At 39.0% G+C, this 60,086-nt stretch overlaps 3 protein-coding genes and 1 long non-coding RNA gene across 4 annotated transcripts; 1 reads left to right on the top strand and 3 right to left on the bottom strand.

Annotated features, from left to right (window-relative positions):
• Positions 1 to 10,677: 10,677 nt before the first annotated feature.
• LOC112201932 lies at positions 10,678 to 12,092 on the bottom strand. The gene is made up of 2 exons (XM_040519368.1): positions 11,925 to 12,092; positions 10,678 to 11,709 (listed from the first exon to the last, which is right to left on the bottom strand). Exons 1-2 carry the CDS (start codon positions 12,090 to 12,092, stop codon positions 10,678 to 10,680), a joined length of 1,200 nt encoding a protein of 399 aa, XP_040375302.1.
• A 12,627-nt stretch (positions 12,093 to 24,719) lies between these two features.
• On the bottom strand, positions 24,720 to 34,947 carry LOC121053047. Its single transcript, XM_040519367.1, has 6 exons — positions 34,251 to 34,947; positions 33,911 to 34,055; positions 33,676 to 33,693; positions 25,101 to 25,373; positions 24,858 to 25,011; positions 24,720 to 24,775 (listed from the first exon to the last, which is right to left on the bottom strand). Exons 2-6 carry the CDS (start codon positions 33,986 to 33,988, stop codon positions 24,720 to 24,722), a joined length of 579 nt encoding a protein of 192 aa, XP_040375301.1. The 5' UTR covers positions 33,989 to 34,055; positions 34,251 to 34,947.
• Positions 30,282 to 31,095, bottom strand: LOC121051009. The gene is made up of 2 exons (XR_005804772.1): positions 30,698 to 31,095; positions 30,282 to 30,594 (listed from the first exon to the last, which is right to left on the bottom strand). It is a non-coding gene; the product is annotated as an uncharacterized LOC121051009 (long non-coding RNA).
• An 8,464-nt stretch (positions 34,948 to 43,411) lies between the features above and the next one.
• Positions 43,412 to 49,061, top strand: LOC112201923. Its single transcript, XM_024342845.2, has 7 exons — positions 43,412 to 44,424; positions 44,493 to 44,856; positions 46,519 to 46,760; positions 46,971 to 47,150; positions 47,289 to 47,573; positions 47,666 to 48,365; positions 48,942 to 49,061. The coding sequence occupies exons 1-7, from the start codon at positions 43,412 to 43,414 to the stop codon at positions 49,059 to 49,061; spliced, it is 2,904 nt and encodes a 967-aa protein (XP_024198613.2).
• Positions 49,062 to 60,086: the final 11,025 nt, after the last annotated feature.

Genomic DNA, 60,086 nt, shown 5'->3' with positions numbered 1-60,086 from the left:
ATAAGAGCTAAAGTCATTTTTCCACCATTAACTTTATACCTAAAATCATTTGTGTCCCTAAACTTCTAATATGAACTCTTGTGCCCTTGTACTTCTCCAATGTGATTGATTATAGCCAATCCTTAACTAATCAATCAATTTCTTCATATAGTGTTGCCCACTCAAACTAGATTTTGGCCTTCAATCATGCAAGAAACACACCACTTACATGTCCAAAGCTAAAACTGATCCTAAGTGGACTCTCATCATCATCAATTTATAAAGAAATTGATGAATTAGTTTACTAATGGCTTTGATTAATTATATTGGAGAGTATAAGGGCATATGTGATTAAATTAGAAGTTTGGGAACATAAATGATTTTAGATGTAAAGTTCATGGTGGTAAAATGACTTTAGCTCTAAATATAATTATAAAAAAAAAATAAATACCATAAATATGATTATCATAAATTTTGTTTACGTAAATACCCCTTATAAATATACTATATGAACCACATTTATTTAGAAGGGTAAATAAGTAAAATTAGAGATTAGAGATAATAAGAAATTAAAATAATTTTTTTTAAAATATGATCTTCTATTCCTCTCGTAGGGTTTTTTCCTCTTCTTTTGGATTCTAAAGCCGAGAGCTTCTTCTTGGTCAATAATATCATAGATTTTTTTATATGTAAATATAATAAGCTGACGTTCATATCACTAATGATTGAAGAACTTGATCACTCTTGTTAAGGTCAGACAATCTAGAAATTCAAATCTTCATTGCGCGCACATTGGCTGAATTAAATGTCTGAGTAAATTTTAATTAAAGATAAATCATATATGATAAATATAATTATGAAAGAATAAAGTGTAGGGTGAAAACATGATATAGTGTACGATGAAAACATCACACGGCTCTCAAGGAATGTAAACAAAGACATAACATAAATTTTTTATTCAAACTACATCAACTTAAACAAACTAAAGACTTATGCTTTATTAAGTCTACAACTAAAATTTTTTTATGAAAACCTCCATAAAGCATCCATGTGTTGAAATAAGATAAACAACATCCTAACAAATAGTAACTTATGAAAATCTAATACACTTAACGCATATAGCCATGATCCTCCTCATCTTCCTCATCTTCGGCATCCATTTCTTGGTCATTCTCACCAGTACCATCATCACAAGGGGGACACATATTTGCTTTTGCGTAAGCCGCAAACTTGGCTTCCAATTCTTCTATCTTCAATGCCATCTTCCCCATTGTGCTCAACAACTCTTCTGTCGTGTACTCACTTGTGCTTGAAGAATTGGTACTCGTACAAATAGTCTCCCTTTGAAGACCATATCCTAAGCCCCGAATTGTCTTGCCCTTCATAACTCCAACCCCCTTTGCCAAAATCTCCAATTGTGTTGGGAGAGGAACTGAAATTTCATCAGTTGAGATACTTTGAATTTCAGCCAATTTTTGTTTTTCCTTTTCCAATTCATCCAACATTTTCTTCTGAAAAAATGAGAAAGAAGAACTTTACTAGACATTAAAAGATTGTTTTTTTTTCATGGTGAATGTAGTCAACTAAATAGTACTAACCCCTATATTTTCTGCTTCATCGTTGACCCATGTACCCAAGCCACCTTGATATTGATGCATGATACCCCAATTCTCAACAATTGTCATGTCCTTACCCTTCTGCGTTTGCTCACAAAATAAATTACATAATCAGGAAACAATTACAAACAAATATATGTTCAAATGTTTTCACTCAGAGAAATAAGATCACTAATTAATTTACCTCTAATGCAGCTTCCATATGTTTTTGGAATGGCCTTGAACCCCTACAGTGATTGTATTTTAAGTTACTTCAGTTCTCAACATTGGTTTTGCAACATTTCTACATTAAAATATATATATATATATATATATATATATATCAAATATATGAGAAGCTTTGAAAGAATGAACCACATCTTTAAAGACGTGGTACCAAAAAACTTAAACTTCCTAGACATAGCCTAATCATTAAGTTTGGTGTCATAAAACAAAACATTGTAATCAACTAATATACCTGATAATCCTCCTTAGCAAACAATTGATCACATAAATACTACCACTCTGCCATTTGTCTTTTCCCCCACAGTTTCTCTAGAAGAGGGTCTGCTCGTGCATACTCAAGGTTATCGGCATGGATCTTAAAATGTTTGTGAAGCTTGCATTTCCATTGTCTATACGACTTCGCCATATGATCCTCAATGTGCTTCATTATATCAAGGTCCGTATTGTCAAACTCAAACTTTGTCTGATATGAAAACCAAAAACAAGTGAGTCTCTAACAAATTGATTTACAAATTGGGAATATAAAAAGTCACTTACTGTCAAAGCTGTTATGATAGTAGTCTTATCATTTTTAGAGACTTTTTTCCAAGTCTTAATAATAAGTGGAGCATGTTTGCGAGTTAGTGATCCAATCTCAGAACTAAACATAGCATTAGCTTGGATGGTGTTTCTGGTGGCTTTCTCCGGGTACGTCACACAGAATGCTATACCGTCTGGGGTACCGATCCAACTCCTAAATCTTGTATCAAGAACACAACGTTAGAGGGGTAAACCGTACCGGACGGTTTACGCCTCTCCGATGCCTGAGTGAGAAACTAATAGATGTGTATCAAGTAAATAGTGGACAAAGGAGTTATTACCCGTAAAAGGTGGTTGTGCTAATGTCTTTATACTCAAGCATGGGAAAGGAGTTTCCCCTATCCTCGATGTGGGACACAGGTTGTTCTTCTGATGCCATGTCAGCCCTCTTGTTGTGTAAATAGATAGGCTATGCTGGCCTTGCCCCGGGCCCTGAGTGCCCGGGGTGGCATCCCATGTGAAGCCCGCCATGGTGGGTCGTGAACCCGGCCCATGGCATAGTACCTAGGAGTACCGATGGGGCCCAGCCGATAGTGCCAAACTTAGTTGAGACTCCCCAGTATGTACAAGTCCCCCAAGTTCCCGTTCAAGATGTTTCTTGGGTGGGGACTTATTATTATTTTGTCTCAAGGTTTGGCACTAGTATGCCTATAGGTAGTCCCCCAAGTTCCCGCATAAGAGAAATCTTGAGCGGGCGACGCTGTAGGTAGGTCATCTACGCCCTGGGACAGGATGATTGTTGAGTCTCCGGTACTAGATGGGGTGGGGAGAGGACTTGGCTCTGATACCCGATGGGGTATAACTTGAGCCTCCGGTACCCAATCGGGTAGGGATAGAACTTGGGTCTGATACACGATAGGGTAAAGAATTTGAGCCTCCGGTACCCAATGGGGTGGAGAGAGGACTTGGCTCTGATACCCGATGGGGTAGAGAATTTGAGCCTCCGGTACCCAATGGGGTGGAGAGAGGACTGGGCTCTGATACCCGATGGGGTAGAGAATTTGGGCCTCCGGTACCCAATGGGGTGGAGAGAGGACTTGGCTCTAATACCCGATGGGGTAGAAAGTTTGAGCCTCCGGTACCCAATGGGGTAGAGAGAGAACTGGGCTCTGATACCCGATGGGGTAGAGAATTTGGGCCTCCAGTACCCAATGGGGTGGAGAGAGGACTTGGCTCTGATACCCGATGGGGTAGAAAGTTTGAGCCGTCGGTACCTAATGGGGTTGAGAGAGAACTTGGCTCTGATACCCAATGGGGTAGAGAATTTGGGCCTCCGGTACCCAATGGGGTGGAGAGAGGACTTGGCTCTGATACCCGATGGGGTAGAGAATTTGGGCCTCCGGTACCCAATGGGGTGGAGAGAGGACTTGGCTCTGATACCCGATGGGGTAGGCGGTGCATGTCGGCCACATGGGGCAGGCTGGGTTGTGCAATAAATGCCCGTCCTCTCATCTGCCAATCTCGAGAAATGAGGAGAGGCGTGGGACACGTGTAGCGATCCTATGGTTGAGGGCTTTTCGGTTTCGACGGCCCTGATGCTTTGGAGATTGAATTTAAGAGGGAAACTGATTGTTTTCCCCCACTTTCGCGAAAAAAACTCAGAAAACTTTGAAGATTTGCAGCGGGGAAAAGGGAGAGCCAAGGGAGAAGTGTGCATGCTTGCGGAGTGATCGATCGATCGTCTGCTGAAGAAGAGGTTAGATCTCTCGCTTTGTTTGTATGATTTTGCTAGGTCTCTTGTTTCTGCTTCTGCCATGGATGTTTTCTGTTGTGGGTTTGCCCCTCTGTGTTGTTTGCGTAAAGAAAGAACACCAACAATACTAGTGTGGGTTAACTTCTTGCTTTAGATTTTTTGGGTTTGTTCCATTCTCTGGGTTTTGCTTTGAATTTCTGGGAATTTCTGGGTTTTGCTTGAAGTGGGGAGTAATCAGCGCTTCAAAATGGTCTGGGTTTTGTTTTGAATTTCTGGGAATTTCTGGGTTTTGGTTAGGTTAACCCTTGTGCTTCTGATTCCAGATATAGCGAGATTTGAGGTCCCCAGTACCGTAGTTAGGATGGAATCAGAAGCCAGGGGTGGGGATACGGGATCGTCGTACCAGTCTTCTGCCAGGCAAGCTGAAGTGGATATCGATCGGTACTTAGGTCGAGTAGATCAATTAGCAGAGAACATGGGATCCTCGACTGGGGCGTTTTCGGAGAGCAGTGAGGAGTCCGACGAGGGTGAGAGCGAGGGTGGATCTACGGAGGCCCCGACAGTCACGGTGGCAATTCCCGAGGGCATACCGAAGCCTAGGTATACACTTGCGGACGGGACCATATGCGACGAACCCGGGAGAAGTATGACAATGAAGGAGATCATCGCCATGTGACTGAAATGGGGAATACCGGACGCGGTGGAGCTTAGGCCTCTCAGGGATGGAGAGATGGCCGCGAATCCTGCCCCGGGGTGGGTGGCGCTGCACGAGAATCAGTTCCACCAAGGGTTATTGCTACCGCTGCCCTGGTGCCTGCAGTATCTGTTGCGGATGCTGAACCTGTCACCGGGGCAGTTGACCCCGAATGCTATTCGTCAAATATACAGTATGATGGCCATGTGGGACTTGTGCCAACAAGGGTGGCCTTCCATAAATGAATTCCGCGCGGTACACAGGGTCTTGTACTCAAGGAAGCTGTCCTGTGCGGGTACGGTTACATTTGCCGCTAGGGATTACGAACCACTAGTTACCGAAATGCCTTCCTCGATGAGCAAAAGGTGGAGGAACAAAGTATTCCTAGCTGGGGGGCAGTGGCAAATTAAAAATAAGAAGTGGCAGCTGACCGGTACCTTCCAAGCTATCGGGGACCAGACCTATACTTTATCTGAGCTAGAAAGGAAGAGGATAGCCCGGGTATACGCCGTTTGGACAGAGAAAGAGAGGAGCTCTTATAGATTCATCCGGCATTCTATACTTTATAGGGTAGGGCTAGGATGGCTCCCCGGTAAGGCTTTAAAATATTCCCTTTTTTTTTTTTTTGCACGTCACTCGTCCTTTTTACCCTTGACTAACCTTGGAACTGATTACAGTGAAAGCGCCGAAGAGGAAACCCCAGAAAGGCAAAGAGGAGGACAGAATGGATGATGCTCAGTTGATGGATATGCTGATGGGCCAGGGAGAAGACGCTCTTCACATCGATGTCGACCTAGGGTCGAAAGGTATGGGTCGGTCCGTTGAAGAGACCCTACTGGAGATCACCGATGAGGGATATGGGGAACCAAATCCTAACACTCCTGTGACCCAAGTCGTGCAGCCCTCTGTTGCCGACATCATCACGATAGATGATACCGAGACGGGAAAGGTACCGGCCCCTGTGTCTATTTCCTCTCGTTCCACTGGGAGCGATGAGGCATTGCTTCCCGGTGAGAAGAAAAGATCCCATAGGCACCGGCACCGAAGTGATAAGCAGGAGGTGACATATACCGGCGGGGATGTTCAGGGATTCGGTGGGAAGAGGCAGAAGAAAGATCACCCGGGACCAGAGTCATCGCCTTCACTTGGCTTGTTGTCTCCTGCCATTCCGGTAATCCCCAAGAAGCCTATCAAGCAGCTGTTGAGTGAGTACGAGGTTGTCGATGAAAAGTTCGTGCGGTCCATGCTTAGTGACCTAAAGGACATTGACCTCGACCGGGTGCGGGCCAAGGACAATACGCCCAAAGAGAATCGCCGTCTTGCCCGGGAATCCATGATGCGGATATGGTTTTGCTTCACCCTTGCAACCGATTATTATTGTATATATATTTTAATCGGTGTGTTTGCAGGCACTCTTCAATGTGTACGCAATTGACGCCAGCGAGGAAGATACTCATCTGAAGGAGGAGGTTAGCAATCTCTCCGGGCAGGTGAAGTATCTGCATGGCGAGAAGGCCAAGCTGGAGAAGGAGCGGGACTCATTGAAGGCTGAGATGGCCGCGGCTAAGCAGCGAATCGTGGAGCTTGAGGGTGAAGTCTCTGAGGCGCGGGAAGAGGTGAAAAGCGCTCGGGACTCTGAGAAAAAAGCTGCAGAGTCTGCCGTGTCATGGAAGGAGAAGGTAGACTACCTGGAGGATCGCCTTCCCGTGGAGAAGCACGAGGCCGTGGAGGAGTACAATTCCTCCCAAGAGCTCATTGCTATGCTAACAGCTGCTCAAGATAAGGCTGTCATCATGAAGTTCAAGGAGTGGGTGGCGGCCGGGTACCTGGATGAAGCTAAAATCAGGTGGGGTCTTCTGGAGAAAAAAAAGAAAGATCGGGAGGCGGCGGTCAAGTCTGGTGCCGGTGGGTCCCAGAGTACCGGTGGCGAGCAGTAGTAAATAAAATTCTTTTTTTTTTGTTGGAAATTATCCGTTTGAACAATTGTCTAATTCCTGTGTCTGGTAGTCCAGGCTTTTTGTGAATGGAAACTTCTTGAATTTGAATGGGAATTGGAAAGGAATTAAAATTTCTAGGATTTCGTACCTTGAGCATTTATTTGCATCACTTATTACCGGAATAGAGTAACTGACAATAGCTATGTCCGGGAATGTCCGGGGTAGGTAAAAAAAAAAATGCTAGAAATGGTCTGAATAATTCATTTTTCCATTCAAATACCACATGGTGGTAAAATACAAAATGAGTACCCAATGGGTAGCTTGCCATAGCTGTATGGTCAAAAGGCAAAAGCTAGGACAAGATGCTCCCGGAGCTACTTGTAATAGTACCGCAGGCGCTGGGTATTCCATGGATGCCTGGAAAAGACCCCGTTCATGTCCCGGATGAAAAAGGTTACGGGGCCTACCTCTTCAATGATCTCGTAAGGGCCTGTCCAGGATGGATCCAGTCCCCGGGTTCTGGGTAGACTTGCTTCATGACCCAGTCCCCCAACTTCAGTGTCTGGGATTGTACCTTGGCATCGTAATAACGAGCTATCCTTCGCTTGTTTGCCAAGTTATGCATGTGTGCCACATCCCTTCGTTCCTCGAGTAAATCAGCATCGCGGTGTAGGCCCTCTGAGTTGGTACCCGCATCGAAGTATTCGATCCGGGGACTCTGGATTTGTGTTTCAATAGGGAGTACTGCTTCTGATCCAAAAGCCATGCAGAAAGGGGTCTCTCCGGTGGCCTCCGTTGCTGTGGTCCTGATAGCCCACAACACCTCCGGTAGTTTAGCAGCCCAAAGGCCCTTGGTTTCGTCAAGCTTCTTTTTCAGTATTTTCTTGATTATCTTGTTGACAGCTTCGACCTGACCGTTGGTCTGGGGGTGAGCCGGGGAAGCATAGAGGATCTTAGTGCCCAGGTTCTCTGTGTAAGCCCTCAACTCATCATTGTCAAACTGGGTACCGTTGTCCCTGACTATGGTGTCCGGGACTCCAAACCTGCAGTAGATCTTCTTCCATAGGAAGCTTTTGACCTTTTCCGTGGTGATGGCGACGAGAGGTTCTGCCTCCACCCACTTTGTTTGGTAGTCCACAGCGACAATGGCGTATTTGAACTGTCCCACTGCTGTGGGAAGTTTACCAATCAAGTCCAAACCCCACTGATAGAACGGCCATGGTGCAAGGAGGATGGAGAGGGCAATGGGCGGTGCCCTTGGGATATTTGCATACATTTGGCATTTGTGGCAAGAACTGGATATTGTTTGGGCCAGGGCCGACATGGTTGGCCAGAAATATCCTGCCCTTAGGGTCTTGTGTGCAAGAGATCGGGCTCCGGCATGGTTACCGCATACACCGACGTGAATGTCCTTCATTATTTTGTGACCTTCCTCCGGTGTTACACACTTCAGGTTGGGAAAGCAGTGACCTCTTCTGTACAATTTGCCATTCATGATCATGTATCGAGCTGACCTTAATTGTAGTCTTCTGGCCTCGATCTTATCGTCCGGTGCTAGGCCGTCGACCATGTATTTCAAAATTGGGTCCATCCATGAAGCTGTGTGATCCACCGTAAATATTTCTGACACCGCTTTAGAAGTGCTAGGTCTCTCGAGTATTTTGACCTTAGCGGCCCCATAGGCAGGACTTGGAGAAGTTGATGCAAGTTTAGCAAGGGCGTCTGCCTTGTCGTTTTCTGCCCTCGGTATTTGGGTAAAAATGTAGGAGGTAAATCTCTGAACTAATGCCCGGGCTAAGGCCTGGTAAGACGACATGTGGGGCTCCTTTGCCTCGAAGTTACCGCTGACCTGGTTTACGACTAACTGAGAATCACTGAAGATACTAAGGTGTTGCACCCCTAGTTCCCGGGCGATCTGCAAACCTGCTATGAGTTCCTAGTACTCTGCGGCATTGTTGGATGCTTTAAAGGCAAATTTGAGGGCGTACTCGTAGTCTTGATCGTCCGGGCTAATTAGCAGGATACCAGCTCCACTAGTTTTCTTGTTAGACGCACCATCAACGTATAATCGCCAAGTGCTTGGCGGAGGTGGATCTGGGGCTAGTGGTTCAGGTGATTCCTGGGGTGGGTTATGGGAGGGAATTGATTCGGAAATAAAATCTGCCGCTGCTTTGCCCTTGATGGCTGTCCGGGGCTGCTACTTGATATCGAACTCCCCCAGCTCGATGGCCCATTTAATTAACCTGCCCGATGTCTCTGGTTTCTGCAAAACCTGCCTCAATGGGTGATTAGTGAAAACGGTGATTGAGTGTTCTTGGAAGTAATGTCTAAGCTTCCGGGCTGATACCAGGAGGGCCAGTGCCACTTTTTCAATGTCCGGGTACCTGGATTCTGCACCAGTGTAACCTTTTCCAGCGTAGTACACTGGGTACTCGTAATCGGAGTCCTTCCTAATCAGAACTGAGCTCACAGCTGTTGACGATGCCGCCAGATATATGTAGAGCATCTCTCCTGGAACAGGTTTGTAGAGTAGAGGTACCTCTGACAAGTATGCCTCCAAGCCAAGAAAAGCAGCCTCGTGCTCCGCTGTCCAGGCTATTACCTCGACGTGTTAGGTTTTTAGCAATTTGAAGAAAGGCGTACATTTGTCCGTCAGCCTGGAGATGAATCTTGACAGGGCGGCCACCTTGCCTGTAAGAGATTGGACCTCGTTTCGGTAGGTTGGGGACACCATGTCTAATATAGCCTGTACCTTCTCCGGATTGGCCTCAATTCCCCTGTGGCTAATGATGTACCCGAGAAACTTTCCTACCTCGACCCGAAGATGCACTTCTGTGGGTTAAGCCGCATACCATTGCGCAATATGATGGTGAAGACGATTGATAAGTTGGTTACGTGATCCTCCAGAGTTAAACTTTTTACCAGCATGTCGTCCACGTATACCTTCATGATAGTACCGATAACTTCCTCAAACATGGAGTTGACAAGTCACTGATAAGTGGCACCTGCATTCTTTAACCCAAAAGGCATGACCTGGTAGCAATAGAGACCTTTGTCTGTGGTAAAGGCAGTGTGCTCCTCGTCTGCCGGGTTCATTCGAATTTGGTTGTACCCACTGAACGCATCCATGAAGCTGAGTAACCGGTACCCAACAGTGGAGTTGATTAATTGGTCAATTTGCGGGAGCGGGAAGCTATCCTTAGGGCATGCTCGGTTGAGGTTCGTGTAGTCCACACACATGCGCCATGATCCCGGAGATTTCTTTGGTACCATGACCATGTTGGCTAACCACCGGGGGTATGTTACTTCCCTGACAAAGTTGATGGCCATCAACTTCTTTACTTCAACCTGGATAGCCTGGTACTTATCGTGTGTGAAGGCCATTCGCTTTTGTCTTACCGGTGTCGAGTAAGGAACAATACTAAGATTGTGCGTGGCTATCTCCGTTGGTATACCTGGCATGTCCTCATATGACCAGGCGAATGCAGATGTGTTACAGCGGAGAAACGAGATCAACCCTTCCCTGACAACCGGAGATAGCCTTGTACCAATCTTAACAGTCCTGTCCGGGAACTGCTCTTATAGCACCACCTCTTCAATGTCTTCCACGGCACCGGGCCGTTCTTCGTCGAAATCGGTATCGTCTCTGGGATCCTAGTACCTGTCCATCAGAGGGTTAGTAGCTACGTGCAACATTTCAGACTTTCCCCTACCGCGAGATACAGTCAAAGAATAGCATTTCCTCACAGAGGCTTGATCACCCCGGATCGTAGCAGTGCCTGCCGGGGTTGGCACTTTCATCATCAGCATGTGACCTGCAATGAAGGTTTTCAGACGCCAGAGTGCCGGCCGGCCTAGGATAGCATTATAAGACGAGACACAGTCCACTACGATGAACTCTGTTTTGATGGTTGAACAATTCGGACTTTCGTCTACCGTGATCGATAGGTAATCTTATCCGAGTGGTTGGACGATATCTCCTGAAAAACTAATGAGGGGCTCATTATCTTGTGACAGCTTGGCTCTTCCTCTGTTCAAAGCTTTGTATGAATCGCGAAATAATACACTAACTGAGGCCCCGGTGTCCACGAGCACCCGGGACATTATATAATGGTCCATTTGGAGCGTGATTAGGAAGGGATCATCATGGGGCATCTTCAGATCGGCTTCCTCCTCCTGCAGGAATGTCACCGATGTCCATCCGGTGCCACCGTCTTGCTGCGGGGCCTTGTGGAAGTTGAAAACTTCCGGACCGCCGAAACTAGAATTTCGTTTCTTCCTCTGGGGAGGCAACTCTTTCGGGCCCCCACCGTGGAACGTGAAGATCTGGCCGTACACGTCTACAGCTTCTATCTCCTTAGCAGGTAGGTATCGTTGAAGCTTGCCCCTCTGGATGAGGGACTCGATTGTATTTTTTAAAGCAACGCAGAGATTGGTATTGTGTCCGGCATCCTCATGATAAGTGCAGAATTTTCCGATATCCTGCTGGGTAAGTTTACTCTTCGGGAACTTCCTTGGGGGTGGTCCCGGTATCTCATCCTTGTTTTCGTTCCAAATAGTCTCGTATGAAGCATTGAGGATTGTGAACACCTCATACCGGGGTGGTGGTGGTGTCCGCGGGGCCTGTTGTACCCTCGACTCCCGGTGAGGGTGAGTGGTCCCGTAACTGTTAGACCTGGACGAGGACTCTTTGCTTCTTTTGTTTGAGGTATGGGGTGACCTGTCATGACTATGGACCCACTCCCTCTTTCGTTGCTCATCCCTGACCGTCGAGGCCGGTGTGGAAAATCTTAGCTCTGGTCTGGGGGTGTCCCCGTACGTTTCGAATTCGTCATAGGCGTGTCTGATGGCAGTGGCCATCAGCTCGTCGTAGTTAGCTGGAGGATTATGGTTGATCCAGTACAGAAATTCTCCGCGTCTTAAACCCCTCCTGAAAGCCAGCTCATCCAGTTCCTTATTAAGGTCCCGGCATTTAGCGGTAGCCGCCTGCCATAGATTTACAAAAGACTTCAAAGTTTCATCTTCTCCCTGCTGGACCTTTAACAGGCCCTTTGGTGTGTGTATCCCATCAGTGCGTAAGATGAATCAGCTACAAACTTGTCAGCTAACTCCTTAAAATTCCCTACAGAACCGACCGGCAGTTCGTAGAACCAACTCAAAGCCTACCCTAACAAGGTCTCTTGGAACATATTACAACACACTTCGTCCGTATATCCCTTGGCACTTGTTTGCGATCGGAAAGCCTGTAGATGCTGGTAGGGGTCTCCAACTCCCGTATAGTCAATCTTCAGTGGTTTCAATGTATTCGCTCGAATGGCTCCTCTAACCTGTTGGGTGAAAGGGCCCGGGCGGTCCTCGTAAGTGGTCATAGCTCTCCAGGTGTCTCTATTTTCTGTGGCCTGTACCCTTGCCTGCAGGGCATGCAAAGAGTTGCTCATTTGCACGAGTAATGCAGTGTTTGCATCGGTTACCGGTGGGATATTGTGAACTGGCTGTGGTAACGGTGGTGGTGGGAAATGCCTCAAGTTTTCTGGGAATAAGTCTACCGGTATCTAGATTATCTATTGACCGCCCTCCGTAGAAGGTGCTGGGGCGGTGCTGGGGTCTCCTGTTATCAGGGCAGCGTTCACGCCTGCTTCTAGCTGGGATGCTCTAGCCAGGGCCTGGGTGAGTGCCTCGTTGTGCTGGTGCCTCCGGTCCAGTGCTCGGGCCAGTGCAGTGTTTTCATCTTCCAAATCCTGCATTCTCTGTTGCGTAAGGTGGTTTGTTTCCCTATCGGTACTCTATTGTTCCCGATCGATCCTGGATTGTTCCCTGAAGGCTGCGATCTCAGCTCGCATAGACTCCAACTCCGATACCGGAGTCACTTGATCCGGGACCGTCGGGTCCAAGGATCAGAGACCATGCATTTCTTCTTAAACACTTGGCGCTTCTGCTGACGAAGTTCCTGGAGAGAATATTAGTGCCCGGGCGACACTTCTACCCTCTCCTGCCACCACTGGCTCACTCATGATTCTACCCCTATCTGGCGCGCCAATGTTTCTGGTGGCTTTCTCCGGGTACCTCACACAGAATGCTATACCGTCTGGGGTACCGATCCAACTCCTAAATCCTGTATCAAGAACACAACGTTAGAGGGGTAAACCGTACCGGATGGTTTACGCCTCTCCGATGCCTGAGTGAGAAACTAATAGATGTGTATCAAGTAAATAGTGGACAAATGAGTTATTACCCGTAAAAGGTGGTTGTGCTAATGTCTTTATACTCAAGCATGGGAAAGGAGTTTCCCCTATCCTCGATGTGGGACATAGGTTGTTCTTCTGATGCCATGTCAGCCCTCTTATTGTGTAAATAGATGGGCTGTGCTGGCCTTGCCCCGGGCCCTGGGTGCCCGGGGTGGCATCCCATGTGAAGCCCGCCATGGTGGGTCGTGAACCCAGCCCATGGCATAGTACCTAGGAGTACCGATGGGGCCCAGCCGATCGTGCCAAACTTAGTTGAGACTCCCCAGTATGTACAGATGGTCTTAGGGAGCTTTTGTTCATGATCCGGTCTTAGGGAGCTTTTGTTCAGGATCCATCTGAATTGGAATTCTCTTTTTTGCTGCATTGACAACATCATGAGTTACTACACCCCTTGTAATACCACGAGTTTTCTTGACCTGTAAGAAGCCACATCTTGACCCACTTTGCCTATGAGAAACAAGTACAATCAATCCATTTTAAGCATGCTTATATAAAAAAATAGTGCATCTATAGAATTTTAAGTAAACCTTATATGACTTACACATTGGGTTTTCTGCTCTAGTTGCATGATCTGGTTGTAGAGGAGGCTGTTGGTATGGCAGTGGCTGAATGCGTCGCTGTGTCATATTGCATGGCTGAGACTGAGTGAATTGTTGTGGCTGACTTGCCATTGATAACCTCCTCTTCTTGTCAATGGTCGATGCCTTGGTCAGTTTCAACATCCTAGTAGACAACATTAAAAAAAAAAAATGCATCAACTATCAATATTATAATGAGATACACATGCTCCAGAACGTCAATATAAGTCTCCATCGATCATTATAAAGACTCAATAGACCCTATAAACAAAACTCTACCTTTCCATTACGATCACCAATTTGTTACCTGCAATGAAATAACACACATTAATTCACCAATTGTTCATGCTCGACACATACCTATTCTGAATTTCATATATATATATTTTATGAGAAGAAGGAAACCTAAAGCCAAAAGTAAGAAGATTACAGAAAACTTCAAATCTACAAATATTTTAGAATCTTTAAGAGAAAGGGGCAACTGAACAAGTTTTTGAAGCACCGGATGAAGTTGAAGACAATCTAAAAAAGATGAAGAGGACTAAGGGCAGTTTGATCAAGGCCTTACTGCTATCAGTAAGTTCAGAATAGTGATATTATTGATTTTATCTTTATTCTGTGGAGTTCATGCAGTGTCCGATCTAAAACGATATGTATTGCTATCATATTTTCAATGCAAGTGTCTTCAACTCTAGTTAGTGTTATTCGAGCACTTGTATAGTTTTGTGAGTCTTCTAATTCCAACAAAAATAAGTACTACATTTGCATTTTTGACAACAATGGATGGATGAAATGATTATACTGTTATCTGGTGTGCTATGAGCTACTATTTCGGTCAGTTGCATGAACAATCGGTTACGATTCTGTTACTAAATCGATTGGTGATGAGTAAAGGACCAAGACATCATAGCTTGTAAGAGAAGGTAAAAATTTCGCAAATTGAAATACTGAGAATAATACACGCCACACAAACATCAAGCCATCCATAGAATACAAAAATAGCATAGCTATCATGTAGCAACTTAAAGCCCTCAAATACCAATTGATCAAGCAAATGAATATGGTGTATTACCAGATATATCTGACCGAATCCAGTAAAACTATCTGCAATACTGTAAGGAAAAAAAAATCAGCAATGTCAAAACTTAAAAAAATATTGATCGATATATCACCGCAAACATGAAAAATTATAGTTCAATATGACTTGTAACTTTGCAGTTTGTTAAAAAAAAAAAAAAACTTTTTTTTTTGCACGACAAATCTAATTGAAGAGATCTTAGGCCTTTGAATTTTGGAGTAAAAATTCTGAAAATTCGTAGTATGGTTTCTCCAACTATAATGATTATGAGACGGACAGAAGAGAAGAAACAAAAGATAACTAGAGGCTAAGCGAAAGCAAAATAAGAGAAGAGAGATTCCTTGACGGAGACCTTATTGCTCGGAGGTATTGGTGTTTGGAGGCTTGTATGAATAAGACTCAAAGTGGTATTATGCCCTGATCAATATTACAGAATAAAAGGTCTCCTACTTATAGAGACCTAAATCATAATCATCACTAAAGATTCCCGCTAAAGCCTTAAAAGATTTCCTATATTAACTCTCTCCTAAATCCCGCCAGAAGGTCTCCTACTTATAACCTCTCTGCTCAATCCCGCCAAAGGTCTCCTACCTTAAAAAGTCTCCTACTTATTAACAATGCTAAATCCCGCCAAAGTTCTCCTACCTTAAAAGGTCTCCTACTTATTAACTCTATGCTAAATCCCGCCAAAGGTCTCCTACTTATTGATTCTTTGCTAAATCCCGCCAAAAGAAAACGTAAGTAAGACAAAAATTCATTTATTAACTATTGCTAAACCAGCCAAAAAAAACTTCAATAAAAGAAAAATATTGCCAATAGAATTGGGGGCAAAAAATTTCGCCCCTATTTCTTTTCGTCTAAATTTTAAAAGTCATCATAATTCTCCGCATAAATTTTCACCAATTATTTACAAAATAAAAAAAATATAGGAGACCAAATTAAATCTCATCCCCAATTAAATTTTGGGACAAATATTTTTCGTCCCCTATATTTATTTGTCTCTAACAGTGTTGAATGAACAATTCGGAAGACCAAAACTTTTAGTGACAACATTAAAAAATTTGTCCCTAATTATGTGTTTGGGGGACAAAAAATTGGTCCGTCCCAAAAGATTTTGTCTCTAAATGGGTTTTCTCTAGTAGTACATCCACCAGTATCCTCCATACTTCAAATTCTAGATTCTTCACGTATCAAGTGCATAGCCTCCTCAGCCATCAATTTCAATTTTAGTGAAGGACTGTCTATTATTCAGAGCTCCGAAAACAATGGTGAATCGTGTTTCCCACAAAGACAGCAAGCCTTTTTAACCACTGCCTTTCTCAATCTGTTCCTCTTTTTTCTTCTCCCTTTAATTCGTTCATGTTCTTATCTGGGGTTCGGCTGGTTGAGAGTTTTTGTTTCTTCCTTGCTCATGGAATTTGTGTTATGATGATACATCATATCTTTGGATAGGATCTCCCTGGTTGTTCATGTGATAGGGTGATTTGGATACCTTCCAGGCTCTTGTTGGAAAGTATGGTGACGTCTCTATGTCACCAAGAGACCGACTGCTTTTGGCGGTGAGGCAGACGCTCCTACCTTTTAGTCTCTTCCATGATTTTGTCCTGACTTTTCCTCTCTAGCTTGGATTGCCTTGGAGGGTTTCCTCTTCTTATTGGACTCCAGATGAACTTTTACGGTTGTTATGTTTGAAATTTACTTTCTCCTTTTTTGTAATCTTGACACAAAAGTTGGGTCTTTGTTTGTAAACTTTTATGGTTGAATAAAAAATAACTTTTTCATTTGCCAAAAGAAAAATAAGAGAATGCTGAAGGAAGTCGACATCATGTGTGCCTCTTCAAACTAGGGTTTAGTTCTAAAGTTATAATAGGAGAAGGTTCTAGATTTCCTAATTGTATTCTGATTCTATTACCTTGTATGTACTCTGTAAATTCATATATAAAGGGCTCCTATTATCAATAATAGAACACACGATTCTCTCATCAATCTCTCTGCCATCTCAATTTACTTAAACACGTTATCAGCATGAGCCCTAACCCTAGCCCTAAAAACCAAAAACCAAAACCCTAAAACAAAACACCCGAAATTTCTCTCACCAAAAGCTGCCGTAAGCTCCTAGCCCTTGCTAGCCATACCGTGTACTTCTCCTGCAGCCCTTGCTCACCCGCGTGCAGCCTACTACCCCTGCAACATCGACGCACGCCTACTGCCCCTGCAGCATAACAGCAGGCTCGTTCCTGTGCAGATCAGCCTGTTTGCACGCCCCGAAATTTCTTGATCGGGACCTCAGATCAAAATCCTTCCTTCATCAAAGTTGTTCATCTCTGTCTCTTCTATCTGATCTCCAAATTTCAGCCCCATTGGAATTGTTTTTAGACCTGTACACAATTCAAAGTGGGAGCTGTTCAGAAGCGAATCTGCTCTGAATTTCAACAAGTAAGTTTTAAAGATTAAAGTTCCTGCTTTCTTGTCTTTTAAATTTCTTTATTTGCTGCAGGATTTGCTATATACGAACATGGGTTCGATTATTTAATAAGCGGAATTGTGGGGATTCAGGCTAAACGAACTAAGAGCGTTAGTAATCAATGAACTAAGAGTGTTCATAATCTTCAGACTAAAAGCGTCCGCAAGCATCTATTTTTGACCATATTAAACATCATTGTTTCGGTCTAATCCAAATTTATTGGAAATAGATTTCTTGGTAGCATTAAGACTCGGAAATCTTAATATTAGTTTTCGTGGAAGCATTGACTCCGAAACTAATCCGTTCTTGTTTCTCCTTTTTTGGATATCAAACTTGAACGAGCTCGATTTTACTCCATTGGATTCTATGGGCATGGGATATTTATTGCCTACAATCCAAGAGCCCTGTTCTAAAGGAACCGCTCAAGACTCATAAACTGAGAAAGATAATTCCAGGGCACTTACCCTGATGAAGCGCCACATGGAGATGCCACTCTAGTTTGAGTACATGAATGAGGATAGCGCTAGAAACCTTTGGGTAGAGCTTCGTGAATGTTTTAACAAACATTCACAATTTTCCGAACTTAGAAGCATGATGGAATTATCTCTGCTTCTCTAACTTTGACAAAGTTATGGAATATTGTTCAGAAGCTCTCCGCATCAGATATTGATGCATACCTGTGAAAAACTATCACAGAAGAACAATTGATTAGAAAACCCTCAATATCTTCCCTGTCTATGCTATGAGGTCCTCTGATTTATTCCGAACTCATGTAAACGCAAGACGGATCACAAATTTTCGTTAGTTAATTGGAGCTATGGCATGTGTTGAAAGGCACAGTCACGAACTTTGTGAATGGAAAATATGGTAGGCCTCAAGATGGCTACCATAAGCACCATTCAATGGCTAGAAGAAGTCGCCATGGATGATATGATCAACATGCTCATGAAGGTCATCGCCAAAGTTGGCAAATACATGACCAAAGGAGTCATGACGGAGGGTTGGGGGTTGAACACCATGGCGCCACTTTTGGCCATGGTAACACTATTCCAACGCCAATGGTCCTAGGGACCATTTATATTGCATCAATATGCCTCAATCAAGAGAGCATCCTCTACATTATGTTTTATGGAGTACCTGATCAATGGTGATCAAGATATCGAGTTATGGAAGACTTTAAATCTGGCGATGAAGATAAAATGCCACAGATTTTTATTAGTGTAGTCTTTATTTTCCAAGAATTATGTCATGGCAATTATGCCTCAAATCAATAAATGACAATTGTCTTAGCTCTTTCTCACTAGACTCACACAATTAAGTATGATTTCTAGGAAACTAGTTGAGATTAGTGGTACTTAAGCGAGGTTTTCTCCACTGACATCTCTTCTTACTTTCCTGGTCATATTTGATTGGAGTTACCAAATGGATTGAGTGACTACAATTTGTCTAAGTTTGATTTTTATTTTAGATTAGACTTTGGTTAAGAAACTTTGATGTAATCATTGGCTATTAATAAAGTGTCGATTCTGTAATGTCTTGGACATACCTTAATTCGAACTTTATTATTTCAAAGATATAAGAGCCAATGGTTTTCATGTGGAAACATATTGTAAGAATGGACAAGAGTTCCTTTGCATCACCTCTAATGACTACGTACGTATGCGAGTCTTAGAGAAATTTATGTGTTGTTCTAGTGGGTTGGATGCAACCACTATTCAAATCATTGAATCAAACCATGTCATGAGAGATGATGATTTATGGGATTCTGACACATATAGGCTTTGGCATGACCGTTTGGGACACCCAGGTCGTGACATGATGATCCGTGCATTAAAAACTTCACACAGACATCCATTTTTCAGAACGAAAAGAAGAACCAAAAATTGGTTCAAGGAGCTGCACATGCGCCTCATGGCGCCATGATTGTGCAAGACTAGCCACACATGGCTGACGCTGCCTACCCCCTATGGCCAATACATGGCATTGACCCCATACACCCTAATTCAACTTCTTTTGTTACTTCTAAAGTCAATTGTGACTTCATGGCTCAACTGAAATCATTAGTGGTTGCTTCTAAAGCCCAACCTTCGTTCTGCAAAGTCTGCTCTTTAGCAAAATTAGGATCGAGACCATCCTATGCAAAGGACACAAAAAGAAACCATACCATTCTTACGAAGATTCTAAGGGAATTCTGGATTAATTTAACCAACTAGTTGACCGTATAGACATGTTATGGTGTTGGTTGATATGCAAACACGCTGGTCACGTATTGTGCCATTGTCCACTCATAATGTTGCTTATACTATACTCCTAGCACATATCATATGGCTACGGGCTTACTACCCAAATCATCCCATTCAATCAATTCGACTTGATAATGCTGGAGAGTTTACATCGAAAACTTTCGATGACTATTGCATATCATTGGGTATTGATATTAAGTATAATATTCCCATGTACACACACAATTGGTCTCGCGGAAAAGCCACCATTAAAAGACTACGATGGTAGCCCGGACTTTGGTAATGCGCACCAATATTTCTGCTTGGGTTATGCAATATCACATGCAGCTATGCTAATTCGTCTACGACTCATAGCAGCCACTCAACTTTTATTTGCGTTACAGCTATTGACTGGGTTCGAGTCTCATATCTCATATTTATGCATATTTGAGTGTGCGGTTCATGTGCCAATTACGCCGCCACAGCGCATCAACATGAGTCATTGCAACGAATGCAGATATATATTGGACATGAGTCTCCAACTATAAGTTCGCTATGTAGAACCCTTGACAGGCGATCTTTATTTCTCTAGATTTGCGAATTGTCACTTTGATGAGACAGTCTTCCCGTCATTAGGGGGAGATTAGAACGTCAATGTTCAGTAGGAACGACAGGAATTATCGTGGTCTGTCCCCACTATGTCTCATCTTGATCCCCTAAAAGTGACGAGATCACATATACCTGCTGCAAACATGCCTGAAAGGATAGATGTCCACTCAAGAGGACATGGGGCCACCCAGAAGAGATGGGCACGGCACCACCACCATGGATGGTGGTTTAGTGACGCCACAATGTGGCATAATGGCGTCATAGGCCATGGGTTCCACTAAAGAGTGTAGGAGACCCATAGGTTCGATGGATTCTCTCCTTCGGAAGAAAGCGAGTTTGGCACAACTTGATCCATTGATCAATGATTCTCAAAATTTGTCTCAAGACAATATTCTGGATTGTGGTTCTATCCAAGAGACATCGTTGAGGGATGCCTCAACGTTAAAACAAACTCCTGAGAATATAGAGATCTCTACAAATTACACTAGCGTACATGAGGACGTGGGATTATTGAGACCAATGACATCGAACCTTGCTCCGTTGTAGAATGCCAATGTAGAGAAAATTGGCCTAAATGGAAAGATGCGATCGAGGTTGAATTGGATTCACTAACGAAGAGGAAGGATTTCGGGCCTGAGATGCCAACACCTCCTAACATAAAATCTGTTGACAATAATAGGTCTTCGTTAGATAGCGTGATGAGAAAAAGAGATGATAATCTCGCCTTATGGCGCAAGGCTTCTCACAAAACGCCCTGGAATCGACCACGAGAAGATATATTCTCTTGTAATGGATGTCATTGCACTCCACTACCTTGTCAGTTTGGTAGTTTCCAAATAAATGAACATGCAGCTTACGAATGTGGTCACTACGTATCTCTATGGGGATCTAGGTATGGAATATAATGAAGGTTCATGTGGACTTCATTTACCCAAATCAAGTGGCTCTTAACCACGGAGGGCGTTTGCAATGAGGGTGAAACGCTCACTAAAGTGACTACTTGATTGGAAAGGGATATAATGAACTATGCCCCTGCATTTTCATGACAAGTTCTGGATTTGCAATTGTCACGGTTTATGTTGGTAAACATAATTGGAACCCTTGAGAGTTAAGGGAAATCGTTGAATACCTGAATCCGAGTTTGAGATGAAGGACCTTGGGAGAACACGGTTTTGTCTAGATTTAGAACTTGTATACCGTGTCAATAAATGCTTTGCATTTTGATAAAGTAAAAGATGCACTCCCATGGTTGTCCGTAGTCTTGACCCTAAGAGGGATACGTTTCTTCCCAGGGATGATGACGAAGACGTGTTAATTGGCAGAAGTGTCTTACCTAAATGCAATAGGCTCACTATTGTACTTAACACAATACAAGACCGGACACCTCATTTGTTATGAACTTGTTGGCTAGCTGTAGCCGTGTGCCAACGCAATGCCATTGGACTGGTATAAAGATAATCTTTCGTTACTTAAAATGTATGATAGATATGGGCTTGTTCTATCCCTACAGAGAGAAAAGAATGACGGAATAATGAGAACGGATCTCACTAGCCCAAGTGGCACCGTCCAAGACGCCGTGATAGGCAAAGCCGCCGGCCACCCATCCTCCTCCCTTACATCAAAATGATGATGATATTTTGATGGATTTTGCTGATGTAGGGTATCTCTCTGATCCTCACAAATGTTGTTCCCAAACCGGTTATGTCTTTACCATGGGAAGCACTACAATATCTTGGAGGTCTACAAAGCAGACCCTTGTTGCTACTTCCTCAAATCATGCAGAGATTATTGCTCTACATGAAGCCGTTCGAGAATGCATATGGCTAAGGTCTGTGATTAGACATATTCGAGGAACTTGTGGTTTGAAGTCTACCACAGATAAACCTGCATGCATTCATGAATTGAGCAAATGAAATTAGGTTTCATCAAGGGCAACAACACCAAGCATATATCGCCTAAGTTCTTTTACAATCAACAACAACATTAATCACTTCTAAATATTGAAGTAAATTAAATCCGATTAGAGGATAATGTAACGGACTTATTTGCTAAGTCGTTACCTAAATCCACCTTCGAGAAACATGTGAAGAGCATCGGATTGAGAAAGCTATCCGAACTCCTATGATTGTAGCAATCAGGGGGAGATATTGACATTAGGGGGAGGCATGATGTCTACATGTTCGATCTTGAAGAGTGAAGGACGTGTTGTACTCTTTTTGTCCTTCGACCAGGGTTATTTTTATCCCACAAGGTTTTTGTTACCTGGCAAGGTTTTTAGTGAGGCAACGATCAAAGCGTCATCGCCAAGTTTGAGCGGCACAAGGGGGAATGGTGAGGTCTTCACGGCAGATGGGGCAGGAGCTGGTGTGGTCTTCATTTCTCCACAGAGGCAGATATTGCCTTATGCCTTTACTCTTGGTGAACTATGTTCCAATAATGTTGCTGAGTATCAAGTGCTAATTATGGGACTACAAACCTCAGTTGCAATGAAAATCTCAAATCTAGAGGTGTACGGAGACTCGAAGTTACTAGTTGATCAATTACTAACTGTCTATGAAGTGAAGAAGGAGGATTTAGTTCCTTATTTTCAGCTAGCCACACAACTATTAAAGGGTTTTGATGCTGTCACACTAACACATGTGCCAAGAAAAGAAAATCGAACAGCAGACGCTTTGGCCAACTTAGCAGCAACTTTGGCATTATCAAAGGATGAAATCATACACCTTCCAATCTGGCAACGGTGGGTCGTACCAACAATCTCTGAGCTTTGGCATGAAGGCTCCAATGTTGTCTCTGTTTATGTGACTGATGTTGATGACTGAAGGTTCCCATTGATTGATTACCTCAAGCGAAATAATCTTTCCAATGACCCAAAGCAACGCTCGGACATAAGACGAAAAGTACCACGCTTCTTCTACTACAAGGAGACTCTATATCGACAATCGTTCGATGGATTGCTTCTTAGATGTCTGGGGAAAGAGGAAGCTGCTAAAGCTATGGAAGAAGCTCATTCAGGAGTATGTGGAGCTCACTAGTCAGGTCCTAAGCTCCACTTTCAAGTGAAGAGGATGGGTTACTATTGGCCCACCATGGTTAAAGATTGCATGGAGTACGCACAAAGGTGTCAAGCTTGCCAGTTTCATGCAAACTTCATCCATCAACCACCAGAGCCATTGCATCCAACGATTGCTTCCTACCCCTTCGATGTGTGGGGACTTGATGCTGTTGGGCCCATAACTCTGAAATCCTCTGCCAGTCACTCATACATTCTAGCGGCTACAGATTCCTTTTCAAAGTGGGCAAAGGCGGTACCACTTAAGGAAATAAAGAAAGAAAATGTTGTAGACTTCATCAAAGGGAATATCATTCAACAATATGGTGTTCCACAATGCATCATCACTGACAATGCCAAGTACTTTTCCAATAGTGCCATGGAGAAACTCTGTGAGAAATATCACTACAAGTTACACTTCTCTTCCATGTACAACGCCCCGGCTAATGGGTTGGCTGAAGTGTTCAACAAGACAGTGTGTAACATTTTGAAGAAGGTTGTCAGCAAAACAAAAAGGGATTGGCATGAAACAATGGGCGAGGCACTCTGGGCCTATAGAACGACATATCAAACTCCCACGAAAGCTACGCCTTATTCCCTTGTATATGGTGTTGAAGCTATCTTACCCTTGGAGAAACAAATTCCATCTCTAAGGATTGCTTTGCAAGAAGGACTGACTGATGAAGAGAATGCCAAGTTACGCCTTCAAGAGTTGGAAGCCTTAGATGAAAAGAGAATTGACGCTCAACAGCACTTGGAATGCTATCTAGCTCGAATGTCACGATCTTTCAACAAAAGGGTTCGACCCCGATCCTTTCAAGTTGGGGACCTAGTGCTTGCCATGTGCAGACCTATCATCATGACACACAAGACTAGTCCTAAGTTCAAGTCAAAGTGGGATGGTCCTTATGTCATCAGCGAAGTCTACACCAATGGAGCCTACAAAATTGTGGCTGAAGATGGCTTGAGAATTGGCCCCATAAATGGAAAGTTCCTGAATAGGTACTATGCTTGAAGAAAGTAAGAAGACGCTTCTAGCTAGCATGAGCCTAAACTGCACATGGCGCCAAAAAATAAAATAAAAAGTCTGTTGAGTTGAAAACCCGAAAGGGCGGCTCAAGCAAAAAAAGGACAAAAAAATTCACTTCATCCATAAACCCTTGAACTACGTGATGACTTGATTCCTTCATTGGAAGGATACGTAGGCAGCTTGGGGATAGCAATCTCAAGTTCAGTCGCATAAAATAAAAATAAAGAGTTTGTTTACCATTCATAAAGTAAATAAATAGAAAAGTACTCTATTTTCATAATAAGTTATAACTGTCAAAGTTTGACTTATTACAAGTGATAAAGGAAAATGAAAAAAAAATCATCATAAGTTACGGATGGAGAACAGCTCTTCACACCCAAGTCAAACCCTTGAAGCTATTGCGATGGTTCTCAAAAGTGTCTCGCAATAATTTTGTCTTCTCGAGCTCTGCAGAGGTCACTTCGGGGGTCTCTTGGATTTGAATCTTCTTTTTTTCTAGGTCGAGTTTAGGGCTAGACTATAATGGCTAAGGATCAATCCCATAATGGCTAAGTTCAGCTATCAGCTTGTCAAGTTCCCCCTTGCTGGAAATAATGGTCTTTGAGGAATGCTTCAGTATCATATCCTCAATCTGTTCACAAACTGCGATAGCAGCTTGTTGACGGATATCACGAAGTCTTTGACTAGCATCTATAACAGCAACTCCACCAAGATAAGCCTAAAAAAAGGCTACGGTGTTCAGAGGCTTGGGAGGATGCACCTTGGCAAGTGGACCTGTCCATGTGTCATTAGTTTAAAAAAAAAAAAAAAGAAGGTTGAAAGTGCAATGAAAATACACAAGAGTTAAGAATTGTACCTGTAGGGTCAACTTGCTGTGAGTCATTCTTTGCATTGGATGTTCCTTTCACGGGTAAAGAGTAAGCCTCAAGTTCCGCTGCAGAAGGAACACGTATAGGGTCTGAAAAGGTGTCATCGTTTCCCCAAAGTGGATGACCATCAATCTCCGCACCCTGAAAAAATAGGAAAAGAACAATTCAAGTTCCCAAAAAAAAAAAAAGGAAAAAAAATACTGACGCAAGTCCAAAAAAACAGAGGCTACCTCATTACGTTGCAGCATCGGTTGTGAAGAAGTTGGAACGTCACCAAGAAAGTCGGTATTAAGAGTATATTCAACATTGAGATCGCAATAAGTAGGGCCAAGGCTGATGTCGATCTTCTTACGCTTAAAGTGGACCTCACTATTATTGCTACTACTGCTCCCACTATGCCTTCTTTCTTGGACTGCGGGTCTTTTCAACTTAAGTGGACGGACCAAAGCGACGTGAGAATCTAAAGAGTCTCCATCATCTTCTAGAATGTTGACCGGATGAGCCTGACGGTCAATATCAGGAAGCAATGCCTTATCAGGAGGCGCAGGTGATAGGAGCATTTTAATGCGACATTTTAAATGTTATTTCCTCATATTTACTTAGTTATTTCCTTAAATAAATCATTCTTGTTTAGGAAAGTTTCCATTATTAGAAAGTTTCTATTTTTAGTAAATTTTAATTTAGTTTCTATTTTCTAGGTACCTTGGAATAAATGGAGCTGAAATGAGCTAAAATGAAGAAATTGAGTTTTCCTGGTCCGACTAGGAATCCCAGTCAACGCTAGAATCCTGATGAGGCTAGGAAACCTGAAGGCATTAGGAGACCACATGATGACGTGGGAGATATTTTGGGAGATTAAATCTGATTTTTGCATGGAAAATCAAGGGGATTACGTGGAGAATATCAAGGGAGAATTTCAAGGAAGAAAAGGTTCAAAACAAGTCCATATTCGTTCCTCAATTCCCTCAAGATATGTTGGCTGAAATTAGAGAATAAAATCTGCAATTTTAATGTGAAAATCAAGAGAAAATCAAGGGAAGGACATTAAGGATAAAGCCATGGAGAGATTTAAGGGAGAAAAGGTCCAAAATGAGTTCGGATACATTGTCTAGGTTCATGCCTAGATATTTGGCCGAAAATGGTGAATAAAATCAAATTAAATCTTGGGAAAATCAGCAATAATATATTTGGAAAGATTATGGATTTATTTTGGAGCTTTTTGATTGGTTGAGTGACATGGCAGAGCTGACGTGGCATTAATTCATTGGTTGGAGCTGTGTGGTGCAACCAGAAAATTCCTTAGAAATTAAATTCATGAAGCCTTGCCTTCCCCTATATAAACCCCCCTATGCTACACCACAGGACACACCTCTTCATTCAGAAAATAATTTCAAACATAAAAGCTCTCTCTCCCTCTCAATTCTCTAGTCTTCAGAAGCTCTGCATCTCAACCAAGGAGGAGAAGAAGTCATGCAATACATCAAGATCCTATCCGCCATCCACCCTTGGGTCGTCCCTAGAAGGTTGCTTGCTTTCAAGGATCTTCGAGTTCTTCGTCTCAAGGCCATGTCATCCATCTTTCACGGTGTATTTCATACTTTCTTTTGTTTTCCTTTGTTTGATTTCGTAGAGTTATGAATTCTAGTTAACATAACGTTAAGGGCAAAGTTTAAAGCCCGTTTATATGTTTTGAAATAAAGTTACGATTTCTTTATGTTGATTTATATGTTGCTTATGTGAGATTGCTTGATTGATTTTGGATTATAGAAAACTTTTTCATGTTTATGTTCTTTGGTGGCCAACTTAGGATATATGCATGTAATTGGAGCTAGATTTAAGTAGTAAAGGCTTTGGACAAAAGTCAAAATCAATTAAGGAGGATTGCAAATAGGTGAACTTATTCATAACTAGGTTGTGCACTTTGGTTGACATCCTTTCTTTGTTCTTCATACGTTGAATGTGTTCTTGATTAGCTAGCTTTCTAGACTACGATTGCATGTTCAATAAGATTGATTTAGGTGCTTTCACTTAGATTAATTATTCAAGGAAAGTAAAAAATGGGAAATCGTTTGCTTTCTAACGTTTCACATGGTCAACTTCTTTCTCATGACATAGAAGATCAACTATAGGAATTGTGATTGGATTTCTTGCATACGGATGTGGTTTTGATATTTATTCCTTGCGTTCCACCCGTGTATATATGTTTTTACATTTTCTTTATTTTTTTTTAATTTTTAATTTTTAATTCTAAAACCCACTTATTTGTGTTTACTTGTATATATTTCTTTCTTTGTTTTATTTTTGTAAATAATACTTTTTACTTTTATTAATTTGTTTTTATAATGACAGGTGTACCCTCAATCCCCGGAATAGAACGATCCCTACTTGCTTAGACTACTAATGATATTTATAGGGTTAAATTATATGCTTACTTCTAGTGTATCAGCAGGGACATTGGTGCTATATTCAACTTCACAAGGAATCACATTTTTGTGATGAGGCTGTGTTGCATGGGTGACATTCTTATCCTCTTTTGCTTTCAGAGACCTCTGCAGTGGTCTATTAGTAGGCGCCACTTTGGTCGACTTCACTGGAGTAGAGTGGTATACTTTAGACCACTAATCGACATAGTCTCGGGTAACCATGTACTCCGTGATAGCACTCTAGATCGGCAACATTATCATGCACTTGGTGTTCATTCTGGTGCAAGAGTCCCAATGCTTATAAGTCAGAGCCAGTACGCTGGTGCAAATGTCATTCTTAAGGCTGCCAGGAATGTCTTGAACGTAACCAAACTGTCAACTGAACTAATGTGGACTGTATGGCTGAATGACTCGTCGGCTATCCTTCCTTAGAGAAAGATACCCGGATCGAAGGCTGATGAGATATATGAAGTCTAAATGGGAGATGTTATCGCGATTGATAATCACTCGGCTCTCTGAAAATACCCTGGCAAATGCACCCATCCTCACATTATCACATGTGTTGAACAAAGAAAGAGCCTGTGAGTCTCCAAAATGCTTAGTTGAAAGTTCTCCGGAGAAGCGAACCATACGGGGCCTTAGGTCGTTGGGAAGTGGAGACTGAAAGTGGGTGCCAAAGTACTCTGCTAGCCATGAATAAATATAATGAAAAGGAAGAGCAGTTGAGCAGTTAGTTACCTGGATCGCTGGAAACAGAAATCTTGCCTAAACACTGATAGATGCTGGCCAGCACTGGTACAGCTAGGCAAAACTTTACACCATGGGACATTTTACTGGCAACTTTGAATACTCCTGGACGAATCAAACCAGTGTTGTCTCCAGGTAAAACAAACAGGCATAACCAACAAGCAAGAAAAGCAGCCAAGTATGTGAGCTCGGTCTCTTCACCTTCCACGCCTAAGTCCTCAAATATTGCGAGGTCTGCAGAAGTACGTTGTCAGATCTCATGGATCCTGCCAGATGGATTAAACACATTCGAGGGCGAATCTCTTTTTTTCCTGGTGTTTTTGTTTGGAGGCCTCTTATAGCACAAAGCTCCTCTATACCAGTATCGAATCCATGAAGTTATTTTCACTTTCTGCCCTTGACCTTCCTTGCAAAGTTTGTGGTAGGCGAGAAACAAGTAGCGGTAGCTCTGTTGACCCTCTTTACTTGTCGTAGAAAGCTCCTCAGCAACTTGAACACATCATCATAAAACCGTCCAACAATGGGTAGACCTCCAAGTTGGTCCAAATTTCACAGGCAGATGGACATTTCCCAGCTAGAAGTGTGGAGGATTCGGGGGCATGACGTCAGCAAGCAAAGACATGATAAATCAGTTCTTGCTTTGCACTCAGACCGATCCAAAGATAATAATAATAATAAATCATCAATATGTCCATATTGTCAGGGCATGGGGCATGTTAAAAAGAGTGATTAAGATGCTTTGACTTTGGGCCTGAGGGTGCGTGCATATACATGTCTATATGGGAGAAGTCTAGAATACAACCGATGTAACTTACGCCTTAGACGGTCGTTATGACGGAGGGGTATTCTTGATAATTCCACCCGCTTGACTGTGATAAGGTTAAAAAACAAAACATTTAATTTGACTGTAACCCTTCCCTCTCACGTGGCACATCCCTACTGATAGTAAAATAGTAATTCATCTCTAGCTTCCATAGTTTCATTCATCAACTCTAAGAATGAAGATGGTATCAGAGATTCAGTTCTTGATACTGTACGCCTTTAGATTTCTGGACATTCACTAGCCCAAGACATAACCGCATCGAAATTGATTGAATCTGGTTCGGGTTCAACAGCTAGATTAATAAAGAGGCTCGCTTTGGTCGATGAGATGTCGAACACTGGTGTGCCTGTACCAGTATACCTGACTGGGATTTAATCGTAGAACTATGTTGATATTTTTCTTCTCCTTCTTTGTAAGTTATATTTGGGTTTATCAATTTGGGTGTTGGGTTTGCTTACGCAATCGTCACTTTTGCTGAAAGCGTACTTAGGTGTAAGCTTGCAGAACAGCTCTGCAGCGACTTTGCTTGATTAATTCTAAGGATCCATAGGTAGGTGATTTCTATACCGGAATTAGGAGGACAAATTGATTGTGGGTGTAAATCCTTCTCACCCTCAGTTAATTTGGATGAATCAGATCAATCTGATACCTTTGATTTAATTTAGACCATCATATGAATGAACTCAATCTCATCTCTTATCTTCTTCCTAGTTCGTTCCAATTATAGTGAAAATAATGGATCAATAAAAGATTAGTGTAAGACATAATCACATCCAAATTGAATTGTATGTCGGAGATTGAAATAACATTAGATAGTATTTCTTTGATTTTGGATGCCCTGCAATTTTGTCAGAGATGGGTTGGATTTACATCTCTTCTTTAGCCTCCATCTAAATCAAAACCAAACCCAATAACAGAGGAAATAAATTCCTTATGCAGAAGAATGGTGTTATAGAAAGGACCTAATATGTGGAGACGAAGAAAAGTCAAGGGAAGAGAAGAGGAAGAAAGGAGAAGCCGATCAGGGAACCAAAAACGCTGGGTTTGGTATATAGAAGAAAGAAGCCAGAAAGTGAATCATGGCCTTGGACGGCCGCGAGTAGACGTGAGGCTATATGAGAGGAAGTAAAAGATGAGGAAAGGATCGGAGTCCCTTCTAATATTGTCGTGTTCTCCAAACCCATCATTTTTTTACCGTAACGCCCATAACTTTTGGCTTATAACGTCCGTGAGTATGCAATTACTGATTACCCCAACTTATTCAAAATATGTGGATAGGCTTGCGCCACCTATGCCCTTATCAGAGGCTGTATGTTACAGCCAGCGCATTCCAGCCTCCTCCGTCTATATGTGTGTGGTGTGTGTGTGTATTATACATATATATATATATATATATATATATAGGACAAATCATGGAATTATGTAGAACATGACAGAACGTGATTAAAAAATAAAAAAATCTTTGAATTACACGTGCTCATGTCAGAGGGTGGAACGTAATTTACGGTCAAGGCACAAACAATTTATCAAGGATGGAGGAATCATACTTTTGATTGTTATCCCAAAAAAAAAAGGTGTCTATGGGCTACACGTGCAGAACGGTGGAACATAGAATCATGGAATCATGGATGAGTGGGTAAAGTCATGATTAATTAATAAAGGAAGATCAATAAACCCCTTCCAACAGCTCGGCTCTTTTTTGTTCCCTACTAAAGCAGCAGCAGCAGATTCCTGTCAGAAAATAGAAAAAAAAAAAAAAAAAAGACAAGATAAGTCAAGCTGCATCCATCTAGATTCCTACAGAAGAATGAAGAAACAAGAAAAAATAAATTACCTTTAATTGCTTGACGATCTTCTACAACACCAAAAACAAAAGGGCAACGAAGTGAGCTAGCAGCCAAGTTGTTTGTGTTCAGAATACAAAGGAGGCCGTCTTTTTATGTTAAAACGTTAGGGTTTCTCACTTCATTAATTTTCTAGTTGAGACTAGGAAAATATGGCAGAAATCCTAAATTTTCTGCTAATTATTTTGAGTGCAGAAATCTTGTGAATAAATATTTTATTCAGAAAAATCAAGGATTTGTTCTGTAAACATTTAGCAAAAATGGTTATTATCACAAATGGTACCTGAACTATACCTCAATCTTATCGATGATACCTGAACTTCAATTTTGATCACAACCAGTACCTGAACTTTTCGATTTCATTTTAAATGGTACTTAGAGCCACCTCCGGTCACTATTCTGACTAAAAACGACATGGGAGGCAATCATAGTGATGATTTTTGATGATTTCGAGGGTTGCGATCATATATAGTGATGATTTTTTAGTAATAAACTTGCCTTGAACTTGTTTTTTTAGTTTTTTGTTTTCTTAGATTTGTATTTTTTGGCCGGAATAGTGACCGAAGGTGGCCTTAGGTACCATTTAAAATGAAATCGAAAAGTTCAAGTACTGATTATGATCAAAATTGAAGTTCAGGTACCATCGATAAAATAGAGGATAAGTTCAAGTACCATTTGTGATAATAACCCTAGCAAAAAATACTCTTATATTATGGGCTTTGTCACTTACCCATTTGGAGTCCTTGTCATATTTGCAAAATTAAATCTTGATTGTAAGAGAATCTCTAAATTAAATCAAGATTTCGGGAGACTCTCTACAATTTTAAATCAAGATGCCAAAGGAATCTCTATAACTTCGAGGTTCTAGAAGTTGGCTACAACGAAGCAGAGTGTCGCGTCAAGTTATGAAAAAAAAAAAAAGAGTCAATTCAAACTTTAAGTCACACCTCCAACACGTGACAACATGTTTACAGCACATCTTGAAGTGGGGGCATTTGTAGACACTAAAAATTTAATGAAAATAAATTCATTAAATAATTTGGTCAACACTCAAAATTATGATCGAACAAATTTAGTCGGCATGTAGGTCCTACAAAATGTGCACGTGGCTTATGAGTCAGCAAAATCATGCAGACTCAGAGAATGACACTTGGCGACATATGAAAGGCCAAACACCAATAAATGAATTTGCTCCGGCTAAATCAATTGATATTAAAGCGGATCAATCAAATTAAATCAATTGATTCCGAACAAAATCAAGCATTAAATCTCGTCTGCTGATTAGATATCAATTTATTTAAATTGATAATCAAGACGAAAATCAGTCATCAAATTAATTGGCTAAATTCCTTAATAGCCATGATTAAATCAGTTAATTAAAACTGATTGATTTAATTATACTATTAACGAAATACAATTAAAATCAAATCATCAAATTAATTGGTTAAATTCCTTAATAGTCGTGATTAAATCGATCAATTAAGGATGATTGATTTGGTTATGCTATTAATGAAAATGTAATTAATTACGTGCCATCAAATCATTCCAAATCGAGAGAGACGCCGATGCTATAAATACCCCCTCTCAAGTCAAGAGAAGGATTTCGGCCAAAAAAGAAAAGAAAATACTCTCAAAATTTCCTAAAGTCTCCCAAGCACGTGTGAAGAACCCTCAAGCTGCCAAATAGCCAGTTCCTCACCAACCTCAAGTCAAAACGTTCGTCACGTGTCGACACTCGTGACCGTCGTACCACTCAAGATCAAGCATCAAACCCTTGAGTAAAATTCATCGTCGGAGATAGAATCAGAGGATTACAAAAGATTGTAACCCGCACTTAAATTAATAAAATTATTATTTTTGTACACATGTCTGCATTTTGTTTATTTTCAGATTCTCATGTTTACAATACTGTCCTATATTTTTCCTGGTCTCGAAACTAAATCCTACCAGAAACTCCCCAGCTCTTTCTATAATATGTCATAACGTTAAACAACAATTAGCCATCACATCCCAAAAAACCCAGAACACAATTGAGGAAGGTGGTACGTGTTTACGAATTGTATACCAGCGAAAATTTGATCAGTACGTGGGAGCTTACAGATTTATTGACTTGCAGACTCTTAAGACTAACCAATTTGTAGCAGGTGGACTCTGTAATAGGACAGATTAATTGAAAACATCCAAAGCTAACTAAAGTTTTGTCCAACTTGTACAGATCTATATGTAGATGCTCAAAAAACAAAATGAAATACTGAATGAAATCCCCTGTAATTGAGATTGATCTCTGGTTTAAGCTTGTAGTTCTATGCTTTGTCGATGATTTAGCATGCAGCAAAAGTTCAGAATCTTCCAAGTATTCTAGTGCGAAGCCAGAATCACGTACTAGATCAACACTTTGGAAATACAAACTCTGCTCTACCACCAGCATGTCTCAACCTTTTTAATTGACATCAAGTTCTTAACAACTACATGTTGCCATCTTGAGTTAGAAGTTATTCCTCAGTCCTCAATCCTAATCCAAATCTTTACCGGCCAATAAACTTTGAGCATTGAATCCCATAATCACCTATCCATTTATGACTTATGACTAATTGATTAGACAGCTAGACATTTCTTTTCTTTTCTTTTATCCTAATCTCATAACCTCCAGCTACCTATTTTCAGTTAGCTAAGATCTCAGATGATGAGACCAGAGATAAGGGTGAGGAGGAGGAATGAATAATAAACAAGAAAGAGTTAATTTTCCCCAAGTCCCTTTCTACCACAAGTCCCTTTCAATCAGACCGACTCTGTATAATAGCACCGATCAATTGAAAACATCGCACAAATCGAAGCTAACTCAAACTTTATTAAATTCAAAAACAAAATTATTTACTGGATGAGATCCGTGTAATTGAGATCCTTTTTTGGTTCAAGACTGTAGTTATATGTTTTGACAATATAGCAATATATAGATAAAAATACATACCACTTTGTCAGACGTCTGCTGGCATTTTGGTATTCCATCAGTTAAAGAAACAAGTCAATGGAAAACAAGGCCAAAAGGTGTGGCAAAAAAACAAACCGCAGGAAGCATCAGAAACTATAGTAAGGTCATATAAAATGAAATCAATGGAGAAAATGGTTTGTATCTAGATAAATGAGCAGAGAGATCATGATTAATAGCAGTAGTTGCTGTCAAAATGCAGGTGTAAAGTACTTACTAGGATATCGCTACAGCTCTTGCTGGATGAGGTTACAGGGGAAGGGGCAAAGCTGTTCCACTCTACATTTTGCAACATCCTTCTCTCTTCTGCAGAGAAAACTGAAATTGCAGCCAATCCTCTCAACGAAAAGCCATAGAAATTTCTATTAAAATTAAATTGGGACTTTTACCTTTCAGAAAACCATAACCAGATTCATTTTGCCTAACAATCCCACAGAAATTCCAACAATTTTGAAAATTTATCTTAGTGATTGGAGAGAATAAGACAACCACCACATAAAATCCCCCAAACTAAAAACCCTAGAAATTTCAATTGAAATTAAATTGGGGATGTTTACCTTTCGAGAGGGATCGATCAGCTTTGGAGCTAGAGCGCTGCGATGAGGTTGTTCGTCATCTGTGCTAGGCACCGACTGGATCCTCTTCACCCGTTCATGGGGTCGAAGGAGCTCACCCTTTAGGTTCTTCTGCTCCTACGTAGAGAGACCAAAATGGACCGTGAGAGAAAGTGATTCGAAGAATTGGAGAAGAGATGGCTTCCAATCTAGGGCTCTCTCCAGGCTACCCATTAGGTTTTCAATCTAGAGGTAGAGATGGTTTTGGTCGGGATTCGTCAAAGAGAGAGAGAGCTTTGGTTGGGGTTTGTCGAAGAAGAGATAGGGTCGGGGTCTCTAGAAGAGATAAGGTTGGGGCTTGTCAAGAAGAGGGGGGAGACTTGTGTCGAAGAAGAGAGAGGGAGAGGGCCGAGGACTCGAGGTCTGTCGAAGAAGGGGTTTCTCAAGGAGATAACGTTGGGGTTTGTCAATTCTTTCGTTCCCAAAATGAAGTATAGGCTAGATGGCGTGGTTTTGAATAACATTAAGAAGCCCTCGTTTAATTCATGGACAAGCCCTCAGAGGCTCACACAATGGTTTTTCATATCTGTTGTCTGAATGCCACTTGAAAATTTTCAATTTGCCTCCTCATGCTGCCTGATGAGAGGGAAATAAATTTGGGGGGAGAATGGTGGGAAATGTTGGAAGGAATGTCGGTGAACATATTTTGACTTGCAAATCTATAGATTCACACCACAGTTTTAAAGATACCGTCATATAAACACTACATGCTAAGGAAATTTAAATGGTGCCAATTGGTGCGAAACTTGCCGCCTCTATAACAATTTAACCTCACACCACGCTTCCATTTATAAACGTCTTCTAAAGCAATACATAATTCCAGCATGAAAAACACCCGTTGGTTGAATTCATATTAGAAGATGGAAATTTTACAACTGTCGTCTCAATAATGAGAAATTATTCACACCACGGAAAACAGTGTTACGTCGTATGAGAGGTGTCGTGTGATTCATTTTAGTAGTAGTGGTTATGTGATTCCTCTAAAGCAATAGTACATGTTTCTGAAAATGATTGTTAGGTTTTTCAGTTTTTATTGGGTGGCAGTAATAGGTTTAATGGGGGGCAATAATTGTTGTTTATGTTCAAACTCATTGTAACATTTATCTTTTCAGGATGATTGATATTGACTTTTATTTTGATTTCTGTTGCTTTTTAAGAAATGGATTAAATTTTGAACATAATTGAGTTTGCAGTGACTAGTTATAAGAGGTTTATTAGGGAGAATCTCTCTCTATTGCCCCCCAATAAACCTGATTATTTGCGGACTTTAGTTCACCAAGTATTGATTTTGAATACTTGTACTTTTGCAAACTAATTTAAAACCCAACTGAGTTACTTCTGATTATCTTTATAAAGATTATTGGGGGGCAAAAAAGTTTTTATGACCCCCCAATAAACCTATTTATTTGGGGGACTTGAATCTATGTGCAATTTGTTGAAAGAACCTGTAATAATTTGAATGCATCCAAATCATGTCATTTCACCATAATTGGAAAATAAATTGCATACCAGAATCTACAATCCCTACTTTTGGAATCCCTAAATTAAATTCCTACTTTCAAAATAAAGATCCTACTTTACAGTACATTAGAAGTTGGATATCATGTTCAGGATTTCAGTTTTCACTTTGTCCAAGCTCCATCAAGAGTCATGATTCACTCAACTGTGTACTTCCTCATCAGAATCACTCAACAGGGTTGAATCTTGGTCTTGCCATTCTACGAGCAAACAAAACTAAAATCATCATCTTAGACTTTCAAAACCAAAGTTTCTAACATTACTGACCCCCAATAATGTCTTTATTGGGGGGCAATAATTTGTCTATTGCCCCCCAATTGACTACAAAGAAAACTCAATTTTTAATCAATAACAGATTAATGTACTTTAATACACACAAAGAAACAAGACTTTTCAAAGCCCTAATTTCAATGATTAATGAACCACATTTAAGACATTATTGGGGACAACAATCTAGCTATCTATTGCCCCCAATAGACCACCCCAAAAAAAGAGAGACAAAAGCTACTATTCCACCGTCATCGGTGGGCAAGGCAGGCCATGTAGTACTCTGCCCTAATAAAAAAAAAACTGTCATTTCATTGCCAAAAGAAAAATAAGAGAATAATATTTTTGTAAATCTTATTCTTCTCACCATGATATATCTGCCCAGTACAATTGTGTATAATCAAGTTGAATGCAATATATACAAGAATATCCTAAATACATATGATAAAATATGAGTTGACACTCCACATCAACTTGGAGTATACAATCACGAAGGCTTGAAAAATTTAAAGAACTTGATGTTTTTATTCAATAGGATTGCCAAGAGCTAGCTACTTCTTATCTATCTAGTTAGAAAGCTTAACAATAAAAGTAATTTTTAACACATATATACGTTTATTTGGATGGTGAATTGATCAAACGGTAGACCTCTATTTGAGATAAAAGCTTATCTCTAACAATGCCCAACTTTGCTAATTGTGAGTCATGAAAGGCTCTACTTGAAATAACTTTAGTAAGAATGTAGCCAAGTCGAACCTCTTAGTCGATAAAAGAAAAGGAAATAAGATTGGAATCAAGTTTCTCCTTAATATTATTTTATCAATTTCAATGTGCTTAGTTTGGTCATGTTGAATTACATTATGCATTATTTACAATAATGCCTTTTTTATCATCATAATACAAATCCACAGCTCGTTTAATATTAAACTTTAAATCCCAGGTCTCGACAAAGATTTCCCAACCACAAGAGTTCACACACACCATGTGTCATACGATGATGCAACAGTTTCAGCATAGGATCTAGTTACCGCCTTCAGTTATTTCTTTCAATTAACAAGATTGCCTCCAACAAAAGTGAAATATCCTAAAGTCGATTTTCAATCAGTATTGTAACCAATCCAATTTTGTATCTATATATCCACTAATATGGAAGAGTTCATGGTTAGAGAACATAAGCTCTGATCCTAGCGGAGATTTGAGATACTTTGATATTCATATCACTAGTATAAACCTCGCTAGGATAAGCCACGAACTAACTAACAACACTTAAAGCATAGGCAATGTTATAATATGAGCTAGTTAAATCAATGTATTTTCCAACAAGCATTTGATATTGAGCTCTATCAGTAGGAACCTCATAAAAGGTACCTAAAAAAAAATACAAATAACCTAATGAAAGTTACCCCAAAAAAATACAAATATCAATAGGAACCTAATGAAAGGTACCTAACAAAAATACAAATTTCAATAGGAACCTAATGAAAGGTACCCAACAAAAATACAAATATGGTTTGTGACTCTATTAGAGGAGGCTATTTCCTGGATCCGAAAAAGAGTACTTGGGTGGGGAGGGGGCAGCTGCTGACCTGTTTTCAGACCAAACCGGACCCAGTTGGATATCTTCTATCCAGCCACCTTTTGATGGTGGATTGGTGCAAATGTTTTTCTTTCTCTGTGAGTTTTTTTTTCTCTCTATCAAGTAAGTTGCTTTATGAGAGATAAAAATATATGATAGCTTAATTGATAAGATGAGTCTCAAAAATACACTTATGAGTAATTTGCTATTATAAGTTTCACTTGAGAATCAATTATGTTAGGAAGAGATAGTAGTTAGATGTATACATAGCGCAATACTGTGTCAAATCAAATGTTGCCTAGTTTTCTGGTTTCTTACAAGGATCTTTTTGCAATAAAAAGTGCAAAATCTTATATTTGATAAAGTTGATCGAGATAGGGGTACTGATTTGGTGCTTAAATGCAATTTACAAGCAATAAGGACACAGTCATCAAAGAATGGAAAATATTTAAACCCGAAATTATTGTACCACGGGGATTGAAAAGCTAACTTCAATCCTTTATTATGTTAATTACTAAGTCACTGACAATTTTAAAACCCAAAAAAATAGAACCAAGCTATTTACATTCCCGGCTCAAAACAACCAAGCCTAAAATGGATAAGAGAACCACAAATAAATGCGGAAACTCACAACCAAGTGGTATGGACAATGAAAAGTGATTTGGTGAAAGTTGATTTTGATTTTGAAAAAAAAATTGACAATTGAAAATTAAAATTACAATTATAAATTAAGATGCTAGAAAATAAATGCGAAAAAATCAAGAAATTAAGTCAATAGGGTATCCTCCCAGCAAAATTTAATATACAAATATGTTCCAACAATGGTCATTTAATTCATAATAGCATCAAGGACCATACCTAAGGTTTTTCAAGGCTCATGGTTCATTGGATTCCTTAAATGGGCAGGTATTCCTACTCTGAATCAAAGGCTGTAGAAACTCAAATGGAACAATCTAGAGCAGTGCTAGGGCCTCTAGTTACACCAAAAGGAGAAGAGTTCTAGAATCAAGGTTCTCAAGCTAGCCAATACGGCAATCAAAATTGGTACTGTCATTAACCTTGTTCTAAACTAGTGTCATAACCATAAATTAGAAAGGTGATTAAGCTCCTTAATTTGTTCTACATATATTCATTTACACATTTAAGAGTTAATCAGGTCCATAATCATGCATCTAAGCCAAATATTATAGATTTGAACATATGTCACTACAAGAAAATGACTCTTTTACTGCGCACATTTTACGGCGTGCATCAATGCGTGCCGTAATAGACATACATTTACGGCGCACTTTTACGGCATGCCATTAATACACTTTTTGATATGGTCTTTTACGGCATGCATTAGATGCACGCCGTTAATGTCTATTTTCGTTTGGTCTTTTATGGCATGCATTAATACACGCTGTTAATGTCTATTTTCGTTTGATCTTTTACAGCCTGCAAGTATGTGCGCCGTTAATGTGGTTTTTAATATGGTCTTTTACAGCCTGCATTGATGTGTGCCGTAAAAGTGAAAGGCGCGAAATTTTCACCAAAATTTTATTTCCCTCCATCTTTTTCTTCTACACTTTCTAATTCTATTTTTTTTCATTTCATAAAACAAAACTTTTCTCTCTCCCCCACAGACCTCAGTTTTCTATCTCTTCCCTATCTCTTCCCTCCACATCTCTTCCCACCACCAAGTCGCCGTTAAGTGGATTTGCTCCACTGCCGAGTCGCCGGCCACCTCCCACCACCACCACGTTTTCTGCTCCTGTCATCTAGATTCCGTGGATCGATTGAGCTCCAAATTAAAGAACATTGAAGTGATCACCGCTCTCGGAGATTCGGGCCACCGGAATCTAGGTCTTGAAGTTGAAAATAGCCAGAACACTTTCTTCCTATGTGCATGCCTTCTGCTGTTAACTGCTAACTCAGGCCCTTCTTCTTCTGCGAAACCATAGCCGGCTTCACTTTTCTCACTTCAATCCAACGTTCTTAGTGAAAACCCAATTCCCAAAACCATCTGAGCACACCAAAGGTGGGATCTTTCTTCTTTTTGAATACTGTTCTCTCTGTTTGTTTTCATAAAGACCCTGAATTTTTTTTTTTTTTTTTTGCTGTTTATCATGTTTTCTGAGTATGTATTTGGATGCACCTTTTGCAATTGTGACTTGTTTTACTTATTGATCGTTTTGTATATGTTTGTAGTTGAGGGAAGAGAAGCATGGAGGAATCAAAAGTGTTGAATTTTGTGTTGTGCGGTTGGTTTATGAAAATGTGTGAGAATTCTGAATTCCAAACTTTGATCAAGTATTGAACTTGTTGATGGATTTGAGTTTTAGATGAAGATTTTCTTTGTCATTTTTTTGGGTTATTGGCAAGTGCTTCCTGTATTGTTGTATGACATGTATAGATAAAGGAAGAAACTCAGTAAAGTTTCAATGTTTTGATAAGGGGATTGGAACTAAGTTTCATGTTTTTGCATAAACTGCAAATGACTTTGCCCATTTAAGGTGAAAGTTGAGAACTTTGGCCTTGTCTTGCTCATTTGCTATCTGGGTTTTTTTCTCACACCAAATCAAGGTACAATTTTTTTAACTTATTGTTTCAGCTTTCATCTTTTGAATTGTGGAAGGCTTCTTGTCTGCTTAGTTTGCCACGTTTGTTGGTTTAACTCTCTGTACCTACATTTGAGAGTTTAATTTTGATCAATTTGACTATTCTAAGCTTTAGTGGGACTTTGTAGTTTCATTTCGAGGAATCAAATACCATTCTGGGTCTATTGATCGAGTTGTGTTCAATATTACAGGGATCAAGCAGAGGTAGCGAATTGGGGAAAAGAGGAGAGACCTGCAAGGTTAGATACCCAAGTTGAATTCGTGCTCTAATATCCTTGGTATGGTTTCATTATGTTTTGCTTCAGACACGATTGATTAATTCAAGTTTTGGGTATATGGGATTCCTATCATTTTAAGGGTCTCAAATGAATCCCATTTTGGGCAGTTTAATTGGTAATGAAATCTGGGAGTTAACACTAAGTACTAATGGAATTCATATATTTGTCTTAGGCTAAAAGATTGGTGGGGATTTGGGTGGAGTTTGCTTATCTACGTTACCTGTAACTGATCTTCATCTTAGCTGGTGTTTGCTTTCCAGTTACTCATCTTGGTTTACTAAATAGCTCCATGTATTTCTATATCTATAATTAAGCGTACATATATATAATTGTATATATATACCTGTTTATATATGAACAAATGCACAGCAATGATTTGGCCTTGTGGTGAGAGGTTTGATTCAAGTAAATGGTTGATTACTGGAAGTATTGGATACTTGAAACTTTGTTTTAAAGCTTAACAGAGATCAAGCATGCCGGTTCTTTTCTTTGTGCAAATTTTGAAGGTGTTCAATTCGTTGTTGAGTTTTCAGACTACCATCCTTCTGATGGTGATGCATGGCATAAAAGTTTTTTTCGTTCTTTGGTATATATGCACAGCACTAGATTCATAATTACCTACTTCCCACCTAGGTATAATCATGTGTGTGTCTATATATATATATATATATAAATACATACACACGCCCCATTCTTTTAGTTTCGGTTTTTTGTCGTTTTGTTCTGTTTGTTCTGTTAATTGTTGAAAAGGCTACCTATGAGTCCAGTGGTGGATGAACGTAGGCACGAGTGGGGGCAGTTGCCCCCAGTGATTTATTATTTTTGTTGAACCGGTCTCCGTTTTGCCCCCACAATCAATATCCAATCAATCTGAAATTAGACGAATTACAGGTTCCTGAGATGTGTATTCCCACATATCTGTGTGTTTTATGTGCTTTTAGTACTGTTAGAAATGTCTAGTTTTATACACTTGATAACTGATGCCATATGTTCTAATTGCTTTCTGTTACATAGGAAATTGAAGATATGAAGCAGATATGTTAATTCAACACTAACTTTAATACCTGTAGATTTTAGGAAATATACTGAATTTCTGAAAATATAGAAATTGCCAAATTTTAGTGATTGTAGGTGAGTGTTGTCTGTTGGTGTGTACATGTAGAAATTGCCAAATTTCAATTCGTTCTCCTTCCGCCGATCTAATTCCCTCTGCATGTTGGCTTTTCTGGCATCCTTTGCTTAAGTGACCCCCTGATTTGGATTTTGTATCCACTGATCTACACCTCCATCTACTTCTCATACCTTGATTCCTCTTCGCCTGTGCCTTCTACTCAACTACCGTATCTATGTATTGCAACAAAGGTTTTCACAGCTTAAAGGAGAAGCAGAAATCATCGTAGGTTGCTGGGGTGGGAAAGAGAAGAGGAGGGATTCAAGATTGTGGTGGACTTCGGGGGTAGGATTTGGGTTTGTTTCCGGAGAGGTGGATTCGAAAATTTTGATCGAGTTTGGGGGATAGTTTTCAGTAGGAAAAGAGGTGAGTGTTTGGTTTGGGTTTGTATGGGTTGTCTAAAATTGTGGTTTTGATAGATTATCTGTATTTGTTGTTTGTTTTACAATCTCACTATTTGTTTCTGCAAAATCAATTCATATTAGAGATCGATGTTTGGACTCTGGAGCTTTGAGACTACCAATATAATTAAAGTAGTGTCTAGCTTTTGCTAGAGATCAAGATGTACATTGGTGTGTGTTTTGGGGTGCTAAGATCTATTTGATTTTCTGGAGCTTTTTTATTTGCAGATTAGCTGCTGCTTTGACAACTATGATGTTCCTCAGGGACAGTTGTTTGAATTGCAAGTCCATCTGAATATCAATAGAGTTTTCATGGGGGTACTGCTTTTGTTTTTCTTTTTTTTGTATCTATTTCAAATGGCAAGATATTATCACCTCTTGGAAAATTGGAAGTCCTATGGGTAAGTACCAACTCCCCCAGCCCCCATTGACAAATATTTCTGCATCCGCCAGTGCCTATGACTCTTTCAATCGATCTATTGCGGAACTTGGTTTTATTTAACTAGTTTGGTGATCATTGCATTTGATCAAAGTAGATAAATTGGATGCTGAAACCAGTTGTTCATAGTTGAGATTGGTTGGTTTATTACCTGAACTTGCATCCCATGTCTTACGACCCTGCTTCTCACTCTTGGTATGAATTTCTCGACCAATTTTATTCTTTCTTATTTCCTGAAACTTTTTGAGATCTTCCTAATACTGATGTATTATATGTGATTTTGTGCTTTGTTTGTTGGTCATGGTTCTATGATATAGACCTTTAATTGTATCACTTGAGTGTTTACCTCCTTGTGAAGATATTTTTGTTTGCTACCAATATTCTTTGTTTTTGCACCTCTGATGTAAGAATCTATTTGATTGCATTTATAATACCTAAATTGCAATATGTTTGGTGTCTAAATATAAGGTCAAAAGTAGCTCTAGGAAAACAAAGCTGAAAGAATATGGATGAAGAATGGTCTTATTGTAAAAGCAGGTTACATCTAAAACCAGAAACTGTAAGGTTATGATGATATAAATCATAAATGTATTGTAAACTCTTTTCTGTTGTTGTTGTGTGTTATTAGCAATCCTAGAGCCTTTTATGATGGAGCAAAAAAGTTTGTTAATAGCATTCATGCAAGTAAGGGGTATCCTGAAAAGATCCAGTGCCCATGTAGTAGTTGCATAAACGTATGGTCTTATCCACCTCGTACTGTATTAGATCATCTGACCTCAAATGAGATATATGAGAGTTATATTAATTGGACCTTTCATGGAGATGAGCCAAGAACTACTGTACAGGAAGAAACCATGGAAAACTTTGAAAACTTGGAGACATATAGAATGTATATAGATGCACAGCTAAATGATGATTTCATGGAATCTGCACCTGAAAATATAGAATCTGATGTCGCAAATTTAGTAAATGAAGCAGAACTTCCTCTATATAAGGGTTGTCCTTCCACAAAAATGTTAGCAACAATTAAGTTTTTCAAGTTTAAGGCTAGATATGGTCTATCTGACAATGGTTATGATGAACTTCGTGAGATAGTTGGCAGTCTTTTGCCTCCAGATAACATCCTTCCAAGTTCCTTATACTCAACAAAAAAATTACTTAAAGCATTTGATCTAGGCTATGAGAAGATTCATGCGTGTGTGAATGATTGTTGTTTGTTTAGAAAGGATCTAGAGCACAAGGAAACTTGTCCGAAATGTGGTGCCTCTCGATGGAAAGCTAATAAGCTCACCCAAAAGATTGAGAAAGGTGTTCCTGCTAAGGTCTTGAGGTACTTTCCAATTATCCCTAGATTTAGGAGAATGTTTAGGGATGCTGAAAAGGCAGAACAACTTACTTGGCATGAAACTCACAGAAGTCAGGATGGCAAAATGCGTCATCCTGTTGACTCGCTTGCATGGAAGAAGATTGATAGTAATTGGCCTGAATTTGCAAAAGCTCCTCGTAACCTTAGACTCGGTCTTTCATCAGACGGATTTAATCCCTTTGGTGATCTTAGTTCTAGATATAGTTGCTGGCCTGTGGTTTTGGTTGCATATAACCTCCCTCCCTCTTTGTGCATGTCCAAGGAAAATTTGATGTTGACATTGCTCATCCCAAGTCCTAAGCAACCTAGGAATGACATAGATGTGTATTTAGAACCACTCATTGAAGATCTGAGAGAACTATGGATCAATGGGGTAAGTGCTTATGATGAGTTTACCAAGTCTGTATTCAATTTGAAAGCTGTATTGATGTGGACAATAAATGATTTCCCTGCTTATGGAAATCTTTCAGGATATTCAACAAGGGAAAGAAAGCATGTCCGGTATGTGGTGTTCAAATATCCTCTCAATAGCTGCCAAATGGACGAAAACATGTTTACATGTGCCATAGGAGATTTCTTGCACACAATCATCCATATCGGCAGAATAAGGCTTGGTTTGATGGTACTATTGAAGATAGAGTGAGGCCTAGAAAGTTGACTGGTTCAGAAGTATTTCATGTGGTGAAGGGTATTAAAAATAATTGGGGTAAGAAGAACAAAGCTTGCACCAAGAAAAAGAGAAAAAAAGTCGACAAAGATCAAGGTAGAAAAAGGAAGAGAACTGAAGGTGAAAGATTAGTTGTGAATGAAGTGATTGATGATTTTGCTGATGATATTGATGGTAGCGGTGATGAGTATAATAGTGATGATCCTACAAAACTTTCAAAGAGATGGAAGAAGAAGTCAATATTCTTTGAGTTGCCATATTGGGAGGTAAAATTTATTTACTGTCATTTAATTTTGGATTAATTTCAGTTTACCCCCCTGAGGTTTGGGAGTGAAATCCTAAACTTTCAATTTTGAATTTTTACCCCCTAAACTTTTCAATTTCAATCAGCCGTGTCCAATTTTTACTGTTCCGTCCAAATTGGACGTTAAGTTTGACTTTTGAGGGTTAAAATGGTCATTTCAACATAAAAAATAAAAAAAATTCTGTTTTTTTTTTTTTCTGCTTTTTTAGTTTTTTTTTTTTTTTTTATTTTTATTTTTATTTTTTAATAATTTTGTCTCCAACCTATATACCACAAGTTATAATAGGTTTATAAAAACAAAAAAAATACTCTAGGTAGTTGAAAGCCGCTCGCTGGTCTACGATATTTGTGACATATCTCCGATAAAGTGAAGAATTTAGGATATATCCCAAATAAAGTGAAGAAATATTTGTAAAAAATAATTTTACACTTTATCTGTAAATAAATATCTGTATATTCCCAATAAAGTGAAGAAATATCTGTGTAAAATCATTTTTGGTCTACGATATTTGTGATATATGTCCAATAAATTGAAGAATTTTAGGATATATCCCCAATAAAGTGAAGAAATATCTGTAAAAAATGATTTTACACTTTATCTGTAAATATCTGTATATCCCCAATAAAGTGAAGAAATATCTGTGTAAAATCATTTTTTACAGATATTTATTTACAGATAAATATTGGATATATATCACAAATATCGCAGACCAAAAATGATTTTACACAGATATTTCTTCACTTTATTGGGAATATACAGATATTTATTTACTGATAAAGTGTAAAATTATTTTTTACAAATATTTCTTCACTTTATTTGGGATATATCCTAAATTCTTCACTTTATCGGAGATATGTCACAAATATCGTAGACCAGCGAGCGGCTTTCAACTACCTAGAGTATTTTTTTTGTTTTTATAAACCTATTATAACTTGTGGTATATAGGTTGGAGACAAAATTATAAAAAAATTTAAAAAAAAAAAAAAAAAACTAAAAAGCAGAAAAAAAAAAAAAAAAAAAAAACAGAATTTTTTTTTATTTTTTTATTTTTTTATGTTGAAATGACCATTTTAACCCTCAAAAGTCAAACTTAACGTCCAATTTGGACGGAACAGTAAAAATTGGACACGGCTGATTGAAATTGAAAAGTTTAGGGGGTAAAAATTCAAAATTGAAAGTTTAGGGGGTGAAATGATTTCACCCCCAAACCGCAGGGAGGTAAACTGAAATTAATCCTTTAATTTTCAAATAATCCTTGCTGATATTGTGCTTTTTTATAGTGTAGTTTATGGTAGTGCTGAATAATATCTTTCTTTGTATTAATCTAACCTACCAATCCAATTTTATAAAAGAATATGGTTACTGAAATGTACTAAAATGTACTTTGAAAGCAGAGAGCAATGTCTTGTTACATAGTAGAGCAATGTACTTTGAAAGTGTTTCCAAAATATGGTTACTGTATGTTATTGGTAGAATGCTGTACATTATACATTGAAAGCTTTATTTATATTAAACTAGTTTATTTTTCTTCTCTTTCACATAGTACATCCACCACTTATATGCTGCATATTATACATTAACAACTTTCTTTGTATTAATTTAGTGTAATTTGCTATCTTGCAGACTTTATTATTGCGCCACAATTTGGATATGATGCATATTGAGAAAAACATTTGCGAGAGTATTATTGGAACTTTATTGAATATGAAGGGAAAGACAAAGGATAACTTAAATTTGCGCAAGGATTTAAAAGTGATGGGGATTCGAAAAAAGCTACACCCAAAACAAGATGGTTCCAGCAAATCTAGAAGTGATAAAGCACCTTACGTGCTCTCAAAGGCAGAGAAGAAAATATTTTGTAAAAGGTTAGCAAAGTTACAATTGCCGGATGGTTATTGTTCTAACCTTACAAATCGTGTCTCCATACAAGACAACAAGATTATGGGTTTGAAGTCATACGATTGTCATGTTTTAGTACAACAAATTCTAGCTGTCGCTTTAAAATGACTTCTTCCAAAAGGACCAAGGATTGCTATATTCCGCTTCTGTGCATTTTTCCATCAATTATGTCAAAGGGAGATTGAGAAGAAAAAAATAGGTCTACTTGATGATGATATTGTTGAGACTCTATGCATGCTAGAAAGATTCTTTCCTCCGTCTTTCTTTGATATTATGGTTCACCTACCGATTCATCTTGCACAAGAGGCTCTTATTGGTGGTCCTATACATTATCGCTGGATGTACCCTTTTGAAAGGTGAGCTATGATTTATGTTAGTTGGTTATTGCTTTGTAGTAGATCACTGCATTATGTACAATTTATTGCTGGTCCTGTACATTATTAGCAGTAATCTTGTTTTATTTTTCTATTTTCTCTAATATTTGTTTACTTTAGGTTTATGAAGGACCTAAAAGGATATGTCAAGAATCAATCAAATCCTAAAGGGTGTATAGCAGAAAGATATTTGGCTGAAGAGATAACACATTTTTGTACTGGATATATTAAAGAAGCATCTGAAATAGGTGTTCAATCAAAATGCAATGAGGCTCTTGATGATGAAACAATATTGGAAGGGCGACCACTTGGCAAGGGAAAACAAAAAACATTAAGTTCTTCTATGTTAGAGATTGCTCATCGATTTGTGTGGACAAATACTACAGAAGTAGATCCATGGAGAGAGTAAGTTAGATTTCCATTTTGACCAATAACTTATTATTTCTAGTTGAGTTTAGCTCTACTTATTATTTCTTATACATGTTATTTTTGACCAGAATGCACAGGGAAGAACTGAAGTGTTTAGATTCGCGTCTTGAAGATAATGAAAGCCTTCTAGAAAAAAGACATATGAGTAGTTTCAGTGGATGGTTAGCAGATAAAGTTAAGTTTGGTGATTGTAGTACTATGTCGGATATAGTGAAGTGGCTAGTTTGTCGGCCAAAACAATCTGTGGTGTCCCATTCAGGCTTCATTATTAATGGGAACCGATTTCATACAGAGACTACTGAGAAGAGCACACAAAACAGTGGGGTGTCCGTTGAAGGCGACACAATGTGTCGAGCAAGTGCAAGGGATAATTCACATGTTCTGGATAGAGTGCCATATTATGGCGTTATAAGAGAGATAATTTTGCTAGACTATCGGAAATTTAAGGTTCCACTATTTGATTGTTATTGGGCTAACATAGGGACTAGTGTCAAAGTTGCAGATGGTCTCACATTGGTTAACCTCCACAGGGGGCAGCATCAATTTGATCAAGATCTCTTTATTTTTGCATCACAAGCAAAACAAGTTTTTTATTCGAGAGAGAGTGACACGTCAAATTGGCATGTTGTACTTAGAGCACCGCCTAGAGGTTTTTTTGAGAATGATTCTGTTGATGAGATTGCTTATATGCCAGTGGATGTATCACAGCTAGACCTAGATGTTGATGATGAAGAATGTTATAGATATAATAATGAGGAAATCTATTCGGTAATTGTATGAACTGCATGTCATAATTCTTACATAAATTCATTCACATGATGTATTGCTGATTATTTATATAAGTGATGAGATTCTAATTTCTTTATTTATTTATTTTTTGCTGAACAGAGTGAAGGTGACTCTGACTAACCTATTTCAACAAAGCATCAGCATAAATTCTCAGGTAAGATCTATTTTGGTTTGTGGTTTTAGATGAGGTTGTTGTACATGTCATATAGATTTTTATAGTAGCTAAATGAATACATGTGCTTCTGTGTCAACATATAAACTGTGATAAGGAATAGTTTGACAAATTTAAGTCTTGGCATAATTACATTAGTCAAAAATTAGTGTTGCTGGAGGTGTCTAGTATTAAGAAATTAAGAAATTTGGAGGGAACAGAAGCTAGTTCAATTGTTTAAGTCTTTTGGTAGCTAGAGTCGAACAATGTTAAGGTTTTGAACCTTAATTCTTGCCATATTGGTTTGCTGCACATGTGATGGAGATGCATCTTTTCCTACTTTGAATTATATTTCCTAAGTTTAAAATTTTGCTTTTTGTCTAACTTATTTGTTTGACATCTAGACTATGCCTTCTGGAGAGATCTCAAAGAAAGGTGCAAAGAGAGCCAAAATGCAAGATAAAGTTGCACATGCAGTTGATGTTTCAGCTAGGCAACAAAGGCAATCCCATGAGACATTCTGAAGCAAATTTGAGTTCTCCGTCTCATTTGCCAGCTGATGCAGAACCTATTTCAGCTGAAGGTGAAGCTACAAAAAAGCCAAAAATACCGCCTAGAGGTAAAGCAAAATTGTTGGACATTAGCAAGAAAAAGAGAAAACGTCCTATCCTAGTTGAATTCAATGAAAGAGGCCAGCCAATTGGGAAAACTGCAGCTCTATTCTCCTCATTTATTGGATGCACAGCAAGAGAGCTAATACCAATGACTGCACCGACCTGGAAAATCTTTCAGATTTGTTCAAAACTCAGATTTGGGAACACATAACAGTAAGTTTTTCCATACTTAAAAAAGAACGTTACATCGTTCCTTATATGTTCACATACTCACTCATTTCTTTTGTAGACAAGTTTCATTGTTGACGAATGCCATAAGAAACAAGTTATTCGAAGGATGATCAAGCTTTGGTGAGATAATAGATCCAATGTGATGAAAGAAGTGGAGAAGCAAGTCGAACTTGTAGGCCTACAACGTGCTGATACCCTTCTCAAACCTGATAATGTAGAATCTATGAATCAGTGGCTAGATTTTGTCAAAAACAGAACTAGTCCATCATTTAAGGTGCGTTTTACCAATATTTTGTTATTAGACAAGTCTAACTCCAACATTATCTTGATAATAATAGAAAAAGTAGCTAGAATTGCCTACACTTTATGAGTTTTTAACAACTATGGTGACTCGTTTGTTATAGGAAATGTCTAAAAAATTCAAAGCAATGCGTGCAGAAAGAACCTTACTCCACAGAACTAGTAGAAAAAGCTTTGCTCGTGTTGAAGAAGAATTAGTAAGAATAATTTGGTTGTTAATTTTATATGAGTTTTGTGATAGGAGATGATAAATATTATTTGTACTTACTGATTTGTAGAGGGAACAAAGTGAAATCCCAGATGCAATAACAAGGTCTGATGTTTGAATTCATGCTTACGAAGCAAAGAAGAAGAAGGATTCAGATGTAGTGGAGGATCCAGAAATAGTGGTAAAAATACTTCTCTTTAGTTTTCGTTTTTTGAGACTATTATTTTAGGTATAAGAGATGACACAAGTTTGATTATTCATGTTTCAAATTTTTTTTTTTTTTTGGCAGAAACAAGTGAAAACGTACAGGGCTGAGCAAGAACCTTCAGAGAAATGTTCTTTGAAAGATGATGCTGTTGCAAAAGTACTCAGTCCTGATCCACGAGGACGAGTAAGAGGTTTGGGATTTGGAGCAGTCCCTTCAAAGGCAGATTATCAAACCAGTGTTGGAAACAAAGTTGCTAAGTTAGAGAATGCTTTATTTGCTCAATCACAAGATATGCTTGCTCAATCACAAGAGATCGAACGATTGAAAGAGGTGGTTGGAACTATTTTGGCACGGACAGAGAAAGAGGGGAATAACCATGTAAGTCTTCAAGATATGGCCTGCATACGCACACACACACACACACACACACATATATATATATATATATATATTTATTAATATTTTCTTATTGTTATAATAAAAGGGAAGTACTAGTGGTCAGCATTCTGGTAATGCGCTTTCACAAGAAAAAGATAAGGAAAATACAAGTGTGAGTGTGCGGAATTCTGAAACTGGGAGAGGAAAAATCAAGCTCAATAAACAGAACTTAAGTGTTCAACATTTTGTTGATGAGGGGTTGCAGACCAAAGAAAAGGAAGGTGCAAGGACCAAGGGCATTAAGAATGATCATAGTAGAGTTGAGTTATTAAATTGGTTTCAAATGGGAGAAGAGGTTGTTGCAAGTGCAAAACTTGAGTCAAAGGATCCGACTGCAATGGTCCATCACGTGCCTCTTGGCCAAGAATGTTGGAAAGTTTGGGTTCTTGATGTTTTGGAGGATATAGCTTTGTATCGACCAACGAGAGAGTTTGGAACGCTAAGTATGGCTCCAGGAAGTACAATTGCATGGCCTATCAAGTACATCAAGCTGGTTTAGCTAGTATTGAAACTTTGAGGTAATTTATTCTATCATCTCTTTTTCTTCCATATATGTATGCAGATATAAGGTTACTTTTGTTCTCTTTGATTTTCTGGTTCTTACTTCTTAGTTTCATTTTAAATTATTTGAGTTTTCATTTAGCATCAGATTTCATTGCATTGTTGGAAAGTCTGAAAGAGCTGCACTTTTTTTTGCTAGATTTTGGGTTTATATACAGGTTCTGTTTTACAGAGTTCATATTTGCTTGCTTGAGTTGAGAGCCGGGGTTTTACTTTTGGTGTGATTGGAGGAATGGAAAAGCACTATGGATACTCTCTCTTTTAGTGTTTGTTTTTTATTTTGTGTTTTTATGTCATTGATTGTTTTCAGAAAAGTTGTTGTGAAGTATTGGATAATTGAACTTGTTACTATTACAGAAAAATTGACATCTTCATATGTATGTTTAACTCAGATGGTCATCTGCAATTAGATAGTTTACTGTACTTGCTTTCGTTTATTATTAACTGTGCTTTACATTCATAACAGGGACTTCCAGTTTTTGAGAGACTTCCACTTTTTGAGGTTTCTATTAACATGCCCTACTGATGATAAAGTGCTCAAAGTGATGGTCAATTGAGAGAATCTGCATTTGGATAGTTGAATGTTCAAAAGATGATGTAGTATATTTTGTAATATGCTATATTCTTAACATCAGTTTAAACTCAAGTTTGCTAGAAATGGTACTTGGTCTGTAGCAGATTGGATATAAAAAGTTTGTTAAAACCTTTTCTATTATCTATGATATATATGCTGTTTCACCTGTACTTTGAGGTTAATATTATTCTTGCTCAAGTCATTTTGATAGTTGATCATTTTTGGATTATGAGCAGCCAGGAAACCTCTTTGCCACAAAGACTTTTATGGCAGGTTATGTGCGTCGTGAATGACAATTAAAAATTGACAGAAAAGCTTTTTACAGCTTGCAAATTGGGCCTTAAAAAATTGGGCAACTACTTCTTTTACGGCATGCAAAAGTGTGCCATAAAAACAGTCTTTTACGGCGTTCATCGTAGGCCGTGAATAAAGTCTTTTACGGCATGCCCAGTGCGCCGTAAATAAGTGGTCAGAAAGTCATTTACGGTGTGCTTTCTTGACATTCACGGCGTGCAAACATCTCATAAATCAAATTGGATTATTGAGGAATGTCTTTTACGGCCTGCACGGATGCACAATTACGGCCTTCTTATGCACGCCGTTAAAGAGGAACGTCTTTTACGGCTCCGGCATTTACAGCCTACTTTTGTGCGCCGTAAAAGGGTATTTACGGCGCACATTGTGGGCGGTAAAAGGCTTTTTTTGGTGTGTGTCATGCATGAAATTGAAAACCATTGAATCAAAACATATTTATTACATAAAATCCATGCTGGAGCTGAAACCCTAGTTTCCTAATAGACTGCTCATTATCTATTAACAAATCAACAACAATATACATCAAATTAAAGAGAAAAATGTGAAAAGAAGAGATAAGTAACAAGAACAAGCACATATTGCTATGGAGTAATTATGGGAATTCTTAATTTATAGCTTCCCATCTTTACCAAATTTCAAATATTGATACTCCTTAAGAAAAAAATTGTGAAGACTTCATGTATGCAAGTGAAAGAAGAGTGGTGGTGCCAGTGTTGCCGAGAGGATGACTGATGGTGTCCGCGTTCTCTAGAGATAAAAGAAGAATGGGTTGGAGGCACATGATTTGCGTGCGGGCTCGAGGAAGAGAAAGAAAACATGGGCTACAAGTGGTTAAAAAAAGTGGTTTAATTAAGAGCCATGTGTCAAGGTTGGATTAGCTCAAGGCAATTAAACAAGCAACTTGTAATGGCTGAACGTCATGGTTGTGGCTGAAATCAACACTAAGAGCAAGTCCATTGGTTTGCTCTTGACTGGTCATAATCAAGAAAAATATGGTGTGGTGACCTTGAGATGGATTTTGCTACTTCTACCGGTAGTTTTTTGACTCAGCAAAACCCACCCCTTCTTGACTGCAACCAAGAAAATAGTCAAGTCCATGACTATTTCCATGACTGACCAAGCCCAGATGCCAGCTAGGCCCAGGCTGATTGTGGCTGATGTGATGAGGAGCTCAGCAATGCTCGACACCCCTTGGGAGGGAGTGGAGGACTGGACATCGACGCGTGGCGTTATAAAGGATAGAAAGTGGAGCCAGATGCTTGTCGCGTAGCGACAGAGATAGGGGGCCGGCATGCCACGTGGATTCTTCCCGTTGGTGGGTTTTGAATTCTGGGCCTAACGGTCAAGCAATCCCAGCCCTTCATTTCAATCAAATTAGCAATCCTACGGCTTACAATTAACATGTATATATATATTTGTAACGTTAAGAAACGGTAACCAAAACAATTTTAAAAAATTCTAAACATTTCTCTATAAATACCTACCATTTATTTTACATCTCACATCCAAAAAATTATCTTTCCTAGTAACCCAATTTTGTGCTTCGTCCTCTTCATATAGCTCTCATCTTCCAAATTCATTTATATCCAATATGGCTGAAGAAAGAGGAAACACAGGTCCAGTGGCCGGACAAGAGGGAGATCAAAGTGAAGATGATAATATCCAAGACAAAAGGAGATGGACAGATGAGGAAGATGTTCAATTGTGCAAGTCTTGGAAAATTGTTGGCCAAGATCTGGCTGTGGGCACAAATCAAAAAAAAAAAAAAAAAACCTATGGAGGCGCGTGAGGCGACACTTTGTCGCAAATTGGCCCCAGAGCCGATCAGCTTCCTCTTTGCAAGGAAGGTGGAAAATTTGGAAGGTTGAACTATTTGAGTGGCATTGTGCGTTAAGGCAAGTGAAAAATTGGTACAAGAGCGGTTCGAATGCGGTTGATGAGGTATATATTTGTTGATAAGTCATTTAATTTGTTGATACATTATAGTAAAATATGTCTTCAAAAATAATGTAGTAATTATAATATCGTTTAAATTGTAGTAATTATTTTTTGTTATAATTGCAATAATTAGTTGATAAATAATGATGTAATTACAACGATGTTTATATTTGTACTTATTCATTTTTATTGCAAAACGGTGAGATACTTTCTTATTAAAATTATGACATATTTGTTGATAAATTATTTAATTTGTTGATACATTATAGTAAAATATGTCTTGATAAATAATGTAGTAATTATAATATCGTTTAAATTGTAGTAATTGTTTTTCGTTATAATTAAAATAAATAGTTAATAAATAATGATGTAATTACAACGATATTTATATTTGTACTAATTCATTTTTATTGTAAAACGGTGAGATACTTTCTTACTAAAATTATCACCTTTATAATAGATGACCCTTTATAATAGCGTTTATATTTGTACTAATTACATTTTTTATTACTTTTTTTAATTACGTAGCAAGAGGAAGCACATAAATTGTGGCATGCCGGGATGAAGAAAAAAGGGAAGAAAAGAAGACACAATTTTCAGAGTTTTGATAGTTACGCTGCTGTGGAGGGCTTTGCACAATTTAAAGACATCCCTAGCCATACATACGGAGGAACATCAATTGTAGGAAGTCAACCAACGCACAGACAACCAATTGCTGAAAATTCCCCCATCAACTTGGACATGGATGTAGATGAGGTAATTGCAGGTGAAACTGCAGATTCTAATGTGAGGCCTCAAGGAAGGAAGGCTGCGAAAGAAGCAATTTGGAAAGGAAAGAAGGCAGCGAAAGATCAAAGTCCTTTGTCAAACATACTCGAGAGTATAGCGAACAACCAAATAAAGGTAACCGCGGGCAAGAAAAAACTCGATGAGGATTTCGCTCGAAGTCTCCAAGAGGAAAATCAACGAGCATGTATCCTCTTGCAAATCGAAATGTGAAAAGAGCAACACCAATTACAAGAGAGGCAAGACCAAATTAAAGAGATGCAAGAGCGAATTAAAGAGAGGGAAGAGCGTATTATGGAGATTGATACAAGTCAAATGACGCCAAATAAAAAGCGTTATTGGTCAAGAAAGCAAAAGAAGATAACGGAGAAAGAAGAACTTGGCTAGCAGACGCCACCTTCTATGGGTGGATACTATCCGCAACCACCTTAACCCGGTGCAATCCCACAACCAAATTTTGGTGGTGCTTACCCACAACCTCCTTACCCCGGTGCATACCCACAACTGATGCGCTCAAAGCCAGCGCATAATTTAACCCTGAAATGTCATTGTCAGTATAGAATAAATAGGGATCGTTCTATTCCGGGGATTGAGGGTACACCTGTCATTGTCAAACAATTAAACAATTAAAATTAAAACAAAGTATAATATTCACAAAGATATTCACAAGTATAAACATTATTTACGAAAAAAGGGGGGATTTTGTTTTTGGTTTTTCGAAAATAAATTAAGTAAAGAAAACAATTAAAATGCAAAAACATAAAAACACAAATGGAATGAGAGAACAAAGATCAAAATCGAAACATATGATTAAAATTGATTCAAACCCTAATATTGTTCATCTAAGTCATGAGAAAGGAGTTGATCATGTGAAACATTCGAAAGCAAATGAATTCCCATTTTTTACTTTTCAATGCTAATTAACCTAAGTGAAAGCACCTAGATTAATCCTATCAAACATGCAATTAAACCCTAGAAAGCTAGTCAATCATGTCATGTTTAACGCATTACACATAGAGAAAGGCTATCAACTCAAGTGTACAACTTAGTATGGAAAAGTCCACCTAATTGCAATCCTCGTTAATTAAATTCGATCTTTGTACAAAACCTTTACTACTTTGATTCAAGTTTACACAAAACGAAAAGTCGATTTCATGCTCTTAAACCTAGCACCAATTATATCGAAACCCTAAGTGTTTGCAACCACATAAGATTAAAATACAAAAGTTATCTATAACGCAAATTTAATTAAACAAACCCACACAAGCAACTCTCGAATCACAATAATATGAATCTGAAGATTCTCAATTAATCATAAAAATTCCAGAAATTAATATTTGTTCAAACACATATGTCAACTAGTTCATAACCAACGAAATTCAAAGCAAAGGTTACAAAGGAGAATCGGATTACACCGTGAGATGGAGATGGTGATGAACGATTGATGTGGTGGTCTCTTGAATCTCGAAAGCAAGCTTCAAGGTTGGAGATGGATAATGGATGCTCACGGCTATGCTTCTTCTCCCTTGGCCTTGCTTGAACTCGTGGAGATGACTAGAGGATGGAGAAAGGAGAGGAAAACCTCACGGCAACAAGACCAAAATTTCTGATTTTTTCTAAAGTGTAAATTGTAAAAGAAGAGGAACCCATGACGTTGAGAAAGGGGGAGTTTTATATAGGAGCATGGCTAGGGTTCACAAAGCAATCAGAATTTTCCACATAGCTTCAACCAATGATAATTCGCCAAGTAAGCTTGTGATGTGGTCCAACCAATCATAGAATGCCAAGTAAGCCTTGTGATGTGTTCCAACCAATCATAATTCTCTAAAATACCTCCCTAATATTTAATTGCCAAATTTCCTTGAAATTATTCTGATTTTCTTCATGAATTTCGGCCAACATTCCTTTAGGGAATTTAGGGATGAATCTAGACGCCTTTTGAGCTTTTCCTTGGTGCACACATATTTTCCTTCCATAAATATCTCCCTTGAATCTCTCTTGGCGTCATCTCCTTGATTATTTCTGATTTTCACGTTGGCAATCACACCAAATTATTCCTCCAACAATATTTCTTTCCATAAAAGTCTCCCAAGAAAATCTCTCCTTGAAATCCTCAATCAATCATCTTCAATTCCCACGTTGTCACCTTGTTTTTCCTTAAGTATTACACGGCAAATTTAATCCCCAAGGAAAATATATTTTCCTTTTTTTAAAAAAACTCTTCCTTGATTCTCTCCTTGCCATGTCATCTTCATGAAGCTTCTCGTTCCATTTATGAACTCAATTCAACTTATTTATTCCAAAAACCTGAAAATAGAAGCTTTCTAAAATAAGAAATGGAAACTTTCTTAAACTAAAATGGAAACTTTCTAAAAATGGAAAATAGAAACTACAAAACGGAAACTTTCTACAATTAGGAACTTTCCCATTCGAAGAATGGAAACTTTCCTAAACAGAGTTTTATTAAGGAAATAACGCAGAAAATATAGGGAAATAACAGTTAAAACGTCGCATTAAAATGCTCCTATCAAATTCCCCCACACTTAGCTTTTGCTAGTCCCTTAGCAAAATCACACAAAGACTCAACTAAGACTCAACGAAAATTTAAAGACTCTACACAAACAATGACTCTATTGCCCTTCAACTTTTTGTCTCAGAAATCTCTTACTTTCACAACACCAAGATTAGCACTCCACCAAGAATCAATGTTTAAGCATTCGAGAGTTAATTAAAACACATAATTCACACATACACAAGTAGGACTTGGTTGTACCAATGGTGATGGGGTCTGTTAAGCATGTTTCAGATAAGTATGATTTTTATCCTCACAAGGTATATCACTCTTTCTTCTCTCAGAATTCAAGGCAATGCTTAAAAGCTTATAATCACTCAATTATATGTGAGAGAAAATATTTTGAGGCAATCAAATAGCTCACATATATAAGAAACGAAAAGCACTTTGTGAATATAATAATTTTTTTTTCAAAAGATCTCATGAAAGATATCAACTACTTGCACGGATGGACCCAAGCCATAGGTTCAATTCTTGTAACTCATCTCCACATCAAAGGCTGTCCCATCTTAAGGATCAAAAAGGTCTTATTAAGGGTTGTAATGGGGCCAAGGCTCAAGGTTTTAAGAAATGAAAGGGTAAGGAATTTAACAAAGTGTCCTAAAAACCTAGCAGAGCTCATGTAACTGTAGAGACTTCTAGAAATTCCAGCAAGGCATTGTAAAAACGTCACTTTCCCTAGGGGTGATCATAAAAGGGCCTAATGTCTTCATGTTGGGCCCAATCTTCATTCTAAACTTCCTTTGAACTCTAGTGAATTGGACAAAGGCCATATTTTCTGTAATGGGCCTTTAGTTCAAAGTAAACTCCAAAATCACTAAGTATGGGGGACTAAAATCCATAAACATTTTTCTTTCTTTTAGCCGTACACATTTTTTCTTTTTCACTTTCTTTTCCTCGGCTTTTTCACACATTTTTTTTTCTTTATGGATAAGTCTACCCCCACACTTGAACTTTCACCTCTTCTCAATTTTCATCCTTAGCACCAAACCCACGTAGTATGTCTCAAAAGATAGCTCCACTAAGTTCTTAGAACAAAGGGTAGGGTTTTAACTATACTAAGCTTCATGGTTAAGGATTTTACGGGTGATGAATGAAAAGGCTTAATGTAGGCTCAAAGGGGCTTATCTAGGGGGGTCCCACGACGGGCACAATTAAGGACACAGGTTTATTTGGCAATGGTGGTAATTCCTAGGGTGCCTCTATCCTTTCCAGAATCAGGGCCATGTATTGATATCACGTTTCAACAAGCACAAGAGTGAATTCTAGCATTCTCTAGTCCATCAAACTTAATCTATGGCAAGTAGTCAATCAAGATGAAAGAATAATGAGATCATCAAAACATCGCCAAGAAAATAAGAATATATATTTTCGATTCACTCCAAGAAAAAGGGACATGGGCTCAATTATCTCACATGGGCTTTTATGAATCAAAACTCATCCTAACATGCTCATATTCTGTACCAAGGTCACGAAATCCATATCCACTACTTAGGCATATGTTTTTCATATATCTCAATTAACCAAAGAATACCATGTTAAAAAATCATCTCAATTTTGTGATCCTCTTTTAATCATGATTTCAGAGATATAAAATCATCCTAGACAGTTGAAAGGGCATCCTAAGACTCAAAAACAAAAATAAAAGCAACGAAAATTTTTAAATTTTTGACATTTTTCAATTTTTTTGTATTTTTCAATATATGACTCAAGATAAAAGTGTAAATCCCTTCCCCCACACTAAAATATTGCATTGTCCTCAATGTAATCAATCATAAGCATGCAATGAAACAATTAAGCATATAGGAATGGAATTTACGAAAAGACTACAAAAATAAAGGAGAAAATTATAAAGTAAAAGAAATAGCGAAAGAGAAAGCAAATCTGTGTTATTGAAGACTCCTTCACAGCTGCTTCTGAATTGGGTTGCCTCCCAAGCAGCGCTTGAATTTAACGTCTTTCAGCCAGACGGTACCTCCATTAAATAAAGTTAGTGACTATAATTAACAAAGAAATACAAAAAAAAAAATATAAACAAGTATAACAAGTTAGTGAATTACAAACTACAAGTAATATTAACAAGTTAAGTACACAAGTTAACAAGTCAATACATAAGACACAAGTTATGTACACAAGTGAGTAAAAAAAAAAAAAAACACGAAAAATATTTACACAAGTGTTTTTTTTTTTTTTTTTTTTTTTTTAAATTTTTTTTCTTTCTTTGTACGAAAATACTTACAAATATTTACATTCTTACCTTTCCTTTACAATTATTTTCAACACTTAGGTACGGGAACAGGGAGTCTCGATGTGCAATGGGACTGAAACAGCTACCATTTTCAAGACTATGTTTAATCCAATATACCTTAGTGAATCAAAATATTTTCGTTTGTTATATATATCATTGATATCAAATTAAATTCCAAGCGGTAAATCAAGAGGACGTGCGGCCCAAGTATAGTCGTCTAGACACCAAGTGTCTCCTACATCCTTTGGGCAACCTTACTGAAATGGCCAGGTAGGGGAGGGCGACCACGAGAGGTAGAATCCATTTTGGCATGAGCTACTCCCACATTGTGGTTTAGGCCCATTTGTAAGCACTTCTGGATTCAAGAACCTGTCATGAGCGTTGTCCCCTTCCTAGACACCATCCCATATAGGCTATACTTACTTGGATGAAAAAGATCCTAAGTGTGAAGACAGTTCAATGAATGTTAATAAAGGCCGCCCTCAACCTTAAGGGACCTGGACTAGGTACCAATAAGGGGTTTAGGCCAATATTAATAAACACGACTTCACCTATT

This window comes from Rosa chinensis, chromosome 1 (assembly GCF_002994745.2).
Source record: "Rosa chinensis cultivar Old Blush chromosome 1, RchiOBHm-V2, whole genome shotgun sequence".
NCBI classification, from domain to species: domain Eukaryota; kingdom Viridiplantae; phylum Streptophyta; class Magnoliopsida; order Rosales; family Rosaceae; genus Rosa; species Rosa chinensis.
Note: the sequence above shows the minus strand (reverse complement) of the source record. Positions and strands in the feature narration are given on the sequence as shown.

What these genes read in the sequence shown, in the direction of transcription:
- LOC112201923 (XM_024342845.2), top strand. Translation starts at nt 43,412, where the DNA reads ATGGAAAACTTTGAAAACTTGGAGACATATAGAATGTATATAGATGCA. An exon ending in AGGGAAAGAAAGCATGTCCG is followed by an intron (nt 44,425 to 44,492) that starts GTATGTGGTGTT and finishes CATGTGCCATAG; the next exon opens with GAGATTTCTTGCACACAATC. An exon ending in GAAGTAGATCCATGGAGAGA is followed by an intron (nt 47,574 to 47,665) that starts GTAAGTTAGATT and finishes ATTTTTGACCAG; the next exon opens with AATGCACAGGGAAGAACTGA.
- LOC112201932 (XM_040519368.1), bottom strand. Translation starts at nt 12,092, where the DNA reads ATGACCACTTACGAGGACCGCCCGGGCCCTTTCACCCAACAGGTTAGA. An exon ending in CCAAGGGATATACGGACGAA is followed by an intron (nt 11,710 to 11,924) that starts GTGTGTTGTAAT and finishes AATCTATGGCAG; the next exon opens with GCGGCTACCGCTAAATGCCG.
- LOC121053047 (XM_040519367.1), bottom strand. Translation starts at nt 33,988, where the DNA reads ATGTTGCAAAATGTAGAGTGGAACAGCTTTGCCCCTTCCCCTGTAACC. An exon ending in CGATGCTGCAACGTAATGAG is followed by an intron (nt 25,012 to 25,100) that starts GTAGCCTCTGTT and finishes CTATTTTTTCAG; the next exon opens with GGTGCGGAGATTGATGGTCA. An exon ending in ACAGCAAGTTGACCCTACAG is followed by an intron (nt 24,776 to 24,857) that starts GTACAATTCTTA and finishes ACACATGGACAG; the next exon opens with GTCCACTTGCCAAGGTGCAT.